This window comes from Oncorhynchus mykiss, chromosome 5 (genome assembly GCF_057628025.1).
Source record: "Oncorhynchus mykiss isolate SJ-2025 chromosome 5, ASM5762802v1, whole genome shotgun sequence".
Taxonomy (NCBI): Eukaryota; Metazoa; Chordata; class Actinopteri; order Salmoniformes; family Salmonidae; genus Oncorhynchus; species Oncorhynchus mykiss.
The window spans coordinates 3,823,983-3,896,071 of NC_143026.1; positions in this window are offsets into that span (position 1 = coordinate 3,823,983).

Genomic DNA, 72,089 nt, shown 5'->3' on the forward strand with positions numbered 1-72,089 from the left:
TAATCACCTGACAATGTAGTTGGTGACTGACTAGTTAGTTAATCACCTGACCATGTAGTTGGTGACTAGTTAATCACCTGACCATGGTGTTGGTGACTAGTTAATCACCTGACCATGGTGTTGGTGACTAGTTAATCAACTGACCATGTAGTTGGTGACTAGTTAATCACCTGACCATGTAGTTGGTGACTAGTTAATCACCTGACCATGTAGTTGGTGACAAGTCAATCACCTGACCATGGTGTTGGTGACTAGTTAATCACCTGACCATGTATTGACTAGTCAATCACCTGACCATGTAGTTGGTGACTTATTAATCACCTGACCATGTAGTTGGTGACTAGTTAATCACCTGACCATGGTGTTGGTGACTAGTTAATCACCTGACCATGGTGTTGGTGACTAGTTAATCACCTGACCATGGTGTTGGTGACTAGTTAATCACCTGACCATGGTGTTGGTGACTAGTTAATCACCTGACCATGGTTATGGTGACTAGTCAATCACCTGACCATGTAGTTGGTGACTAGTTAATCACCTGACCATGTAGTTTGTGACTAGTTAGTCAATCACCTGACCATGGTGTTGGTGACTAGTTAATCACCTGACCATGGTGTTGGTGACTAGTTAATTACCTGACCATGTAGTTGGTGACTAGTTAATCACCTGACCATGGTGTTGGTGACTAGTTAATCACCTGACCATGGTGTTGGTGACTAGTTAATCAACTGACCATGTAGTTGGTGACTAGTTAATCACCTGACCATGTAGTTGGTGACTAGTTAATCACCTGACCATGTAGTTGGTGACTGACTAGTTAGTTAATCACCTGACCATGGTGTTGGTGACTGGTTAATCACCTGACCATGGTGTTGGTGACTAGTTAATCACCTGACCATGGTGTTGGTGACTAGTTAATCACCTGACCATGGTGTTGGTGACTAGTTAATCACCTGACCATGGTGTTGGTGACTGGTTAATCACCTGACCATGGTGTTGGTGACTAGTTAATCACCTGACCATGGTGTTGGTTACTAGTTAATCACCTGACCATGGTGTTGGTGACTAGTTAATCACCTGACCATGTAGTTGGTGACTAGTTAATCACCTGACCATGGTGTTGGTGACTAGTTAGTCAATCACCTGACCATGGTGTTGGTGACAAGTTAATCACCTGACCATGCAGTTGGTGACTAGTTAATCACCTGACCATGTAGTTGGTGACAAGTCAATCACCTGACCATGGTGTTGGTGACTAGTTAATCACCTGACCATGTAGTGACTAGTCAATCACCTGACCATGTAGTTGGTGACTTATTAATCACCTGACCATGTAGTTGGTGACTAGTTAATCACCTGACCATGGTGTTGGTGACTAGTTAATCACCTGACCATGGTGTTGGTGACTAGTTAATCACCTGACCATGGTGTTGGTGGCTAGTTAATCACCTGACCATGGTGTTGGTGACTAGTTAATCACCTGACCATGGTGTTGGTGACTAGTTAATCACCTGACCATGTAGTTGGTGACTAGTTAATCACCTGACCATGTAGTTTGTGACTAGTTAGTCAATCACCTGACCATGGTGTTGGTGACTAGTTAATCACCTGACCATGGTGTTGGTGACTAGTTAATCACCTGACCATGGTGTTGGTGACTAGTTAATCAACTGACCATGAAGTTGGTGACTAGTTAATCACCTGACCATGTAGTTGGTGACTAGTTAATCACCTGACCATGTAGTTGGTGACTGACTAGTTAGTTAATCACCTGACCATGGTGTTGGTGACTGGTTAATCACCTGACCATGGTGTTGGTGACTAGTTAATCACCTGACCATGGTGTTGGTGACTAGTTAATCACCTGACCATGGTGTTGGTGACTAGTTAATCACCTGACCATGGTGTTGGTGACTAGTTAATCACCTGACCATGGTGTTGGTGACTAGTTAATCACCTGACCATGGTGTTGGTGACTAGTTAATCACCTGACCATGTAGTTGGTGACTAGTTAATCACCTGACCATGGTGTTGGTGACTAGTTAATCACCTGACCATGGTGTTGGTGACTAGTTAGTCAATCACCTGACCATGGTGTTGGTGACAAGTTAATCACCTGACCATGCAGTTGGTGACTAGTTAATCACCTGACCATGGTGTTGGTGACTAGTTAATCACCTGACCATGGTGTTGGTGAATAGTTAATCACCTGACCATGGTGTTGGTGACTAGTTAATCAACTGACCATGTAGTTGGTGACTAGTTAATCACCTGACCATGTAGTTGGTGACTAGTTAATCACCTGACCATGTAGTTGGTGACTGACTAGTTAGTTAATCACCTGACCATGGTGTTGGTGACTAGTTAGTCAATCACCTGACCATGGTGTTGGTGACAAGTTAATCATCTGACCATGCAGTTGGTGACTAGTTAATCACCTGACCATGGTGTTGGTGACTAGTTAATCACCTGACCATGTAGTTGGTGACTAGTTAATCACCTGACCATGGTTTTTGTGACTAGTTAATCACCTGACCATGTAGTTGGTGACTAGTTAATCACCTTGCCATGGTGTTGGTGACTAGTTAATCACCTGACCATGTAGTTGGTGACTAGTTAATCACCTGACCATGGTGTTGGTGACTAGTTAATCACCTGACCATGGTGTTGGTGACTAGTTAATCAACTGACCATGTAGTTGGTGACTAGTTAATCACCTGACCATGTAGTTGGTGACTAGTTAATCACCTGACCATGTAATTGGTGACTGACTAGTTAGTTAATCACCTGACCATGGTGTTGGTGACTGGTTAATCACCTGACCATGGTGTTGGTGACTAGTTAATCACCTGACCATGGTGTTGGTGACTAGTTAATCACCTGACCATGGTGTTGGTGACTAGTTAATCACCTGACCATGGTGTTGGTGACTAGTTAATCACCTGACCATGGTGTTGGTGACTAGTTTATCACCTGACCATGGTGTTGGTGACTAGTTAATCACCTGACCATGGTGTTGGTGACTAGTTAATCACCTGACCATGTAGTTGGTGACTAGTTAATCACCTGACCATGGTGTTGGTGACTAGTTAATCACCTGACCATGGTGTTGGTGACTAGTTAGTCAATCACCTGACCATGGTGTTGGTGACAAGTTAATCACCTGACCATGCAGTTGGTGACTAGTTAATCACCTGACCATGGTGTTGGTGACTAGTTAATCACCTGACCATGTAGTTGGTGACTAGTTAATCACCTGACCATGGTTTTTGTGACTAGTTAATCACCTGACCATGTAGTTGGTGACTAGTTAATCACCTGACCATGGTGTTGGTGACTAGTTAATCACCTGACCATGGTGTTGGTGACTAGTTAATCACCTGACCATGTAGTTGGTGACTAGTTAGTCAATCACCTGACCATGGTGTTGGTGACTAGTTAATCACCTGACCATGTAGTTGGTGACTAGTTTGTTAATCACCTGACCATGTAGTTGGTGACTAGTTAATCACCTGACCATGTAGTTGGTGACAAGTCAATCACCTGACCATGGTGTTGGTGACTAGTTAATCACCTGACCATGTAGTGACTAGTCAATCACCTGACCATGTAGTTGGTGACTTATTAATCACCTGACCATGTAGTTGGTGACTAGTTAATCACCTGACCATGGTGTTGGTGACTAGTTAATCACCTGACCATGGTGTTGGTGACTAGTTAATCACCTGACCATGGTGTTGGTGACTAGTTAATCACCTGACCATGGTGTTGGTGACTAGTTAATCACCTGACCATGGTGTTGGTGACTAGTTAATCACCTGCCCATGTAGTTGGTGACTAGTTAATCACCTGACCATGTAGTTTGTGACTAGTTAGTCAATCACCTGACCATGGTGTTGGTGACTAGTTAATCACCTGACCATGGTGTTGGTGACTAGTTAATCACCTGACCATGTAGTTTGTGACTAGTTAATCACCTGACCATGGTGTTGGTGAATAGTTAATCACCTGACCATGGTGTTGGTGACTGACTAGTTAGTTAATCACCTGACCATGGTGTTGGTGACTGGTTAATCACCTGACCATGGTGTTGGTGACTAGTTAATCACCTGACCATGGTGTTGGTGACTAGTTAATCACCTGACCATGGTGTTGGTGACTAGTTAATCACCTGACCATGGTGTTGGTGACTAGTTAATCACCTGACCATGTAGTTGGTGACTAGTTAATCACCTGACCATGGTGTTGGTGACTAGTTAATCACCTGACCATGGTGTTGGTGACTAGTTAATCACCTGACCATGGTGTTGGTGACTAGTTAATCACCTGACCATGGTGTTGGTGACTAGTTAATCACCTGGCCATGTAGTTGGTGAGTAGTTAATCACCTGACCATGGTGTTGGTGACTAGTTAATCACCTGACCATGGTGTTGGTGACTAGTTAATCAATCACCTGACCATGGTGTTGGTGACAAGTTAATCACCTGACCATGCAGTTGGTGAATAGTTAAACACCTGACCATGTAGTTGGTGACTAGTTAATCACCTGACCATGTAGTTGGTGACTAGTTAGTCGATCACCTGACCATGGTGTTGGTGACAAGTTAATCACCTGACCATGGTGTTGGTGACTAGTTAATCACCTGACCATGTAGTTGGTGACTAGTTAATCACCATGTAGTTGGTGACTAGTTAATCACCTGACCATGCAGTTGGTGACTAGTTAATCACCTGACCATGGTGTTGGTGACTAGTTAGTCCATCACCTGACAATGTAGTTGGTGACTAGTTAATCACCTGACCATGTAGTTGGTGACTAGTTAATCACCTGACCATGCAGTTGGTGACTAGTTAATCACCTGACCATGGTGTTGGTGACTAGTTAGTCAATCACCTGACCATGTAGTTGGTGACTAGTTAATCACCTGACCATGTAGTTGGTGACTAGTTAATCACCTGACCATGTAGTTGGTGACAAGTCAATCACCTGACCATGGTGTTGGTGACTAGTTAATCACCTGGCCATGTAGTTGGTGACTAGTTAATCACCTGACCATGTAATTGGTGACTAGTTAATCATGGTGTTGGTGACTAGTTAATCACCTGACCATGTAGTTGGTGACTAGTTAATCACCTGACCTTGGTGTTGGTGACTAGTTAATCACCTGACCGTGGTGTTGGTGCCTAGTTAATCACCTGACCATGGTGTTGGTGACTAGTTAATCACCTGGCCATGGTGTTGGTGACTAGTTAATCACCTGACCATGTAGTTGGTGACTAGTTAATCACCTGACCATGGTGTTGGTGACTAGTTAATCACCTGACCATGTAGTTGGTGACTAGTTAATCACCTGACCATGGTGTTTGTGACTAGTTAATCACCTGACCATGTAGTTGGTGACTAGTTAATCACCTGACCATGTAGTTGGTGACTGACTAGTTAGTTAATCACCTGACCATGGTGTTGGTGACTGGTTAATCACCTGACCATGGTGTTGGTGACTAGTTAATCACCTGACCATGGTGTTGGTGACTAGTTAATCACCTGACCATGGTGTTGGTGACTAGTTAATCACCTGACCATGGTGTTGGTGACTAGTTCATCAGCTGACCATAGTGTTGGTGACTAGTTAATCACCTGACCATGGTGTTGGTGACTAGTTAATCACCTGACCATGGTGTTGGTGACTAGTTAATCACCTGGCCATGTAGTTGGTGACTAGTTAATCACCTGACCATGTAATTGGTGACTAGTTAATCATGGTGTTGGTGACTAGTTAATCACCTGACCATGTAGTTGGTGACTAGTTAATCACCTGACCTTGGTGCTGGTGACTAGTTAATCACCTGACTGTGGTGTTGGTGACTAGTTAATCACCTGACCATGGTGTTGGTGACTAGTTAATAACCTGGCCATGGTGTTGGTGACTAGTTAATCACCTGACCATGTAGTTGGTGACTAGTTAATCACCTGACCATGGTGTTGGTGACTAGTTAATCACCTGACCATGTAGTTGGTGACTAGTTAATCCCCTGACCATGGTGTTTGTGACTAGTTAATCACCTGACCATGTAGTTGGTGACTAGTTAATCACCTGACCATGTAGTTGGTGACTGACTAGTTAGTTAATCACCTGACCATGGTGTTGGTGACTGGTTAATCACCTGACCATGGTGTTGGTGACTAGTTAATCACCTGACCATGGTGTTGGTGACTAGTTAATCACCTGACCATGGTGTTGGTGACTAGTTAATCACCTGACCATGGTGTTGGTGACTAGTTAATCAGCTGACCATGGTGTTGGTGACTAGTTAATCACCTGACCATGGTGTTGGTGACTAGTTAATCACCTGACCATGGTGTTGGTGACTAGTTAATCACCTGACCATGTAGTTGGTGAGTAGTTAATCACCTGACCATGGTGTTGGTGACTAGTTAATCACCTGACCATGGTGTTGGTGACTAGTTAGTCACCTGACCATGTAGTTGGTGACTAGTTAATCACCTGACCATGGTTTTTGTGACTAGTTAATCACCTGACCATGTAGTTGGTGACTAGTTAATCACCTGACCATGGTGTTGGTGACTAGTTAATCACCTGACCATGGTGTTGGTGACTAGTTAATCACCTGACCATGTAGTTGGTGACTAGTTAATCACCTGACCATGTAGTTTGTGACTAGTTAATCACCTGACCATGTAGTTGGTGACTAGTTAATCACCTGACCATGGTTTTTGTGACTAGTTAATCACCTGACCATGTAGTTGGTGACTAGTTAATCACCTGACCATGGTGTTGGTGACTAGTTAATCACCTGACCATGGTGTTGGTGACTAGTTAATCACCTGACCATGTAGTTGGTGACTAGTTAATCACCTGACCATGTAGTTTGTGACTAGTTAGTCAATCACCTGACCATGGTGTTGGTGACTAGTTAATCACCTGACCATGGTGTTGGTGACTAGTTAATCACCTGACCATGTAGTTGGTGACTAGTTAATCACCTGACCATGGTGTTGGTGACTAGTTAATCACCTGACCATGGTTTTGGTGACTAGTTAATCAACTGACCATGTAGTTGGTGACTAGTTAATCAACTGACCATGTAGTTGGTGACTAGTTAATCACCTGACCATGTAGTTGTTGACTGACTAGTTAGTTAATCACCTGACCATGGTGTTGGTGACTGGTTAATCACCTGACCATGGTGTTGGTGACTAGTTAATCACCTGACCATGGTGTTGGTGACTAGTTAATCACCTGACCATGGTGTTGGTGACTAGTTAGTCAATCACCTGACCATGGTGTTGGTGACAAGTTAATCACCTGACCATGGTGTTGGTGACAAGTTAATCACCTGACCATGGTGTTGGTGACAAGTTAATCACCTGACCATGGTGTTGGTGACTAGTTAATCACCTGACCATGGTGTTGGTGACTAGTTAATCACCTGACCATGTAGTTGGTGAGTAGTTAATCACCTGACCATGGTGTTGGTGACTAGTTAATCACCTGACCATGGTGTTGGTGACTAGTTAGTCAATCACCTGACCATGGTGTTGGTGACAAGTTAATCACCTGACCATGCAGTTGGTGACTAGTTAATCACCTGACCATGGTGTTGGTGACTAGTTAATCACCTGACCATGTAGTTGGTGACTAGTTAATCACCTGACCATGGTTTTTGTGACTAGTTAGTCACCTGACCATGTAGTTGGTGACTAGTTAATCACCTGACCATGGTGTTGGTGACTAGTTAATCACCTGACCATGGTGTTGGTGACTAGTTAATCACCTGACCATGCAGTTGGTGACTAGTTAATCACCTGACCATGGTGTTGGTGACTAGTTAATCACCTGACCATGTAGTTGGCGACTAGTTAATCACCTGACCATGGTTTTTGTGACTAGTTAATCACCTGACCATGTAGTTGGTGACTAGTTAATCACCTGACCATGGTGTTGGTGACTAGTTAATCACCTGACCATGGTGTTGGTGACTAGTTAATCACCTGACCATGTAGTTGGTGACTAGTTAATCACCTGACCATGTAGTTTGTGACTAGTTAGTCAATCACCTGACCATGGTGTTGGTGACTAGTTAATCACCTGACCATGGTGTTGGTGACTAGTTAATCACCTGACCATGTAGTTGGTGACTAGTTAATCACCTGACCATGGTGTTGGTGACTAGTTAATCACCTGACCATGGTGTTGGTGACTAGTTAATCAACTGACCATGTAGTTGGTGACTAGTTAATCAACTGACCATGTAGTTGGTGACTAGTTAATCACCTGACCATGTAGTTGGTGACTGACTAGTTAGTTAATCACCTGACCATGGTGTTGGTGACTGGTTAATCACCTGACCATGGTGTTGGTGACTAGTTAATCACCTGACCATGGTGTTGGTGACTAGTTAATCACCTGACCATGGTGTTGGTGACTAGTTAATCACCTGACCATGGTGTTGGTGACTAGTTAATCACCTGACCATGGTGTTGGTGACTAGTTAATCACCTGACCATGTAGTTGGTGACTAGTTAATCACCTGACCATGGTGTTGGTGACTAGTTAATCACCTGACCATGGTGTTGGTGACTAGTTAATCAACTGACCATGTAGTTGGTGACTAGTTAATCAACTGACCATGTAGTTGGTGACTAGTTAATCACCTGACCATGTAGTTGGTGACTGACTAGTTAGTTAATCACCTGACCATGGTGTTGGTGACTGGTTAATCACCTGACCATGGTGTTGGTGACTAGTTAATCACCTGACCATGGTGTTGGTGACTAGTTAATCACCTGACCATGGTGTTGGTGACTAGTTAATCACCTGACCATGGTGTTGGTGACCAGTTAATCACCTGACCATGGTGTTGGTGACTAGTTAATCACCTGACCATGGTGTTGGTGACTAGTTAGTCAATCACCTGACCATGGTGTTGGTGACAAGTTAATCACCTGACCATGCAGTTGGTGACTAGTTAATCACCTGACCATGGTGTTGGTGACTAGTTAATCACCTGACCATGGTGTTGGTGACTAGTTAATCACCTGACCATGGTGTTGGTGAGTAGTTAATCACCTGACCATGGTGTTGGTGACTAGTTAGTCAATCACCTGACCATGGTGTTGGTGACAAGTTAATCACCTGACCATGCAGTTGGTGACTAGTTAATCACCTGACCATGGTGTTGGTGACTAGTTAATCACCTGACCATGTAGTTGGTGACTAGTTAATCACCTGACCATGGTTTTTGTGACTAGTTAATCACCTGACCATGTAGTTGGTGACTAGTTAATCACCTGACCATGGTGTTGGTGACTAGTTAATCACCTGACCATGGTGTTGGTGACTAGTTAATCACCTGACCATGTAGTTGGTGACTAGTTAATCACCTGACCATGGTGTTTGTGACTAGTTAGTCAATCACCTGACCATGGTGTTGGTGACTAGTTAATCACCTGACCATGGTGTTGGTGACTAGTTAATCACCTGACCATGTAGTTGGTGACTAGTTAATCACCTGACCATGGTGTTGGTGACTAGTTAATCACCTGTCCATGGTGTTGGTGACTAGTTAATCAACTGACCATGTAGTTGGTGACTAGTTAATCAACTGACCATGTAGTTGGTGACTAGTTAATCACCTGACCATGTAGTTGGTGACTGACTAGTTAGTTAATCACCTGACCATGGTGTTGGTGACTGGTTAATCACCTGACCATGGTGTTGGTGACTAGTTAATCACCTGACCATGGTGTTGGTGACTAGTTAATCACCTGACCATGGTGTTGGTGACTAGTTAATCACCTGACCATGGTGTTGGTGACTAGTTAATCACCTGACCATGGTGTTGGTGACTAGTTAATCACCTGACCATGTAGTTGGTGACTAGTTAATCACCTGACCATGGTTTTTGTGACTAGTTAATCACCTGACCATGTAGTTGGTGACTAGTTAATCACCTGACCATGGTGTTGGTGACTAGTTAATCACCTGACCATGGTGTTGGTGACTAGTTAATCACCTGACCATGGTGTTGGTGACTAGTTAATCACCTGACCATGGTGTTGGTGACTAGTTAGTCAATCACCTGACCATGGTGTTGGTGACTAGTTAATCACCCGACCATGGTGTTGGTGACTAGTTAATCACCTGACCATGGTGTTGGTGACTAGTTAATCACCTGACCATGGTGTGGGTGACTAGTTAATCACCTAACCATGTAGTTGGTGACTAGTTAGTCAATCACCTGACCATGGTGTTGGTGAATAGTTAAACACCTGACCATGTAGTTGGTGACTAGTTAATCACCTGACCATGTAGTTGGTGACTAGTTAGTCGATCACCTGACCATGGTGTTGGTGACAAGTTAATCACCTGACCATGGTGTTGGTGACTAGTTAATCACCTGACCATGTAGTTGGTGACTAGTTAATCACCATGTAGTTGGTGACTAGTTAATCACCTGACCATGGTGTTGGTGACTAGTTAAACACCTGACCATGGTGTTGGTGACTAGTTAGTCAATCACCTGACCATGTAGTTGGTGACTAGTTAATCACCTGACCATGTAGTTGGTGACTAGTTAATCACCTGACCATGCAGTTGGTGACTAGTTAATCACCTGACCATGGTGTTGGTGACTAGTTAGTCAATCACCTGACCATGTAGTTGGTGACTAGTTAATCACCTGACCATGTAGTTGGTGACAAGTCAATCATCTGACCATGGTGTTGGTGACTAGTTAATCACCTGGCCATGTAGTTGGTGACTAGTTAATCACCTGACCATGTAATTGGTGACTAGTTAATCATGGTGTTGGTGACTAGTTAATCACCTGACCATGTAGTTGGTGACTAGTTAATCACCTGACCATGGTGTTGGTGACTAGTTAATCACCTGACCATGGTGTTGGTGACTAGTTAATCACCTGACCATGGTGTTGGTGACTAGTTAATCACCTGGCCATGGTGTTGGTGACTAGTTAATCACATGACCATGTAGTTGGTGACTAGTTAATCACCTGACCATGGTGTTGGTGACTAGTTAATCACCTGACCATGTAGTTGGTGACTAGTTAATCACCTGACCATGGTGTTTGTGACTAGTTAATCACCTGACCATGTAGTTGGTGACTAGTTAATCACCTGACCATGTAGTTGGTGACTGACTAGTTAGTTAATCACCTGACCATGGTGTTGGTGACTGGTTAATCACCTGACCATGGTGTTGGTGACTAGTTAATCACCTGACCATGGTGTTGGTGACTAGTTAATCACCTGACCATGGTGTTGGTGACTAGTTAATCACCTGACCATGGTGTTGGTGACTAGTTAATCACCTGACCATGGTGTTGGTGACTAGTTAGTCAATCACCTGACCATGGTGTTGGTGACAAGTTAATCACCTGACCATGCAGTTGGTGACTAGTTAATCACCTGACCATGGTGTTGGTGACTAGTTAATCACCTGACCATGGTGTTGGTGACTAGTTAATCACCTGACCATGTAGTTGGTGAGTAGTTAATCACCTGACCATGGTGTTGGTGACTAGTTAATCACCTGACCATGGTGTTGGTGACTAGTTAGTCAATCACCTGACCATGGTGTTGGTGACAAGTTAATCACCTGACCATGCAGTTGGTGACTAGTTAATCACCTGACCATGGTGTTGGTGACTAGTTAATCACCTGACCATGTAGTTGGTGACTAGTTAATCACCTGACCATGGTTTTTGTGACTAGTTAATCACCTGACCATGTAGTTGGTGACTAGTTAATCACCTGACCATGGTGTTGGTGACTAGTTAATCACCAGACCATGGTGTTGGTGACTAGTTAATCACCTGACCATGTAGTTGGTGACTAGTTAATCACCTGACCATGGTGTTTGTGACTAGTTAGTCAATCACCTGACCATGGTGTTGGTGACTAGTTAATCACCTGACCATGTAGTTGGTGACTAGTTAATCACCTGACCATGGTGTTGGTGACTAGTTAATCACCTGACCATGGTGTTGGTGACTAGTTAATCAACTGACCATGTAGTTGGTGACTAGTTAATCAACTGACCATGTAGTTGGTGACTAGTTAATCACCTGACCATGTAGTTGGTGACTGACTAGTTAGTTAATCACCTGACCATGGTGTTGGTGACTGGTTAATCACCTGACCATGGTGTTGGTGACTAGTTAATCACCTGACCATGGTGTTGGTGACTAGTTAATCACCTGACCATGGTGTTGGTGACTAGTTAATCACCTGACCATGGTGTTGGTGACTAGTTAATCACCTGACCATGGTGTTGGTGACTAGTTAATCACCTGACCATGTAGTTGGTGACTAGTTAATCACCTGACCATGGTTTTTGTGACTAGTTAATCACCTGACCATGTAGTTGGTGACTAGTTAATCACCTGACCATGGTGTTGGTGACTAGTTAATCACCTGACCATGGTGTTGGTGACTAGTTAATCACCTGACCATGGTGTTGGTGACTAGTTAATCACCTGACCATGGTGTTGGTGACTAGTTAGTCAATCACCTGACCATGGTGTTGGTGACTAGTTAATCACCTGACCATGGTGTTGGTGACTAGTTAATCACCTGACCATGGTGTTGGTGACTAGTTAATCACCTGACCATGGTGTTGGTGACTAGTTAATCACCTGACCATGTAGTTGGTGACTAGTTAATCACCTGACCATGGTTTTTGTGACTAGTTAATCACCTGACCATGTAGTTGGTGACTAGTTAATCACCTGACCATGGTGTTGGTGACTAGTTAATCACCTGACCATGGTGTTGGTGACTAGTTAATCACCTGACCATGGTGTTGGTGACTAGTTAATCACCTGACCATGGTGTTGGTGACTAGTTAGTCAATCACCTGACCATGGTGTTGGTGAGTAGTTAATCACCTGACCATGGTGTTGGTGACTAGTTAATCACCTGACCATGGTGTTGGTGACTAGTTAATCACCTGACCATGGTGTGGGTGACTAGTTAATCACCTAACCATGTAGTTGGTGACTAGTTAGTCAATCACCTGACCATGGTGTTGGTGAATAGTTAAACACCTGACCATGTAGTTGGTGACTAGTTAATCACCTGACCATGTAGTTGGTGACTAGTTAGTTGATCACCTGACCATGGTGTTGGTGACAAGTTAATCACCTGACCATGGTGTTGGTGACTAGTTAATCACCTGACCATGTAGTTGGTGACTAGTTAATCACCATGTAGTTGGTGACTAGTTAATCACCTGACCATGCAGTTGGTGACTAGTTAAACACCTGACCATGGTGTTGGTGACTAGTTAATCACCTGACCATGTAGTTGGTGACTAGTTAATCACCTGACCATGTAGTTGGTGACTAGTTAATCACCTGACCATGTAGTTGGTGACTAGTTAATCACCTGACCATGGTGTTGGTGACTAGTTAATCACCTGACCATGGTGTTGGTGACTAGTTAATCACCTGACCATGTAGTTGGTGAGTAGTTAATCACCTGACCATGGTGTTGGTGACTAGTTAATCACCTGACCATGGTGTTGGTGACTAGTTAGTCAATCACCTGACCATGGTGTTGGTGACAAGTTAATCACCTGACCATGCAGTTGGTGACTAGTTAATCACCTGACCATGGTGTTGGTGACTAGTTAATCACCTGACCATGTAGTTGGTGACTAGTTAATCACCTGACCATGGTTTTTGTGACTAGTTAATCACCTGACCATGTAGTTGGTGACTAGTTAATCACCTGACCATGGTGTTGGTGACTAGTTAATCACCAGACCATGGTGTTGGTGACTAGTTAATCACCTGACCATGTAGTTGGTGACTAGTTAATCACCTGACCATGGTGTTTGTGACTAGTTAGTCAATCACCTGACCATGGTGTTGGTGACTAGTTAATCACCTGACCATGTAGTTGGTGACTAGTTAATCACCTGACCATGGTGTTGGTGACTAGTTAATCACCTGACCATGGTGTTGGTGACTAGTTAATCAACTGACCATGTAGTTGGTGACTAGTTAATCAACTGACCATGTAGTTGGTGACTAGTTAATCACCTGACCATGTAGTTGGTGACTGACTAGTTAGTTAATCACCTGACCATGGTGTTGGTGACTGGTTAATCACCTGACCATGGTGTTGGTGACTAGTTAATCACCTGACCATGGTGTTGGTGACTAGTTAATCACCTGACCATGGTGTTGGTGACTAGTTAATCACCTGACCATGGTGTTGGTGACTAGTTAATCACCTGACCATGGTGTTGGTGACTAGTTAATCACCTGACCATGTAGTTGGTGACTAGTTAATCACCTGACCATGGTTTTTGTGACTAGTTAATCACCTGACCATGTAGTTGGTGACTAGTTAATCACCTGACCATGGTGTTGGTGACTAGTTAATCACCTGACCATGGTGTTGGTGACTAGTTAATCACCTGACCATGGTGTTGGTGACTAGTTAATCACCTGACCATGGTGTTGGTGACTAGTTAGTCAATCACCTGACCATGGTGTTGGTGACTAGTTAATCACCTGACCATGGTGTTGGTGACTAGTTAATCACCTGACCATGGTGTTGGTGACTAGTTAATCACCTGACCATGGTGTTGGTGACTAGTTAATCACCTGACCATGTAGTTGGTGACTAGTTAATCACCTGACCATGGTTTTTGTGACTAGTTAATCACCTGACCATGTAGTTGGTGACTAGTTAATCACCTGACCATGGTGTTGGTGACTAGTTAATCACCTGACCATGGTGTTGGTGACTAGTTAATCACCTGACCATGGTGTTGGTGACTAGTTAATCACCTGACCATGGTGTTGGTGACTAGTTAGTCAATCACCTGACCATGGTGTTGGTGAGTAGTTAATCACCTGACCATGGTGTTGGTGACTAGTTAATCACCTGACCATGGTGTTGGTGACTAGTTAATCACCTGACCATGGTGTGGGTGACTAGTTAATCACCTAACCATGTAGTTGGTGACTAGTTAGTCAATCACCTGACCATGGTGTTGGTGAATAGTTAAACACCTGACCATGTAGTTGGTGACTAGTTAATCACCTGACCATGTAGTTGGTGACTAGTTAGTTGATCACCTGACCATGGTGTTGGTGACAAGTTAATCACCTGACCATGGTGTTGGTGACTAGTTAATCACCTGACCATGGTGTTGGTGACTAGTTAATCACCTGACCATGTAGTTGGTGACTAGTTAATCACCTGACCATGGTTTTTGTGACTAGTTAATCACCTGACCATGTAGTTGGTGACTAGTTAATCACCTGACCATGGTGTTGGTGACTAGTTAATCACCTGACCATGGTGTTGGTGACTAGTTAATCACCTGACCATGGTGTTGGTGACTAGTTAATCACCTGACCATGGTGTTGGTGACTAGTTAGTCAATCACCTGACCATGGTGTTGGTGAGTAGTTAATCACCTGACCATGGTGTTGGTGACTAGTTAATCACCTGACCATGGTGTTGGTGACTAGTTAATCACCTGACCATGGTGTGGGTGACTAGTTAATCACCTAACCATGTAGTTGGTGACTAGTTAGTCAATCACCTGACCATGGTGTTGGTGAATAGTTAAACACCTGACCATGTAGTTGGTGACTAGTTAATCACCTGACCATGTAGTTGGTGACTAGTTAGTTGATCACCTGACCATGGTGTTGGTGACAAGTTAATCACCTGACCATGGTGTTGGTGACTAGTTAATCACCTGACCATGTAGTTGGTGACTAGTTAATCACCATGTAGTTGGTGACTAGTTAATCACCTGACCATGCAGTTGGTGACTAGTTAAACACCTGACCATGGTGTTGGTGACTAGTTAGTCAATCACCTGACCATGTAGTTGGTGACTAGTTAATCACCTGACCATGTAGTTGGTGACTAGTTAATCACCTGACCATGGTTTTTGTGACTAGTTAATCACCTGACCATGTAGTTGGTGACTAGTTAATCACCTGACCATGGTGTTGGTGACTAGTTAATCACCAGACCATGGTGTTGGTGACTAGTTAATCACCTGACCATGTAGTTGGTGACTAGTTAATCACCTGACCATGGTGTTTGTGACTAGTTAGTCAATCACCTGACCATGGTGTTGGTGACTAGTTAATCACCTGACCATGGTGTTGGTGACTAGTTAATCACCTGACCATGTAGTTGGTGACTAGTTAATCACCTGACCATGGTGTTGGTGACTAGTTAATCACCTGACCATGGTGTTGGTGACTAGTTAATCAACTGACCATGTAGTTGGTGACTAGTTAATCAACTGACCATGTAGTTGGTGACTAGTTAATCACCTGACCATGTAGTTGGTGACTGACTAGTTAGTTAATCACCTGACCATGGTGTTGGTGACTGGTTAATCACCTGACCATGGTGTTGGTGACTAGTTAATCACCTGACCATGGTGTTGGTGACTAGTTAATCACCTGACCATGGTGTTGGTGACTAGTTAATCACCTGACCATGGTGTTGGTGACTAGTTAATCACCTGACCATGGTGTTGGTGACTAGTTAATCACCTGACCATGTAGTTGGTGACTAGTTAATCACCTGACCATGGTTTTTGTGACTAGTTAATCACCTGACCATGTAGTTGGTGACTAGTTAATCACCTGACCATGGTGTTGGTGACTAGTTAATCACCTGACCATGGTGTTGGTGACTAGTTAATCACCTGACCATGGTGTTGGTGACTAGTTAATCACCTGACCATGGTGTTGGTGACTAGTTAGTCAATCACCTGACCATGGTGTTGGTGACTAGTTAATCACCTGACCATGGTGTTGGTGACTAGTTAATCACCTGACCATGGTGTTGGTGACTAGTTAATCACCTGACCATGGTGTTGGTGACTAGTTAATCACCTGACCATGTAGTTGGTGACTAGTTAATCACCTGACCATGGTTTTTGTGACTAGTTAATCACCTGACCATGTAGTTGGTGACTAGTTAATCACCTGACCATGGTGTTGGTGACTAGTTAATCACCTGACCATGGTGTTGGTGACTAGTTAATCACCTGACCATGGTGTTGGTGACTAGTTAATCACCTGACCATGGTGTTGGTGACTAGTTAGTCAATCACCTGACCATGGTGTTGGTGACTAGTTAATCACCTGACCATGGTGTTGGTGACTAGTTAATCACCTGACCATGGTGTTGGTGACTAGTTAATCACCTGACCATGGTGTGGGTGACTAGTTAATCACCTAACCATGTAGTTGGTGACTAGTTAGTCAATCACCTGACCATGGTGTTGGTGAATAGTTAAACACCTGACCATGTAGTTGGTGACTAGTTAATCACCTGACCATGTAGTTGGTGACTAGTTAGTCGATCACCTGACCATGGTGTTGGTGACAAGTTAATCACCTGACCATGGTGTTGGTGACTAGTTAATCACCTGACCATGTAGTTGGTGACTAGTTAATCACCATGTAGTTGGTGACTAGTTAATCACCTGACCATGCAGTTGGTGACTAGTTAAACACCTGACCATGGTGTTGGTGACTAGTTAGTCAATCACCTGACCATGTAGTTGGTGACTAGTTAATCACCTGGCCATGTAGTTGGTGACTAGTTAATCACCTGACCATGCAGTTGGTGACTAGTTAATCACCTGACCATGGTGTTGGTGACTAGTTAGTCAATCACCTGACCATGTAGTTGGTGACTAGTTAATCACCTGACCATGTAGTTGGTGACAAGTTAATCACCTGACCATGGTTTTTGTGACTAGTTAATCACCTGACCATGTAGTTGGTGACTAGTTAATCACCTGACCATGGTGTTGGTGACTAGTTAATCACCTGACCATGGTGTTGGTGACTAGTTAATCACCTGACCATGGTGTTGGTGACTAGTTAGTCAATCACCTGACCATGGTGTTGGTGACTAGTTAATCACCTGACCATGGTGTTGGTGACTAGTTAATCACCTGACCATGGTGTTGGTGACTAGTTAATCACCTGACCATGGTGTGGGTGACTAGTTAATCACCTAACCATGTAGTTGGTGACTAGTTAGTCAATCACCTGACCATGGTGTTGGTGAATAGTTAAACACCTGACCATGGTGTTGGTGACTAGTTAATCACCTGACCAAGTAGTTGGTGACTAGTTAGTCGATCACCTGACCATGGTGTTGGTGACAAGTTAATCACCTGACCATGGTGTTGGTGACTAGTTAATCACTTGACCATGTAGTTGGTGACTAGTTAATCACCATGTAGTTGGTGACTAGTTAATCACCTGACCATGCAGTTGGTGACTAGTTAAACACCTGACCATGGTGTTGGTGACTAGTTAGTCAATCACCTGACCATGTAGTTGGTGACTAGTTAATCACCTGACCATGTAGTTGGTGACTAGTTAATCACCCGACCATGCAGTTGGTGACTAGTTAATCACCTGACCATGGTGTTGGTGACTAGTTAGTCAATCACCTGACCATGTAGTTGGTGACTAGTTAATCACCTGACCATGTAGTTGGTGACAAGTTAATCACCTGACCATGGTTTTTGTGACTAGTTAATCACCTGACCATGTAGTTGGTGACTAGTTAATCACCTGACCATGGTGTTGGTGACTAGTTAATCACCTGACCATGCAGTTGGTGACTAGTTAATCACCTGACCATGGTGTTGGTGACTAGTTAATCACCTGACCATGTAGTTGGTGACTAGTTAATCACCTGACCATGGTTTTTGTGACTAGTTAATCACCTGACCATGTAGTTGGTGACTAGTTAATCACCTGACCATGGTGTTGGTGACTAGTTAATCACCAGACCATGGTGTTGGTGACTAGTTAATCACCTGACCATGTAGTTGGTGACTAGTTAATCACCTGACAATGGTGTTTGTGACTAGTTAGTCAATCACCTGACCATGGTGTTGGTGACTAGTTAATCACCTGACCATGGTGTTGGTGACTAGTTAATCACCTGACCATGTAGTTGGTGACTAGTTAATCACCTGACCATGGTGTTGGTGACTAGTTAATCACCTGACCATGGTGTTGGTGACTAGTTAATCAACTGACCATGTAGTTGGTGACTAGTTAATCAACTGACCATGTAGTTGGTGACTAGTTAATCACCTGACCATGTAGTTGGTGACTGACTAGTTAGTTAATCACCTGACCATGGTGTTGGTGACTGGTTAATCACCTGACCATGGTGTTGGTGACTAGTTAATCACCTGACCATGGTGTTGGTGACTAGTTAATCACCTGACCATGGTGTTGGTGACTAGTTAATCACCTGACCATAGTGTTGGTGACTAGTTAATCACCTGACCATGTAGTTGGTGACTAGTTAATCACCTGACCATGGTTTTTGTGACTAGTTAATCACCTGACCATGTAGTTGGTGACTAGTTAATCACCTGACCATGGTGTTGGTGACTAGTTAATCACCTGACCATGGTGTTGGTGACTAGTTAATCACCTGACCATGGTGTTGGTGACTAGTTAATCACCTGACCATGGTGTTGGTGACTAGTTAGTCAATCACCTGACCATGGTGTTGGTGACTAGTTAATCACCTGACCATGGTGTTGGTGACTAGTTAATCACCTGACCATGGTGTTGGTGACTAGTTAATCACCTGACCATGTAGTTGGTGACTAGTTAATCACCTGACCATGGTTTTTGTGACTAGTTAATCACCTGACCATGTAGTTGGTGACTAGTTAATCACCTGACCATGGTATTGGTGACTAGTTAATCACCTGACCATGGTGTTGGTGACTAGTTAATCACCTGACCATGGTGTTGGTGACTAGTTAATCACCTGACCATGGTGTTGGTGACTAGTTAGTCAATCACCTGACCATGGTGTTGGTGACTAGTTAATCACCTGACCATGGTGTTGGTGACTAGTTAATCACCTGACCATGGTGTTGGTGACTAGTTAATCACCTGACCATGGTGTGGGTGACTAGTTAATCACCTAACCATGTAGTTGGTGACTAGTTAGTCAATCACCTGACCATGGTGTTGGTGAATAGTTAAACACCTGACCATGTAGTTGGTGACTAGTTAGTCGATCACCTGACCATGTAGTTGGTGACTAGTTAGTCGATCACCTGACCATGGTGTTGGTGACAAGTTAATCACCTGACCATGGTGTTGTTGACTAGTTAATCACCTGACCATGTAGTTGGTGACTAGTTAATCACCATGTAGTTGGTGACTAGTTAATCACCTGACCATGCAGTTGGTGACTAGTTAAACACCTGACCATGGTGTTGGTGACTAGTTAGTCAATCACCTGACCATGTAGTTGGTGACTAGTTAATCACCTGACCATGTAGTTGGTGACTAGTTAATCACCTGACCATGGTTTTTGTGACTAGTTAATCACCTGACCATGTAGTTGGTGACTAGTTAATCACCTGACCATGGTGTTGGTGACTAGTTAATCACCAGACCATGGTGTTGGTGACTAGTCAATCACCTGACCATGTAGTTGGTGACTAGTTAATCACCTGACCATGGTGTTTGTGACTAGTTAATCACCTGACCATGGTGTTGGTGACTAGTTAATCACCTGACCATGGTGTTGGTGACTAGTTAATCACCTGACCATGGTTTTTGTGACTAGTTAATCACCTGACCATGTAGTTGGTGACTAGTTAATCACCTGACCATGGTGTTGGTGACTAGTTAATCACCTGACCATGGTGTTGGTGACTAGTTAATCACCTGACCATGGTGTTGGTGACTAGTTAATCACCTGACCATGGTGTTGGTGACTAGTTAGTCAATCACCTGACCATGGTGTTGGTGACTAGTTAATCACCTGACCATGGTGTTGGTGACTAGTTAATCACCTGACCATGGTGTTGGTGACTAGTTAATCACCTGACCATGGTGTGGGTGACTAGTTAATCACCTAACCATGTAGTTGGTGACTAGTTAGTCAATCACCTGACCATGGTGTTGGTGAATAGTTAAACACCTGACCATGTAGTTGGTGACTAGTTAATCACCTGACCATGTAGTTGGTGACTAGTTAGTCGATCACCTGACCATGGTGTTGGTGACAAGTTAATCACCTGACCATGGTGTTGGTGACTAGTTAATCACCTGACCATGTAGTTGGTGACTAGTTAATCACCATGTAGTTGGTGACTAGTTAATCACCTGACCATGCAGTTGGTGACTAGTTAAACACCTGACCATGGTGTTGGTGACTAGTTAGTCAATCACCTGACCATGTAGTTGGTGACTAGTTAATCACCTGGCCATGTAGTTGGTGACTAGTTAATCACCTGACCATGCAGTTGGTGACTAGTTAATCACCTGACCATGGTGTTGGTGACTAGTTAGTCAATCACCTGACCATGTAGTTGGTGACTAGTTAATCACCTGACCATGTAGTTGGTGACAAGTTAATCACCTGACCATGGTTTTTGTGACTAGTTAATCACCTGACCATGTAGTTGGTGACTAGTTAATCACCTGACCATGGTGTTGGTGACTAGTTAATCACCTGACCATGGTGTTGGTGACTAGTTAATCACCTGACCATGGTGTTGGTGACTAGTTAATCACCTGACCATGGTGTTGGTGACTAGTTAGTCAATCACCTGACCATGGTGTTGGTGACTAGTTAATCACCTGACCATGGTGTTGGTGACTAGTTAATCACCTGACCATGGTGTTGGTGACTAGTTAATCACCTGACCATGGTGTGGGTGACTAGTTAATCACCTAACCATGTAGTTGGTGACTAGTTAGTCAATCACCTGACCATGGTGTTGGTGAATAGTTAAACACCTGACCATGGTGTTGGTGACTAGTTAATCACCTGACCAAGTAGTTGGTGACTAGTTAGTCGATCACCTGACCATGGTGTTGGTGACAAGTTAATCACCTGACCATGGTGTTGGTGACTAGTTAATCACCTGACCATGTAGTTGGTGACTAGTTAATCACCATGTAGTTGGTGACTAGTTAATCACCTGACCATGCAGTTGGTGACTAGTTAAACACCTGACCATGGTGTTGGTGACTAGTTAGTCAATCACCTGACCATGTAGTTGGTGACTAGTTAATCACCTGACCATGTAGTTGGTGACTAGTTAATCACCTGACCATGCAGTTGGTGACTAGTTAATCACCTGACCATGGTGTTGGTGACTAGTTAGTCAATCACCTGACCATGTAGTTGGTGACTAGTTAATCACCTGACCATGTAGTTGGTGACAAGTTAATCACCTGACCATGGTTTTTGTGACTAGTTAATCACCTGACCATGTAGTTGGTGACTAGTTAATCACCTGACCATGGTGTTGGTGACTAGTTAATCACCTGACCATGCAGTTGGTGACTAGTTAATCACCTGACCATGGTGTTGGTGACTAGTTAATCACCTGACCATGTAGTTGGTGACTAGTTAATCACCTGACCATGGTTTTTGTGACTAGTTAATCACCTGACCATGTAGTTGGTGACTAGTTAATCACCTGACCATGGTGTTGGTGACTAGTTAATCACCAGACCATGGTGTTGGTGACTAGTTAATCACCTGACCATGTAGTTGGTGACTAGTTAATCACCTGACCATGGTGTTTGTGACTAGTTAGTCAATCACCTGACCATGGTGTTGGTGACTAGTTAATCACCTGACCATGGTGTTGGTGACTAGTTAATCACCTGACCATGTAGTTGGTGACTAGTTAATCACCTGACCATGGTGTTGGTGACTAGTTAATCACCTGACCATGGTGTTGGTGACTAGTTAATCAACTGACCATGTAGTTGGTGACTAGTTAATCAACTGACCATGTAGTTGGTGACTAGTTAATCACCTGACCATGTAGTTGGTGACTGACTAGTTAGTTAATCACCTGACCATGGTGTTGGTGACTGGTTAATCACCTGACCATGGTGTTGGTGACTAGTTAATCACCTGACCATGGTGTTGGTGACTAGTTAATCACCTGACCATGGTGTTGGTGACTAGTTAATCACCTGACCATAGTGTTGGTGACTAGTTAATCACCTGACCATGTAGTTGGTGACTAGTTAATCACCTGACCATGGTTTTAGTGACTAGTTAATCACCTGACCATGTAGTTGGTGACTAGTTAATCACCTGACCATGGTGTTGGTGACTAGTTAATCACCTGACCATGGTGTTGGTGACTAGTTAATCACCTGACCATGGTGTTGGTGACTAGTTAATCACCTGACCATGGTGTTGGTGACTAGTTAGTCAATCACCTGACCATGGTGTTGGTGACTAGTTAATCACCTGACCATGGTGTTGGTGACTAGTTAATCACCTGACCATGGTGTTGGTGACTAGTTAATCACCTGACCATGGTGTTGGTGACTAGTTAATCACCTGACCATGTAGTTGGTGACTAGTTAATCACCTGACCATGGTGTGGGTGACTAGTTAATCACCTAACCATGTAGTTGGTGACAAGTCAATCATCTGACCATGGTGTTGGTGAATAGTTAAACACCTGACCATGTAGTTGGTGACTAGTTAATCACCTGACCATGTAGTTGGTGACTAGTTAGTCGATCACCTGACCATGGTGTTGGTGACAAGTTAATCACCTGACCATGGTGTTGGTGACTAGTTAATCACCTGACCATGTAGTTGGTGACTAGTTAATCACCATGTAGTTGGTGACTAGTTAATCACCTGACCATGCAGTTGGTGACTAGTTAAACACCTGACCATGGTGTTGGTGACTAGTTAGTCAATCACCTGACCATGTAGTTGGTGACTAGTTAATCACCTGACCATGTAGTTGGTGACTAGTTAATCACCTGACCATGGTTTTTGTGACTAGTTAATCACCTGACCATGTAGTTGGTGACTAGTTAATCACCTGACCATGGTGTTGGTGACTAGTTAATCACCTGACCATGCAGTTGGTGACTAGTTAATCACCTGACCATGGTGTTGGTGACTAGTTAATCACCTGACCATGTAGTTGGTGACTAGTTAATCACCTGACCATGGTTTTTGTGACTAGTTAATCACCTGACCATGTAGTTGGTGACTAGTTAATCACCTGACCATGGTGTTGGTGACTAGTTAATCACCAGACCATGGTGTTGGTGACTAGTTAATCACCTGACCATGTAGTTGGTGACTAGTTAATCACCTGACCATGGTGTTTGTGACTAGTTAGTCAATCACCTGACCATGGTGTTGGTGACTAGTTAATCACCTGACCATGGTGTTGGTGACTAGTTAATCACCTGACCATGTAGTTGGTGACTAGTTAATCACCTGACCATGGTGTTGGTGACTAGTTAATCACCTGACCATGGTGTTGGTGACTAGTTAATCAACTGACCATGTAGTTGGTGACTAGTTAATCAACTGACCATGTAGTTGGTGACTAGTTAATCACCTGACCATGTAGTTGGTGACTGACTAGTTAGTTAATCACCTGACCATGGTGTTGGTGACTGGTTAATCACCTGACCATGGTGTTGGTGACTAGTTAATCACCTGACCATGGTGTTGGTGACTAGTTAATCACCTGACCATGGTGTTGGTGACTAGTTAATCACCTGACCATAGTGTTGGTGACTAGTTAATCACCTGACCATGTAGTTGGTGACTAGTTAATCACCTGACCATGGTTTTAGTGACTAGTTAATCACCTGACCATGTAGTTGGTGACTAGTTAATCACCTGACCATGGTGTTGGTGACTAGTTAATCACCTGACCATGGTGTTGGTGACTAGTTAATCACCTGACCATGGTGTTGGTGACTAGTTAATCACCTGACCATGGTGTTGGTGACTAGTTAGTCAATCACCTGACCATGCTGTTGGTGACTAGTTAATCACCTGACCATGGTGTTGGTGACTAGTTAATCACCTGACCATGGTGTTGGTGACTAGTTAATCACCTGACCATGGTGTTGGTGACTAGTTAATCACCTGACCATGTAGTTGGTGACTAGTTAATCACCTGACCATGGTGTGGGTGACTAGTTAATCACCTAACCATGTAGTTGGTGACAAGTCAATCATCTGACCATGGTGTTGGTGAATAGTTAAACACCTGACCATGTAGTTGGTGACTAGTTAATCACCTGACCATGTAGTTGGTGACTAGTTAGTCGATCACCTGACCATGGTGTTGGTGACAAGTTAATCACCTGACCATGGTGTTGGTGACTAGTTAATCACCTGACCATGTAGTTGGTGACTAGTTAATCACCATGTAGTTGGTGACTAGTTAATCACCTGACCATGCAGTTGGTGACTAGTTAAACACCTGACCATGGTGTTGGTGACTAGTTAGTCAATCACCTGACCATGTAGTTGGTGACTAGTTAATCACCTGACCATGTAGTTGGTGACTAGTTAATCACCTGACCATGCAGTTGGTGACTAGTTAATCACCTGACCATGGTGTTGGTGACTAGTTAGTCAATCACCTGACCATGTAGTTGGTGACTAGTTAATCACCTGACCATGTAGTTGGTGACAAGTCAATCATCTGACCATGGTGTTGGTGACTAGTTAATCACCTGGCCATGTAGTTGGTGACTAGTTAATCACCTGACCATGTAATTGGTGACTAGTTAATCATGGTGTTGGTGACTAGTTAATCACCTGACCATGTAGTTGGTGACTAGTTAATCACCTGACCATGGTGTTGGTGACTAGTTAATCACCTGACCATGGTGTTGGTGACTAGTTAATCACCTGACCATGGTGTTGGTGACTAGTTAATCACCTGGCCATGGTGTTGGTGACTAGTTAATCACATGACCATGTAGTTGGTGACTAGTTAATCACCTGACCATGGTGTTGGTGACTACTTAATCACCTGACCATGTAGTTGGTGACTAGTTAATCACCTGACCATGTAGTTGGTGACTGACTAGTTAGTTAATCACCTGACCATGGTGTTGGTGACTGGTTAATCACCTGACCATGGTGTTGGTGACTAGTTAATCACCTGACCATGGTGTTGGTGACTAGTTAATCACCTGACCATGGTGTTGGTGACTAGTTAATCACCTGGCCATGTAGTTTGTGAGAAGTTAACCACCTGACCATGTAGTTGGTGATTAGTTAGCCAATCACCTGACCATGTAGTTGGTGATTAGTTAGCCAATCACCTGACCATGTAGTTGGTGACTAGTTAATCACCTGACCATGGTGTTGGTGACTAGTTAATCACCTGACCATGGTGTTGGTGACTAGTTAATCACCTAACCATGGTGTTGGTGACTAGTTAATCACCTGACCATGGTGTTTGTGACCAGTTAATCACCTGACCATGTAGTTGGTGACTAGTTAATCACCTGACCATGTAGTTGGTGACTAGTTAATCACCTGACCATGTAGTTGGTGACTAGTTAGTTAATCACCTGACCATGGTGTTCGTGACTGGTTAATCACCTGACCATGGTGTTGGTGACTAGTTAATCACCTGACCATGGTGTTGGTGACTAGTTAATCACCTGACCATGTAGTTGGTGACTAGTTCATCACCTGACCATGGTGTTGGTGACTAGTTAATCACCTGACCATGGTGTTGGTGACTAGTTAATCACCTGACCATGGTGTTTGTGACTAGTTAATCACCTGACCATGTAGTTGGTGACTAGTTAATCACCTGACCATGTAGTTGGTGACTAGTTAATCACCTGACCATGGTGTTGGTGACTAGTTAATCACCTGACAATGTAGTTGGTGACTAGTTAATCACCTGACCATGATGTTGGTGACTAGTTAATCACCTGACCATGGTGTTGGTGACTAGTTAATCACCTGACCATGTAGTTGGTGACTAGTTAATCACCTGACCATGTAGTTTGTGACAAGTTAATCACCTGACCATGTAGTTGGTGATTAGTTAGCCAATCACCTGACCATGTAGTTGGTGACTAGTTAATCACCTGACCATGGTGTTGGTGACTAGTTAATCACCTGACCATGGTGTTGGTGACTAGTTAATCACCTAACCATGGTGTTGGTGACTAGTTAATCACCTGACCATGGTGTTTGTGACCAGTTAATCACCTGACCATGTAGTTGGTGACTAGTTAATCACCTGACCATGTAGTTGGTGACTAGTTAATCAACTGACCATGTAGTTGGTGACTAGTTAGTTAATCACCTGACCATGGTGTTCGTGACTGGTTAATCACCTGACCATGGTGTTGGTGACTAGTTAATCACCTGACCATGGTGTTGGTGACTAGTTAATCACCTGACCATGTAGTTGGTGACTAGTTAATCACCTGACCATGGTGTTGGTGACTAGTTAATCACCTGACCATGGTGTTGGTGACTAGTTAATCACCTGACCATGGTGTTTGTGACTAGTTAATCACCTGACCATGTAGTTGGTGACTAGTTAATCACCTGACCATGTAGTTGGTGACTAGTTAATCACCTGACCATGGTGTTGGTGACTAGTTAATCACCTGACAATGTAGTTGGTGACTAGTTAATCACCTGACCATGATGTTGGTGACTAGTTAATCACCTGACCATGGTGTTGGTGACTAGTTAATCACATGACCATGTAGTTGGTGACTAGTTAATCACCTGACCATGGTGTTGGTGACTAGTTAATCACCTGACCATGTAGTTGGTGACTAGTTAATCACCTGACCATGTAGTTGGTGACTGACTAGTTAGTTAATCACCTGACCATGGTGTTGGTGACTGGTTAATCACCTGACCATGGTGTTGGTGACTAGTTAATCACCTGACCATGGTGTTGGTGACTAGTTAATCACCTGACCATGGTGTTGGTGACTAGTTAATCACCTGGCCATGTAGTTTGTGAGAAGTTAACCACCTGACCATGTAGTTGGTGATTAGTTAGCCAATCACCTGACCATGTAGTTGGTGATTAGTTAGCCAATCACCTGACCATGTAGTTGGTGACTAGTTAATCACCTGACCATGGTGTTGGTGACTAGTTAATCACCTGACCATGGTGTTGGTGACTAGTTAATCACCTAACCATGGTGTTGGTGACTAGTTAATCACCTGACCATGGTGTTTGTGACCAGTGAATCACCTGACCATGTAGTTGGTGACTAGTTAATCACCTGACCATGTAGTTGGTGACTAGTTAATCACCTGACCATGTAGTTGGTGACTAGTTAGTTAATCACCTGACCATGGTGTTCGTGACTGGTTAATCACCTGACCATGGTGTTGGTGACTAGTTAATCACCTGACCATGGTGTTGGTGACTAGTTAATCACCTGACCATGTAGTTGGTGACTAGTTAATCACCTGACCATGGTGTTGGTGACTAGTTAATCACCTGACCATGGTGTTGGTGACTAGTTAATCACCTGACCATGGTGTTTGTGACTAGTTAATCACCTGACCATGTAGTTGGTGACTAGTTAATCACCTGACCATGTAGTTGGTGACTAGTTAATCACCTGACCATGGTGTTGGTGACTAGTTAATCACCTGACAATGTAGTTGGTGACTAGTTAATCACCTGACCATGATGTTGGTGACTAGTTAATCACCTGACCATGGTGTTGGTGACTAGTTAATCACCTGACCATGTAGTTGGTGACTAGTTAATCACCTGACCATGTAGTTTGTGACAAGTTAATCACCTGACCATGTAGTTGGTGACTAGTTAGTTAATCACCTGACCATGGTGTTCGTGACTGGTTAATCACCTGACCATGGTGTTGGTGACTAGTTAATCACCTGACCATGTAGTTGGTGACTAGTTAATCACCTGACCATGGTGTTGGTGAATAGTTAATCACCTAACCATGTAGTTGGTGACTAGTTAATCACCTGACCATGTAGTTGGTGACTAGTTAATCACCTGACCATGTAGTTGGTGACTAGTTAATCACCTGACCATGGTTTTGGTGACTAGTTAGTCAATCACCTGACCATGGTGTTGGTGACTAGTTAATCACCTGACCATGGTGTTGGTGACTTGTTAATCACCTGACCATGTAGTTGGTGACTAGTTAGTCAATCACCTGACCATGTAGTTGGTGACAAGTTAATCACCTGACCATGGTGTTGGTGACTAGTTAATCACCTGACCATGTAGTTGGTGACTAGTTAATCACCTGCCCATGGTGTTGGTGACTAGTTAATCACCTGACCATGGTGTTGGTGACTAGTTAATCACCTGACCATGGTGTTGGTGACTAGTTAATCACCTGACCATGGTGTTGGTGACTAGTTAATCACCTGACCATGGTGTTGGTGACTAGTTAATCACCTGACCATGGTGTTGGTGACTAGTTAATCACCTGACCATGTAGTTGGTGACTAGTTAATCACCTGACCATGTAGTTTGTGACTAGTTAGTCAATCATCTGACCATGGTGTTGGTGACTAGTTAATCACCTGACAATGGTGTTGGTGACTAGTTAATCACCTGACCATGTAGTTGGTGACTAGTTAATCACCTGACCATGGTGTTGGTGACTAGTTAATCACCTGACCATGTAGTTGGTGACTAGTTAATCACCTGACCATGGTGTTTGTGACTAGTTAATCACCTGACCATGTAGTTGGTGACTGACTAGTTAGTTAATCACCTGACCATGATGTTGGTGACTGGTTAATCACCTGAACATGGTGTTGGTGACTAGTTAATCACCTGACCATGGTGTTGGTGACTAGTTAATCACCTGACCATGGTGTTGGTGACTAGTTAATCACCTGGCCATGTAGTTTGTGAGAAGTTAATCACCTGACCATGTAGTTGGTGATTAGTTAGCCAATCACCTGACCATGTAGTTGGTGACTAGTTAATCATCTGACCATGGTGTTGGTGACTAGTTAATCACCTGACCATGGTGTTGGTGACTAGTTAATCAACTGACCATGTAGTTGGTGACTAGTTAATCACCTGACCATGTAGTTTGTGACAAGTTAATCACCTGACCATGTAGTTGGTGACTAGTTAGTTAATCACCTGACCATGGTGTTCGTGACTGGTTAATCACCTGACCATGGTGTTGGTGACTAGTTAATCACCTGACCATGTAGTTGGTGACTAGTTAATCATGGTGTTGGTGACTAGTTAATCACCTAACCATGTAGTTGGTGACTAGTTAATCACCTGACCATGTAGTTGGTGACTAGTTAATCACCTGACCATGTAGTTGGTGACTAGTTAATCACCTGACCGTGTAGTTGGTGACTAGTTAATCACCTGACCATGGTGTTGGTGACTAGTTAGTCAATCACCTGACCATGGTGTTGGTGACAAGTTAATCACCTGACCATGGTGTTGGTGACTAGTTAATCACCTGACCATGTAGTTGGTGACTAGTTAATCACCATGTAGTTGGTGACTAGTTAATCACCTGACCATGCAGTTGGTGACTAGTTAAACACCTGACCATGGTGTTGGTGACTAGTTAGTCAATCACCTGACCATGTAGTTGGTGACTAGTTAATCACCTGACCATGTAGTTGGTGACTAGTTAATCACCTGACCATGCAGTTGGTGACTAGTTAATCACCTGACCATGGTGTTGGTGACTAGTTACTCAATCACCTGACCATGTAGTTGGTGACTAGTTAATCACCTGACCATGTAGTTGGTGACAAGTCAATCATCTGACCATGGTGTTGGTGACTAGTTAATCACCTGGCCATGTAGTTGGTGACTAGTTAATCACCTGACCATGTAATTGGTGACTAGTTAATCATGGTGTTGGTGACTAGTTAATCACCTGACCATGTAGTTGGTGACTAGTTAATCACCTGATCATGGTGTTGGTGACTAGTTAATCACCTGACCATGGTGTTGGTGACTAGTTAATCACCTGACCATGGTGTTGGTGACTAGTTAATCACCTGGCCATGGTGTTGGTGACTAGTTAATCACATGACCATGTAGTTGGTGACTAGTTAATCACCTGACCATGGTGTTGGTGACTAGTTAATCACCTGACCATGTAGTTGGTGACTAGTTAATCACCTGACCATGTAGTTGGTGACTAGTTAATCACCTGGCCATGTAGTTTGTGAGAAGTTAACCACCTGACCATGTAGTTGGTGATTAGTTAGCCAATCACCTGACCATGTAGTTGGTGATTAGTTAGCCAATCACCTGACCATGTAGTTGGTGACTAGTTAATCACCTGACCATGGTGTTGGTGACTAGTTAATCACCTGACCATGGTGTTGGTGACTAGTTAATCACCTGACCATGTAGTTGGTGACTAGTTAATCACCTGACCATGTAGTTGGTGACTAGTTAATCACCTGACCATGTAGTTGGTGACTAGTTAGTTAATCACCTGACCATGGTGTTCGTGACTGGTTAATCACCTGACCATGGTGTTGGTGACTAGTTAATCACCTGACCATGGTGTTGGTGACTAGTTAATCACCTGACCATGTAGTTGGTGACTAGTTAATCACCTGACCATGGTGTTGGTGACTAGTTAATCACCTGACCATGGTGTTGGTGACTAGTTAATCACCTGACCATGGTGTTTGTGACTAGTTAATCACCTGACCATGTAGTTGGTGACTAGTTAATCACCTGACCATGTAGTTGGTGACTAGTTAGTTAATCACCTGACCATGGTGTTCGTGACTGGTTAATCACCTGACCATGGTGTTGGTGACTAGTTAATCACCTGACCATGGTGTTGGTGACTAGTTAATCACCTGACAATGTAGTTGGTGACTAGTTAATCACCTGACCATGATGTTGGTGACTAGTTAATCACCTGACCATGGTGTTGGTGACTAGTTAATCACCTGACCATGTAGTTGGTGACTAGTTAATCACCTGACCATGTAGTTTGTGACAAGTTAATCACCTGACCATGTAGTTGGTGACTAGTTAGTTAATCACCTGACCATGGTGTTCGTGACTGGTTAATCACCTGACCATTGTGTTGGTGACTAGTTAATCACCTGACCATGTAGTTGGTGACTAGTTAATCACCTGACCATGTAGTTGGTGACTAGTTAATCACCTGACCATGGTTTTGGTGACTAGTTAGTCAATCACCTGACCATGGTGTTGGTGACTAGTTAATCACCTGACCATGGTGTTGGTGACTAGTTAATCACCTGACCATGTAGTTGGTGATTAGTTAGTCAATCACCTGACCATGTAGTTGGTGACAAGTTAATCACCTGACCATGGTGTTGGTGACTAGTTAATCACCTGACCATGTAGTTGGTGACTAGTTAATCACCTGCCCATGGTGTTGGTGACTAGTTAATCACCTGACCATGTAGTTGGTGACTAGTTAATCACCTGACCATGTAGTTGGTGACAAGTCAATCACCTGACCATGGTGTTGGTGACTAGTTAATCACCTGACCATGTAGTGACTAGTCAATCACCTGACCATGTAGTTGGTGACTTATTAATCACCTGACCATGTAGTTGGTGACTAGTTAATCACCTGATCATGGTGTTGGTGACTAGTTAATCACCTGACCATGGTGTTGGTGACTAGTTAATCACCTGCCCATGGTGTTGGTGACTAGTTAATCACCTGACCATGGTGTTGGTGACTAGTTAATCACCTGACCATGGTGTTGGTGACTAGTTAATCACCTGACCATGTAGTTGGTGACTAGTTAATCACCTGACCATGTAGTTTGTGACTAGTTAGTCAATCATCTGACCATGGTGTTGGTGACTAGTTAATCACCTGACAATGGTGTTGGTGACTAGTTAATCACCTGACCATGTAGTTGGTGACTAGTTAATCACCTGACCATGGTGTTGGTGACTAGTTAATCACCTGACCATGTAGTTGGTGACTAGTTAATCACCTGACCATGGTGTTTGTGACTAGTTAATCACCTGACCATGTAGTTGGTGACTGACTAGTTAGTTAATCACCTGACCATGATGTTGGTGACTGGTTAATCACCTGAACATGGTGTTGGTGACTAGTTACTCACCTGACCATGGTGTTGGTGACTAGTTAATCACCTGACCATGGTGTTGGTGACTAGTTAATCACCTGACCATGGTGTTGGTGACTAGTTAGTCAATCACCTGACCATGGTGTTGGTGACTAGTTAATCACCTGACCATGGTGTTGGTGACTAGTTAATCACCTGACCATGGTGTTGGTGACTAGTTAATCACCTGATCATGGTGTTGGTGACTAGTTAATCACCTGACCATGGTGTTGGTGACTAGTTAGTCAATCACCTGACCATGGTGTTGGTGACTAGTTACTCACCTGACCATGGTGTTGGTGACTAGTTAATCACCTGACCATGGTGTTGGTGACTAGTTAATCACCTGACCATGGTGTTGGTGACTAGTTAGTCAATCACCTGACCATGGTGTTGGTGACTAGTCAATCACCTGACCATGGTGTTGGTGAATAGTTAAACACCTGACCATGTAGTTGGTGACTAGTTAATCACCTGACCATGTAGTTGGTGACTAGTTAGTCGATCACCTGACCATGGTGTTGGTGACAAGTTAATCACCTGACCATGGTGTTGGTGACTAGTTAATCACCTGACCATGTAGTTGGTGACTAGTTAATCACCATGTAGTTGGTGACTAGTTAATCACCTGACCTTGCAGTTGGTGACTAGTTAAACACCTGACCATGGTGTTGGTGACTAGTTAGTCAATCACCTGACCATGTAGTTGGTGACTAGTTAATCACCTGACTATGTAGTTGGTGACTAGTTAATCACCTGACCATGCAGTTGGTGACTAGTTAATCACCTGACCATGGTGTTGGTGACTAGTTAGTCAATCACCTGACCATGTAGTTGGTGACTAGTTAATCACCTGACCATGTAGTTGGTGACAAGTCAATCATCTGACCATGGTGTTGGTGACTAGTTAATCACCTGACCATGTAATTGGTGACTAGTTAATCATGGTGTTGGTGACTAGTTAATCACCTGACCATGTAGTTGGTGACTAGTTAATCACCTGACCATGGTGTTGGTGACTAGTTAATCACCTGACCATGGTGTTGGTGACTAGTTAATCACCTGACCATGGTGTTGGTGACTAGTTAATCACCTGACCATGGTGTTGGTGACTAGTTAATCACCTGACCATGTAGTTGGTGACTAGTTAATCACCTGACCATGTAGTTGGTGACTGACTAGTTAGTTAATCACCTGACCATGGTGTTGGTGACTGGTTAATCACCTGACCATGGTGTTGGTGACTAGTTAATCACCTGACCATGGTGTTGGTGACTAGTTAATCACCTGACCATGGTGTTGGTGACTAGTTAATCACCTGACCATGTAGTTTGTGAGAAGTTAACCACCTGACCATGTAGTTGGTGATTAGTTAGCCAATCACCTGACCATGTAGTTGGTGATTAGTTAGCCAATCACCTGACCATGTAGTTGGTGACTAGTTAATCACCTGACCATGGTGTTGGTGACTAGTTAATCACCTGACCATGGTGTTGGTGACTAGTTAATCACCTAACCATGGTGTTGGTGACTAGTTAATCACCTGACCATGGTGTTTGTGACCAGTTAATCACTTGACCATGTAGTTGGTGACTAGTTAATCACCTGACCATGTAGTTGGTGACTAGTTAATCACCTGACCATGTAGTTGGTGACTAGTTAGTTAATCACCTGACCATGGTGTTCGTGACTGGTTAATCACCTGACCATGGTGTTGGTGACTAGTTAATCACCTGACCATGGTGTTGGTGACTAGTTAGTCAATCACCTGACCATGTAGTTGGTGACTAGTTAATCACCTGACCATGTAGTTGGTGACTAGTTAATCACCTGACCATGCAGTTGGTGACTAGTTAATCACCTGACCATGGTGTTGGTGACTAGTTAGTCAATCACCTGACCATGTAGTTGGTGACTAGTTAATCACCTGACCATGTAGTTGGTGACAAGTCAATCATCTGACCATGGTGTTGGTGACTAGTTAATCACCTGACCATGTAATTGGTGACTAGTTAATCATGGTGTTGGTGACTAGTTAATCACCTGACCATGTAGTTGGTGACTAGTTAATCACCTGACCATGGTGTTGGTGACTAGTTAATCACCTGACCATGGTGTTGGTGACTAGTTAATCACCTGACCATGGTGTTGGTGACTAGTTAATCACCTGACCATGTAGTTGGTGACTAGTTAATCACCTGACCATGTAGTTGGTGACTGACTAGTTAGTTAATCACCTGACCATGGTGTTGGTGACTGGTTAATCACCTGACCATGGTGTTGGTGACTAGTTAATCACCTGACCATGGTGTTGGTGACTAGTTAATCACCTGACCATGGTGTTGGTGACTAGTTAATCACCTGGCCATGTAGTTTGTGAGAAGTTAACCACCTGACCATGTAGTTGGTGATTAGTTAGCCAATCACCTGACCATGTAGTTGGTGATTAGTTAGCCAATCACCTGACCATGTAGTTGGTGACTAGTTAATCACCTGACCATGGTGTTGGTGACTAGTTAATCACCTGACCATGGTGTTGGTGACTAGTTAATCACCTAACCATGGTGTTGGTGACTAGTTAATCACCTGACCATGGTGTTTGTGACCAGTTAATCACTTGACCATGTAGTTGGTGACTAGTTAATCACCTGACCATGTAGTTGGTGACTAGTTAATCACCTGACCATGTAGTTGGTGACTAGTTAGTTAATCACCTGACCATGGTGTTCGTGACTGGTTAATCACCTGACCATGGTGTTGGTGACTAGTTAATCACCTGACCATGGTGTTGGTGACTAGTTAATCACCTGACCATGTAGTTGGTGACTAGTTAATCACCTGACCATGGTGTTGGTGACTAGTTAATCACCTGACCATGGTGTTGGTGACTAGTTAATCACCTGACCATGGTGTTTGTGACTAGTTAATCACCTGACCATGTAGTTGGTGACTAGTTAATCACCTAACCATGGTGTTGGTGACTAGTTAATCACCTGACCATGGTGTTTGTGACCAGTTAATCACCTGACCATGTAGTTTGTGACAAGTTAATCACCTGACCATGTAGTTGGTGACTAGTTAGTTAATCACCTGACCATGGTGTTGGTGACTAGTTAATCACCTGGCCATGTAGTTTGTGAGAAGTTAACCACCTGACCAAGTAGTTGGTGATTAGTTAGCCAATCACCTGACCATGTAGTTGGTGATTAGTTAGCCAATCACCTGACCATGTAGTTGGTGACTAGTTAATCACCTGACCATGGTGTTGGTGACTAGTTAATCACCTGACAATGGTGTTGGTGACTAGTTAATCACCTGACCATGTAGTTGGTGACTAGTTAATCACCTGACCATGTAGTTGGTGACTAGTTAATCACCTGACCATGTAGTTGGTGACTAGTTAGTTAATCACCTGACCATGGTGTTCGTGACTGGTTAATCACCTGACCATGGTGTTGGTGACTAGTTAATCACCTGACCATGGTGTTGGTGACTAGTTAATCACCTGACCATGTAGTTGGTGACTAGTTAATCACCTGACCATGGTGTTGGTGACTAGTTAATCACCTGACCATGGTGTTGGTGACTAGTTAATCACCTGACCATGGTGTTTGTGACTAGTTAATCACCTGACCATGTAGTTGGTGACTAGTTAATCACCTGACCATGTAGTTGGTGACTAGTTAGTTAATCACCTGACCATGGTGTTCGTGACTGGTTAATCACCTGACCATGGTGTTGGTGACTAGTTAATCACCTGACCATGGTGTTGGTGACTAGTTAATCACCTGACAATGTAGTTGGTGACTAGTTAATCACCTGACCATGATGTTGGTGACTAGTTAATCACCTGACCATGGTGTTGGTGACTAGTTAATCACCTGACCATGTAGTTGGTGACTAGTTAATCACCTGACCATGTAGTTTGTGACAAGTTAATCACCTGACCATGTAGTTGGTGACTAGTTAGTTAATCACCTGACCATGGTGTTCGTGACTAGTTAATCACCTGACCATGGTGTTGGTGACTAGTTAATCACCTGCCCATGGTGTTGGTGACTAGTTAATCACCTGACCATGGTGTTGGTGACTAGTTAATCACCTGACCATGGTGTTGGTGACTAGTTAATCACCTGACCATGGTGTTGGTGACTAGTTAATCACCTGACCATGTAGTTGGTGACTAGTTAATCACCATGTAGTTGGTGACTAGTTAATCACCTGACCATGCAGTTGGTGACTAGTTAAACACCTGACCATGGTGTTGGTGACTAGTTAGTCAATCACCTGACCATGTAGTTGGTGACTAGTTAATCACCTGACCATGTAGTTGGTGACTAGTTAATCACCTGACCATGCAGTTGGTGACTAGTTAATCACCTGACCATGGTGTTGGTGACTAGTTACTCAATCACCTGACCATGTAGTTGGTGACTAGTTAATCACCTGACCATGTAGTTGGTGACAAGTCAATCATCTGACCATGGTGTTGGTGACTAGTTAATCACCTGGCCATGTAGTTGGTGACTAGTTAATCACCTGACCATGTAATTGGTGACTAGTTAATCATGGTGTTGGTGACTAGTTAATCACCTGACCATGTAGTTGGTGACTAGTTAATCACCTGATCATGGTGTTGGTGACTAGTTAATCACCTGACCATGGTGTTGGTGACTAGTTAATCACCTGACCATGGTGTTGGTGACTAGTTAATCACCTGGCCATGGTGTTGGTGACTAGTTAATCACATGACCATGTAGTTGGTGACTAGTTAATCACCTGACCATGGTGTTGGTGACTAGTTAATCACCTGACCATGTAGTTGGTGACTAGTTAATCACCTGACCATGTAGTTGGTGACTAGTTAATCACCTGGCCATGTAGTTTGTGAGAAGTTAACCACCTGACCATGTAGTTGGTGATTAGTTAGCCAATCACCTGACCATGTAGTTGGTGATTAGTTAGCCAATCACCTGACCATGGTGTTGGTGACTAGTTAATCACCTGACCATGTAGTTGGTGACTAGTTAATCACCTGACCATGTAGTTGGTGACTAGTTAATCACCTGACCATGTAGTTGGTGACTAGTTAGTTAATCACCTGACCATGGTGTTCGTGACTGGTTAATCACCTGACCATGGTGTTGGTGACTAGTTAATCACCTGACCATGGTGTTGGTGACTAGTTAATCACCTGACCATGTAGTTGGTGACTAGTTAATCACCTGACCATGGTGTTGGTGACTAGTTAATCACCTGACCATGGTGTTGGTGACTAGTTAATCACCTGACCATGGTGTTTGTGACTAGTTAATCACCTGACCATGTAGTTGGTGACTAGTTAATCACCTGACCATGTAGTTGGTGACTAGTTAGTTAATCACCTGACCATGGTGTTCGTGACTGGTTAATCACCTGACCATGGTGTTGGTGACTAGTTAATCACCTGACCATGGTGTTGGTGACTAGTTAATCACCTGACAATGTAGTTGGTGACTAGTTAATCACCTGACCATGATGTTGGTGACTAGTTAATCACCTGACCATGGTGTTGGTGACTAGTTAATCACCTGACCATGTAGTTGGTGACTAGTTAATCACCTGACCATGTAGTTTGTGACAAGTTAATCACCTGACCATGTAGTTGGTGACTAGTTAGTTAATCACCTGACCATGGTGTTCGTGACTGGTTAATCACCTGACCATGGTGTTGGTGACTAGTTAATCACCTGACCATGTAGTTGGTGACTAGTTAATCACCTGACCATGTAGTTGGTGACTAGTTAATCACCTGACCATGGTTTTGGTGACTAGTTAGTCAATCACCTGACCATGGTGTTGGTGACTAGTTAATCACCTGACCATGGTGTTGGTGACTAGTTAATCACCTGACCATGTAGTTGGTGATTAGTTAGTCAATCACCTGACCATGTAGTTGGTGACAAGTTAATCACCTGACCATGGTGTTGGTGACTAGTTAATCACCTGACCATGTAGTTGGTGACTAGTTAATCACCTGCCCATGGTGTTGGTGACTAGTTAATCACCTGACCATGTAGTTGGTGACTAGTTAATCACCTGACCATGTAGTTGGTGACAAGTCAATCACCTGACCATGGTGTTGGTGACTAGTTAATCACCTGACCATGTAGTGACTAGTCAATCACCTGACCATGTAGTTGGTGACTTATTAATCACCTGACCATGTAGTTGGTGACTAGTTAATCACCTGATCATGGTGTTGGTGACTAGTTAATCACCTGACCATGGTGTTGGTGACTAGTTAATCACCTGCCCATGGTGTTGGTGACTAGTTAATCACCTGACCATGGTGTTGGTGACTAGTTAATCACCTGACCATGGTGTTGGTGACTAGTTAATCACCTGACCATGTAGTTGGTGACTAGTTAATCACCTGACCATGTAGTTTGTGACTAGTTAGTCAATCATCTGACCATGGTGTTGGTGACTAGTTAATCACCTGACAATGGTGTTGGTGACTAGTTAATCACCTGACCATGTAGTTGGTGACTAGTTAATCACCTGACCATGGTGTTGGTGACTAGTTAATCACCTGACCATGTAGTTGGTGACTAGTTAATCACCTGACCATGGTGTTTGTGACTAGTTAATCACCTGACCATGTAGTTGGTGACTGACTAGTTAGTTAATCACCTGACCATGATGTTGGTGACTGGTTAATCACCTGAACATGGTGTTGGTGACTAGTTACTCACCTGACCATGGTGTTGGTGACTAGTTAATCACCTGACCATGGTGTTGGTGACTAGTTAATCACCTGACCATGGTGTTGGTGACTAGTTAGTCAATCACCTGACCATGGTGTTGGTGACTAGTTAATCACCTGACCATGGTGTTGGTGACTAGTTAATCACCTGACCATGGTGTTGGTGACTAGTTAATCACCTGACCATGGTGTTGGTGACTAGTTAATCACCTGACCATGGTGTTGGTGACTAGTTAGTCAATCACCTGACCATGGTGTTGGTGACTAGTTACTCACCTGACCATGGTGTTGGTGACTAGTTAATCACCTGACCATGGTGTTGGTGACTAGTTAATCACCTGACCATGGTGTTGGTGACTAGTTAGTCAATCACCTGACCATGGTGTTGGTGACTAGTCAATCACCTGACCATGGTGTTGGTGAATAGTTAAACACCTGACCATGTAGTTGGTGACTAGTTAATCACCTGACCATGTAGTTGGTGACTAGTTAGTCGATCACCTGACCATGGTGTTGGTGACAAGTTAATCACCTGACCATGGTGTTGGTGACTAGTTAATCACCTGACCATGTAGTTGGTGACTAGTTAATCACCATGTAGTTGGTGACTAGTTAATCACCTGACCTTGCAGTTGGTGACTAGTTAAACACCTGACCATGGTGTTGGTGACTAGTTAGTCAATCACCTGACCATGTAGTTGGTGACTAGTTAATCACCTGACCATGTAGTTGGTGACTAGTTAATCACCTGACCATGCAGTTGGTGACTAGTTAATCACCTGACCATGGTGTTGGTGACTAGTTAGTCAATCACCTGACCATGTAGTTGGTGACTAGTTAATCACCTGACCATGTAGTTGGTGACAAGTCAATCATCTGACCATGGTGTTGGTGACTAGTTAATCACCTGACCATGTAATTGGTGACTAGTTAATCATGGTGTTGGTGACTAGTTAATCACCTGACCATGTAGTTGGTGACTAGTTAATCACCTGACCATGGTGTTGGTGACTAGTTAATCACCTGACCATGGTGTTGGTGACTAGTTAATCACCTGACCATGGTGTTGGTGACTAGTTAATCACCTGACCATGGTGTTGGTGACTAGTTAATCACCTGACCATGTAGTTGGTGACTAGTTAATCACCTGACCATGTAGTTGGTGACTGACTAGTTAGTTAATCACCTGACCATGGTGTTGGTGACTGGTTAATCACCTGACCATGGTGTTGGTGACTAGTTAATCACCTGACCATGGTGTTGGTGACTAGTTAATCACCTGACCATGGTGTTGGTGACTAGTTAATCACCTGACCATGTAGTTTGTGAGAAGTTAACCACCTGACCATGTAGTTGGTGATTAGTTAGCCAATCACCTGACCATGTAGTTGGTGATTAGTTAGCCAATCACCTGACCATGTAGTTGGTGACTAGTTAATCACCTGACCATGGTGTTGGTGACTAGTTAATCACCTGACCATGGTGTTGGTGACTAGTTAATCACCTAACCATGGTGTTGGTGACTAGTTAATCACCTGACCATGGTGTTTGTGACCAGTTAATCACTTGACCATGTAGTTGGTGACTAGTTAATCACCTGACCATGTAGTTGGTGACTAGTTAATCACCTGACCATGTAGTTGGTGACTAGTTAGTTAATCACCTGACCATGGTGTTCGTGACTGGTTAATCACCTGACCATGGTGTTGGTGACTAGTTAATCACCTGACCATGGTGTTGGTGACTAGTTAGTCAATCACCTGACCATGTAGTTGGTGACTAGTTAATCACCTGACCATGTAGTTGGTGACTAGTTAATCACCTGACCATGCAGTTGGTGACTAGTTAATCACCTGACCATGGTGTTGGTGACTAGTTAGTCAATCACCTGACCATGTAGTTGGTGACTAGTTAATCACCTGACCATGTAGTTGGTGACAAGTCAATCATCTGACCATGGTGTTGGTGACTAGTTAATCACCTGACCATGTAATTGGTGACTAGTTAATCATGGTGTTGGTGACTAGTTAATCACCTGACCATGTAGTTGGTGACTAGTTAATCACCTGACCATGGTGTTGGTGACTAGTTAATCACCTGACCATGGTGTTGGTGACTAGTTAATCACCTGACCATGGTGTTGGTGACTAGTTAATCACCTGACCATGTAGTTGGTGACTAGTTAATCACCTGACCATGTAGTTGGTGACTGACTAGTTAGTTAATCACCTGACCATGGTGTTGGTGACTGGTTAATCACCTGACCATGGTGTTGGTGACTAGTTAATCACCTGACCATGGTGTTGGTGACTAGTTAATCACCTGACCATGGTGTTGGTGACTAGTTAATCACCTGACAATGTAGTTGGTGACTAGTTAATCACCTGACCATGATGTTGGTGACTAGTTAATCACCTGACCATGGTGTTGGTGACTAGTTAATCACCTGACCATGTAGTTGGTGACTAGTTAATCACCTGACCATGTAGTTTGTGACAAGTTAATCACCTGACCATGTAGTTGGTGACTAGTTAGTTAATCACCTGACCATGGTGTTCGTGACTGGTTAATCACCTGACCATGGTGTTGGTGACTAGTTAATCACCTGACCATGTAGTTGGTGACTAGTTAATCACCTGACCATGTAGTTGGTGACTAGTTAATCACCTGACCATGGTTTTGGTGACTAGTTAGTCAATCACCTGACCATGGTGTTGGTGACTAGTTAATCACCTGACCATGGTGTTGGTGACTAGTTAATCACCTGACCATGTAGTTGGTGATTAGTTAGTCAATCACCTGACCATGTAGTTGGTGACAAGTTAATCACCTGACCATGGTGTTGGTGACTAGTTAATCACCTGACCATGTAGTTGGTGACTAGTTAATCACCTGCCCATGGTGTTGGTGACTAGTTAATCACCTGACCATGTAGTTGGTGACTAGTTAATCACCTGACCATGTAGTTGGTGACAAGTCAATCACCTGACCATGGTGTTGGTGACTAGTTAATCACCTGACCATGTAGTGACTAGTCAATCACCTGACCATGTAGTTGGTGACTTATTAATCACCTGACCATGTAGTTGGTGACTAGTTAATCACCTGATCATGGTGTTGGTGACTAGTTAATCACCTGACCATGGTGTTGGTGACTAGTTAATCACCTGCCCATGGTGTTGGTGACTAGTTAATCACCTGACCATGGTGTTGGTGACTAGTTAATCACCTGACCATGGTGTTGGTGACTAGTTAATCACCTGACCATGTAGTTGGTGACTAGTTAATCACCTGACCATGTAGTTTGTGACTAGTTAGTCAATCATCTGACCATGGTGTTGGTGACTAGTTAATCACCTGACAATGGTGTTGGTGACTAGTTAATCACCTGACCATGTAGTTGGTGACTAGTTAATCACCTGACCATGGTGTTGGTGACTAGTTAATCACCTGACCATGTAGTTGGTGACTAGTTAATCACCTGACCATGGTGTTTGTGACTAGTTAATCACCTGACCATGTAGTTGGTGACTGACTCGTTAGTTAATCACCTGACCATGATGTTGGTGACTGGTTAATCACCTGAACATGGTGTTGGTGACTAGTTACTCACCTGACCATGGTGTTGGTGACTAGTTAATCACCTGACCATGGTGTTGGTGACTAGTTAATCACCTGACCATGGTGTTGGTGACTAGTTAGTCAATCACCTGACCATGGTGTTGGTGACTAGTTAATCACCTGACCATGGTGTTGGTGACTAGTTAATCACCTGACCATGGTGTTGGTGACTAGTTAATCACCTGACCATGGTGTTGGTGACTAGTTAATCACCTGACCATGGTGTTGGTGACTAGTTAGTCAATCACCTGACCATGGTGTTGGTGACTAGTTACTCACCTGACCATGGTGTTGGTGACTAGTTAATCACCTGACCATGGTGTTGGTGACTAGTTAATCACCTGACCATGGTGTTGGTGACTAGTTAGTCAATCACCTGACCATGGTGTTGGTGACTAGTCAATCACCTGACCATGGTGTTGGTGAATAGTTAAACACCTGACCATGTAGTTGGTGACTAGTTAATCACCTGACCATGTAGTTGGTGACTAGTTAGTCGATCACCTGACCATGGTGTTGGTGACAAGTTAATCACCTGACCATGGTGTTGGTGACTAGTTAATCACCTGACCATGTAGTTGGTGACTAGTTAATCACCATGTAGTTGGTGACTAGTTAATCACCTGACCTTGCAGTTGGTGACTAGTTAAACACCTGACCATGGTGTTGGTGACTAGTTAGTCAATCACCTGACCATGTAGTTGGTGACTAGTTAATCACCTGACCATGTAGTTGGTGACTAGTTAATCACCTGACCATGCAGTTGGTGACTAGTTAATCACCTGACCATGGTGTTGGTGACTAGTTAGTCAATCACCTGACCATGTAGTTGGTGACTAGTTAATCACCTGACCATGTAGTTGGTGACAAGTCAATCATCTGACCATGGTGTTGGTGACTAGTTAATCACCTGACCATGTAATTGGTGACTAGTTAATCATGGTGTTGGTGACTAGTTAATCACCTGACCATGTAGTTGGTGACTAGTTAATCACCTGACCATGGTGTTGGTGACTAGTTAATCACCTGACCATGGTGTTGGTGACTAGTTAATCACCTGACCATGGTGTTGGTGACTAGTTAATCACCTGACCATGGTGTTGGTGACTAGTTAATCACCTGACCATGTAGTTGGTGACTAGTTAATCACCTGACCATGTAGTTGGTGACTGACTAGTTAGTTAATCACCTGACCATGGTGTTGGTGACTGGTTAATCACCTGACCATGGTGTTGGTGACTAGTTAATCACCTGACCATGGTGTTGGTGACTAGTTAATCACCTGACCATGGTGTTGGTGACTAGTTAATCACCTGACCATGTAGTTTGTGAGAAGTTAACCACCTGACCATGTAGTTGGTGATTAGTTAGCCAATCACCTGACCATGTAGTTGGTGATTAGTTAGCCAATCACCTGACCATGTAGTTGGTGACTAGTTAATCACCTGACCATGGTGTTGGTGACTAGTTAATCACCTGACCATGGTGTTGGTGACTAGTTAATCACCTAACCATGGTGTTGGTGACTAGTTAATCACCTGACCATGGTGTTTGTGACCAGTTAATCACTTGACCATGTAGTTGGTGACTAGTTAATCACCTGACCATGTAGTTGGTGACTAGTTAATCACCTGACCATGTAGTTGGTGACTAGTTAGTTAATCACCTGACCATGGTGTTCGTGACTGGTTAATCACCTGACCATGGTGTTGGTGACTAGTTAATCACCTGACCATGGTGTTGGTGACTAGTTAGTCAATCACCTGACCATGTAGTTGGTGACTAGTTAATCACCTGACCATGTAGTTGGTGACTAGTTAATCACCTGACCATGCAGTTGGTGACTAGTTAATCACCTGACCATGGTGTTGGTGACTAGTTAGTCAATCACCTGACCATGTAGTTGGTGACTAGTTAATCACCTGACCATGTAGTTGGTGACAAGTCAATCATCTGACCATGGTGTTGGTGACTAGTTAATCACCTGACCATGTAATTGGTGACTAGTTAATCATGGTGTTGGTGACTAGTTAATCACCTGACCATGTAGTTGGTGACTAGTTAATCACCTGACCATGGTGTTGGTGACTAGTTAATCACCTGACCATGGTGTTGGTGACTAGTTAATCACCTGACCATGGTGTTGGTGACTAGTTAATCACCTGACCATGTAGTTGGTGACTAGTTAATCACCTGACCATGTAGTTGGTGACTGACTAGTTAGTTAATCACCTGACCATGGTGTTGGTGACTGGTTAATCACCTGACCATGGTGTTGGTGACTAGTTAATCACCTGACCATGGTGTTGGTGACTAGTTAATCACCTGACCATGGTGTTGGTGACTAGTTAATCACCTGGCCATGTAGTTTGTGAGAAGTTAACCACCTGACCATGTAGTTGGTGATTAGTTAGCCAATCACCTGACCATGTAGTTGGTGATTAGTTAGCCAATCACCTGACCATGTAGTTGGTGACTAGTTAATCACCTGACCATGGTGTTGGTGACTAGTTAATCACCTGACCATGGTGTTGGTGACTAGTTAATCACCTAACCATGGTGTTGGTGACTAGTTAATCACCTGACCATGGTGTTTGTGACCAGTTAATCACTTGACCATGTAGTTGGTGACTAGTTAATCACCTGACCATGTAGTTGGTGACTAGTTAATCACCTGACCATGTAGTTGGTGACTAGTTAGTTAATCACCTGACCATGGTGTTCGTGACTGGTTAATCACCTGACCATGGTGTTGGTGACTAGTTAATCACCTGACCATGGTGTTGGTGACTAGTTAATCACCTGACCATGTAGTTGGTGACTAGTTAATCACCTGACCATGGTGTTGGTGACTAGTTAATCACCTGACCATGGTGTTGGTGACTAGTTAATCACCTGACCATGGTGTTTGTGACTAGTTAATCACCTGACCATGTAGTTGGTGACTAGTTAATCACCTAACCATGGTGTTGGTGACTAGTTAATCACCTGACCATGGTGTTTGTGACCAGTTAATCACCTGACCATGTAGTTTGTGACAAGTTAATCACCTGACCATGTAGTTGGTGACTAGTTAGTTAATCACCTGACCATGGTGTTGGTGACTAGTTAATCACCTGGCCATGTAGTTTGTGAGAAGTTAACCACCTGACCAAGTAGTTGGTGATTAGTTAGCCAATCACCTGACCATGTAGTTGGTGATTAGTTAGCCAATCACCTGACCATGTAGTTGGTGACTAGTTAATCACCTGACCATGGTGTTGGTGACTAGTTAATCACCTGACAATGGTGTTGGTGACTAGTTAATCACCTGACCATGTAGTTGGTGACTAGTTAATCACCTGACCATGTAGTTGGTGACTAGTTAATCACCTGACCATGTAGTTGGTGACTAGTTAGTTAATCACCTGACCATGGTGTTCGTGACTGGTTAATCACCTGACCATGGTGTTGGTGACTAGTTAATCACCTGACCATGGTGTTGGTGACTAGTTAATCACCTGACCATGTAGTTGGTGACTAGTTAATCACCTGACCATGGTGTTGGTGACTAGTTAATCACCTGACCATGGTGTTGGTGACTAGTTAATCACCTGACCATGGTGTTTGTGACTAGTTAATCACCTGACCATGTAGTTGGTGACTAGTTAATCACCTGACCATGTAGTTGGTGACTAGTTAGTTAATCACCTGACCATGGTGTTCGTGACTGGTTAATCACCTGACCATGGTGTTGGTGACTAGTTAATCACCTGACCATGGTGTTGGTGACTAGTTAATCACCTGACAATGTAGTTGGTGACTAGTTAATCACCTGACCATGATGTTGGTGACTAGTTAATCACCTGACCATGGTGTTGGTGACTAGTTAATCACCTGACCATGTAGTTGGTGACTAGTTAATCACCTGACCATGTAGTTTGTGACAAGTTAATCACCTGACCATGTAGTTGGTGACTAGTTAGTTAATCACCTGACCATGGTGTTCGTGACTGGTTAATCACCTGACCATGGTGTTGGTGACTAGTTAATCACCTGACCATGTAGTTGGTGACTAGTTAATCACCTGACCATGGTGTTGGTGAATAGTTAATCACCTAACCATGTAGTTGGTGACTAGTTAATCACCTGACCATGTAGTTGGTGACTAGTTAATCACCTGACCATGTAGTTGGTGACTAGTTAATCACCTGACCATGGTTTTGGTGACTAGTTAGTCAATCACCTGACCATGGTGTTGGTGACTAGTTAATCACCTGACCATGGTGTTGGTGACTAGTTAATCACCTGACCATGTAGTTGGTGACTAGTTAGTCAATCACCTGACCATGTAGTTGGTGACAAGTTAATCACCTGACCATGGTGTTGGTGACTAGTTAATCACCTGACCATGTAGTTGGTGACTAGTTAATCACCTGCCCATGGTGTTGGTGACTAGTTAATCACCTGACCATGTAGTTGGTGACTAGTTAATCACCTGACCATGTAGTTGGTGACAAGTCAATCACCTGACCATGGTGTTGGTGACTAGTTAATCACCTGACCATGTAGTGACTAGTCAATCACCTGACCATGTAGTTGGTGACTTATTAATCACCTGACCATGTAGTTGGTGACTAGTTAATCACCTGATCATGGTGTTGGTGACTAGTTAATCACCTGACCATGGTGTTGGTGACTAGTTAATCACCTGCCCATGGTGTTGGTGACTAGTTAATCACCTGACCATGGTGTTGGTGACTAGTTAATCACCTGACCATGGTGTTGGTGACTAGTTAATCACCTGACCATGTAGTTGGTGACTAGTTAATCACCTGACCATGTAGTTTGTGACTAGTTAGTCAATCATCTGACCATGGTGTTGGTGACTAGTTAATCACCTGACAATGGTGTTGGTGACTAGTTAATCACCTGACCATGTAGTTGGTGACTAGTTAATCACCTGACCATGGTGTTGGTGACTAGTTAATCACCTGACCATGTAGTTGGTGACTAGTTAATCACCTGACCATGGTGTTTGTGACTAGTTAATCACCTGACCATGTAGTTGGTGACTGACTAGTTAGTTAATCACCTGACCATGATGTTGGTGACTGGTTAATCACCTGAACATGGTGTTGGTGACTAGTTACTCACCTGACCATGGTGTTGGTGACTAGTTAATCACCTGACCATGGTGTTGGTGACTAGTTAATCACCTGACCATGGTGTTGGTGACTAGTTAGTCAATCACCTGACCATGGTGTTGGTGACTAGTTAATCACCTGACCATGGTGTTGGTGACTAGTTAATCACCTGACCATGGTGTTGGTGACTAGTTAATCACCTGACCATGGTGTGGGTGACTAGTTAATCACCTAACCATGTAGTTGGTGACTAGTTAGTCAATCACCTGACCATGGTGTTGGTGAATAGTTAAACACCTGACCATGTAGTTGGTGACTAGTTAATCACCTGACCATGTAGTTGGTGACTAGTTAGTCGATCACCTGACCATGGTGTTGGTGACAAGTTAATCACCTGACCATGGTGTTGGTGACTAGTTAATCACCTGACCATGTAGTTGGTGACTAGTTAATCACCTGACCATGCAGTTGGTGACTAGTTAATCACCTGACCATGGTGTTGGTGACTAGTTAGTCAATCACCTGACCATGTAGTTGGTGACTAGTTAATCACCTGACCATGTAGTTGGTGACAAGTCAATCATCTGACCATGGTGTTGGTGACTAGTTAATCACCTGACCATGTAATTGGTGACTAGTTAATCATGGTGTTGGTGACTAGTTAATCACCTGACCATGTAGTTGGTGACTAGTTAATCACCTGACCATGGTGTTGGTGACTAGTTAATCACCTGACCATGGTGTTGGTGACTAGTTAATCACCTGACCATGGTGTTGGTGACTAGTTAATCACCTGACCATGGTGTTGGTGACTAGTTAATCACCTGACCATGTAGTTGGTGACTAGTTAATCACCTGACCATGTAGTTGGTGACTGACTAGTTAGTTAATCACCTGACCATGGTGTTGGTGACTGGTTAATCACCTGACCATGGTGTTGGTGACTAGTTAATCACCTGACCATGGTGTTGGTGACTAGTTAATCACCTGACCATGGTGTTGGTGACTAGTTAATCACCTGGCCATGTAGTTTGTGAGAAGTTAACCACCTGACCATGTAGTTGGTGATTAGTTAGCCAATCACCTGACCATGTAGTTGGTGATTAGTTAGCCAATCACCTGACCATGTAGTTGGTGACTAGTTAATCACCTGACCATGGTGTTGGTGACTAGTTAATCACCTGACCATGGTGTTGGTGACTAGTTAATCACCTAACCATGGTGTTGGTGACTAGTTAATCACCTGACCATGGTGTTTGTGACCAGTTAATCACCTGACCATGTAGTTGGTGACTAGTTAATCACCTGACCATGTAGTTGGTGACTAGTTAATCACCTGACCATGTAGTTGGTGACTAGTTAGTTAATCACCTGACCATGGTGTTCGTGACTGGTTAATCACCTGACCATGGTGTTGGTGACTAGTTAATCACCTGACCATGGTGTTGGTGACTAGTTAATCACCTGACCATGTAGTTGGTGACTAGTTAATCACCTGACCATGGTGTTGGTGACTAGTTAATCTCCTGACCATGGTGTTGGTGACTAGTTAATCACCTGACCATGGTGTTTGTGACTAGTTAATCACCTGACCATGTAGTTGGTGACTAGTTAATAACCTGACCATGTAGTTGGTGACTAGTTAGTTAATCACCTGACCATGGTGTTCGTGACTGGTTAATCACCTGACCATGGTGTTGGTGACTAGTTAATCACCTGACCATGGTGTTGGTGACTAGTTAATCACCTGACAATGTAGTTGGTGACTAGTTAATCACCTGACCATGATGTTGGTGACTAGTTAATCACCTGACCATGGTGTTGGTGACTAGTTAATCACCTGACCATGTAGTTGGTGACTAGTTAATCACCTGACCATGTAGTTTGTGACAAGTTAATCACCTGACCATGTAGTTGGTGACTAGTTAGTTAATCACCTGACCATGGTGTTCGTGACTGGTTAATCACCTGACCATGGTGTTGGTGACTAGTTAATCACCTGACCATGTAGTTGGTGACTAGTTAATCACCTGACCATGGTGTTGGTGAATAGTTAATCACCTAACCATGTAGTTGGTGACTAGTTAATCACCTGACCATGTAGTTGGTGACTAGTTAATCACCTGACCATGTAGTTGGTGACTAGTTAATCACCTGACCATGGTTTTGGTGACTAGTTAGTCAATCACCTGACCATGGTGTTGGTGACTAGTTAATCACCTGACCATGGTGTTGGTGACTAGTTAATCACCTGACCATGTAGTTGGTGACTAGTTAGTCAATCACCTGACCATGTAGTTGGTGACAAGTTAATCACCTGACCATGGTGTTGGTGACTAGTTAATCACCTGACCATGTAGTTGGTGACTAGTTAATCACCTGCCCATGGTGTTGGTGACTAGTTAATCACCTGACCATGTAGTTGGTGACTAGTTAATCACCTGACCATGTAGTTGGTGACAAGTCAATCACCTGACCATGGTGTTGGTGACTAGTTAATCACCTGACCATGGTGTTGGTGACTAGTTAATCACCTGACCATGGTGTTGGTGACTAGTTAATCACCTGACCATGTAGTTGGTGACTAGTTAATCACCTGACCATGTAGTTGGTGACTGACTAGTTAGTTAATCACCTGACCATGGTGTTGGTGACTGGTTAATCACCTGACCATGGTGTTGGTGACTAGTTAATCACCTGACCATGGTGTTGGTGACTAGTTAATCACCTGACCATGGTGTTGGTGACTAGTTAATCACCTGGCCATGTAGTTTGTGAGAAGTTAACCACCTGACCATGTAGTTGGTGATTAGTTAGCCAATCACCTGACCATGTAGTTGGTGATTAGTTAGCCAATCACCTGACCATGTAGTTGGTGACTAGTTAATCACCTGACCATGGTGTTGGTGACTAGTTAATCACCTGACCATGGTGTTGGTGACTAGTTAATCACCTAACCATGGTGTTGGTGACTAGTTAATCACCTGACCATGGTGTTTGTGACCAGTTAATCACCTGACCATGTAGTTGGTGACTAGTTAATCACCTGACCATGTAGTTGGTGACTAGTTAATCACCTGACCATGTAGTTGGTGACTAGTTAGTTAATCACCTGACCATGGTGTTCGTGACTGGTTAATCACCTGACCATGGTGTTGGTGACTAGTTAATCACCTGACCATGGTGTTGGTGACTAGTTAATCACCTGACCATGTAGTTGGTGACTAGTTAATCACCTGACCATGGTGTTGGTGACTAGTTAATCTCCTGACCATGGTGTTGGTGACTAGTTAATCACCTGACCATGGTGTTTGTGACTAGTTAATCACCTGACCATGTAGTTGGTGACTAGTTAATAACCTGACCATGTAGTTGGTGACTAGTTAGTTAATCACCTGACCATGGTGTTCGTGACTGGTTAATCACCTGACCATGGTGTTGGTGACTAGTTAATCACCTGACCATGGTGTTGGTGACTAGTTAATCACCTGACAATGTAGTTGGTGACTAGTTAATCACCTGACCATGATGTTGGTGACTAGTTAATCACCTGACCATGGTGTTGGTGACTAGTTAATCACCTGACCATGTAGTTGGTGACTAGTTAATCACCTGACCATGTAGTTTGTGACAAGTTAATCACCTGACCATGTAGTTGGTGACTAGTTAGTTAATCACCTGACCATGGTGTTCGTGACTGGTTAATCACCTGACCATGGTGTTGGTGACTAGTTAATCACCTGACCATGTAGTTGGTGACTAGTTAATCACCTGACCATGGTGTTGGTGAATAGTTAATCACCTAACCATGTAGTTGGTGACTAGTTAATCACCTGACCATGTAGTTGGTGACTAGTTAATCACCTGACCATGTAGTTGGTGACTAGTTAATCACCTGACCATGGTTTTGGTGACTAGTTAGTCAATCACCTGACCATGGTGTTGGTGACTAGTTAATCACCTGACCATGGTGTTGGTGACTAGTTAATCACCTGACCATGTAGTTGGTGACTAGTTAGTCAATCACCTGACCATGTAGTTGGTGACAAGTTAATCACCTGACCATGGTGTTGGTGACTAGTTAATCACCTGACCATGTAGTTGGTGACTAGTTAATCACCTGCCCATGGTGTTGGTGACTAGTTAATCACCTGACCATGTAGTTGGTGACTAGTTAATCACCTGACCATGTAGTTGGTGACAAGTCAATCACCTGACCATGGTGTTGGTGACTAGTTAATCACCTGACCATGTAGTGACTAGTCAATCACCTGACCATGTAGTTGGTGACTTATTAATCACCTGACCATGTAGTTGGTGACTAGTTAATCACCTGATCATGGTGTTGGTGACTAGTTAATCACCTGACCATGGTGTTGGTGACTAGTTAATCACCTGACCATGGTGTTGGTGACTAGTTAATCACCTAACCATGGTGTTGGTGACTAGTTTATCACCTGACCATGGTGTTGGTGACTAGTTAATCACCTGACCATGTAGTTGGTGACTAGTTAATCACCTGACCATGTAGTTTGTGACTAGTTAGTCAATCATCTGACCATGGTGTTGGTGACTAGTTAATCACCTGACAATGGTGTTGGTGACTAGTTAATCACCTGACCATGTAGTTGGTGACTAGTTAATCACCTGACCATGGTGTTGGTGACTAGTTAATCACCTGACCATGTAGTTGGTGACTAGTTAATCACCTGACCATGGTGTTTGTGACTGGTGTCAGGTGACTGACTAGTTAGTTAATCACCTGACCATGATGTTGGTGACTGGTTAATCACCTGAACATGGTGTTGGTGACTAGTTAATCACCTGACCATGGTGTTGGTGACTAGTTAATCACCTGACCATGGTGTTGGTGACTAGTTAATCACCTGGCCATGTAGTTTGTGAGAAGTTAATCACCTGACCATGTAGTTGGTGATTAGTTAGCCAATCACCTGACCATGTAGTTGGTGACTAGTTAATCACCTGACCATGGTGTTGGTGACTAGTTAATCACCTGACCATGGTGTTGGTGACTAGTTAATCAACTGACCATGTAGTTGGTGACTAGTTAATCACCTGACCATGTAGTTTGTGACAAGTTAATCACCTGACCATGTAGTTGGTGACTAGTTAGTTAATCACCTGACCATGGTGTTCGTGACTGGTTAATCACCTGACCATGGTGTTGGTGACTAGTTAATCACCTGACCATGTAGTTGGTGACTAGTTAATCATGGTGTTGGTGACTAGTTAATCACCTAACCATGTAGTTGGTGACTAGTTAATCACCTGACCATGTAGTTGGTGACTAGTTAATCACCTGACCATGTAGTTGGTGACTAGTTAATCACCTGACCGTGTAGTTGGTGACTAGTTAATCACCTGACCATGGTGTTGGTGACTAGTTAGTCAATCACCTGACCATGGTGTTGGTGACAAGTTAATCACCTGACCATGGTGTTGGTGACTAGTTAATCACCTGACCATGTAGTTGGTGACTAGTTAATCACCATGTAGTTGGTGACTAGTTAATCACCTGACCATGCAGTTGGTGACTAGTTAAACACCTGACCATGGTGTTGGTGACTAGTTAGTCAATCACCTGACCATGTAGTTGGTGACTAGTTAATCACCTGACCATGTAGTTGGTGACTAGTTAATCACCTGACCATGCAGTTGGTGACTAGTTAATCACCTGACCATGGTGTTGGTGACTAGTTAGTCAATCACCTGACCATGTAGTTGGTGACTAGTTAATCACCTGACCATGTAGTTGGTGACAAGTCAATCATCTGACCATGGTGTTGGTGACTAGTTAATCACCTGACCATGGTTTTGGTGACTAGTTAGTCAATCACCTGACCATGTAATTGGTGACTAGTTAATCATGGTGTTGGTGACTAGTTAATCACCTGACCATGTAGTTGGTGACTAGTTAATCACCTGATCATGGTGTTGGTGACTAGTTAATCACCTGACCATGGTGTTGGTGACTAGTTAATCACCTGACCATGGTGTTGGTGACTAGTTAATCACCTGACCATGGTGTTGGTGACTAGTTAATCACCTGACCATGTAGTTGGTGACTAGTTAATCACCTGACCATGTAGTTGGTGACTGACTAGTTAGTTAATCACCTGACCATGGTGTTGGTGACTGGTTAATCACCTGACCATGGTGTTGGTGACTAGTTAATCACCTGACCATGGTGTTGGTGACTAGTTAATCACCTGACCATGGTGTTGGTGACTAGTTAATCACCTGGCCATGTAGTTTGTGAGAAGTTAACCACCTGACCATGTAGTTGGTGATTAGTTAGCCAATCACCTGACCATGTAGTTGGTGATTAGTTAGCCAATCACCTGACCATGTAGTTGGTGACTAGTTAATCACCTGACCATGGTGTTGGTGACTAGTTAATCACCTGACCATGGTGTTGGTGACTAGTTAATCACCTAACCATGGTGTTGGTGACTAGTTAATCACCTGACCATGGTGTTTGTGACCAGTTAATCACCTGACCATGTAGTTGGTGACTAGTTAATCACCTGACCATGTAGTTGGTGACTAGTTAATCACCTGACCATGTAGTTGGTGACTAGTTAGTTAATCACCTGACCATGGTGTTCGTGACTGGTTAATCACCTGACCATGGTGTTGGTGACTAGTTAATCACCTGACCATGGTGTTGGTGACTAGTTAATCACCTGACCATGTAGTTGGTGACTAGTTAATCACCTGACCATGGTGTTGGTGACTAGTTAATCACCTGACCATGGTGTTGGTGACTAGTTAATCACCTGACCATGTAGTTGGTGACTAGTTAATCACCTGACCATGTAGTTGGTGACTAGTTAGTTAATCACCTGACCATGGTGTTCGTGACTGGTTAATCACCTGACCATGGTGTTGGTGACTAGTTAATCACCTGACAATGTAGTTGGTGACTAGTTAATCACCTGACCATGATGTTGGTGACTAGTTAATCACCTGACCATGGTGTTGGTGACTAGTTAATCACCTGACCATGGTGTTGGTGACTAGTTAATCACCTGACCATGTAGTTGGTGACTAGTTAATCACCTGACCATGTAGTTTGTGACAAGTTAATCACCTGACCATGTAGTTGGTGACTAGTTAGTTAATCACCTGACCATGGTGTTCGTGACTGGTTAATCACCTGACCATGGTGTTGGTGACTAGTTAATCACCTGACCATGTAGTTGGTGACTAGTTAATCACCTGACCATGGTGTTGGTGAATAGTTAATCACCTAACCATGTAGTTGGTGACTAGTTAATCACCTGAACATGTAGTTGGTGACTAGTTAATCACCTGACCATGTAGTTGGTGACTAGTTAATCACCTGACCATGGTTTTGGTGACTAGTTAGTCAATCACCTGACCATGGTGTTGGTGACTAGTTAATCACCTGACCATGGTGTTGGTGACTAGTTAATCACCTGACCATGTAGTTGGTGACTAGTTAGTCAATCACCTGACCATGTAGTTGGTGACAAGTTAATCACCTGACCATGGTGTTGGTGACTAGTTAATCACCTGACCATGTAGTTGGTGACTAGTTAATCACCTGCCCATGGTGTTGGTGACTAGTTAATCACCTGACCATGTAGTTGGTGACTAGTTAATCACCTGACCATGTAGTTGGTGACAAGTCAATCACCTGACCATGGTGTTGGTGACTAGTTAATCACCTGACCATGTAGTGACTAGTCAATCACCTGACCATGTAGTTGGTGACTTATTAATCACCTGACCATGTAGTTGGTGACTAGTTAATCACCTGATCATGGTGTTGGTGACTAGTTAATCACCTGACCATGGTGTTGGTGACTAGTTAATCACCTGACCATGGTGTTGGTGACTAGTTAATCACCTGACCATGGTGTTGGTGACTAGTTAATCACCTGACCATGGTGTTGGTGACTAGTTAATCACCTGACCATGGTGTTGGTGACTAGTTAATCACCTGATCATGTAGTTTGTGACTAGTTAGTCAATCATCTGACCATGGTGTTGGTGACTAGTTAATCACCTGACAATGGTGTTGGTGACTAGTTAATCACCTGACCATGTAGTTGGTGACTAGTTAATCACCTGACCATGGTGATGGTGACTAGTTAATCACCTGACCATGTAGTTGGTGACTAGTTAATCACCTGACCATGGTGTTTGTGACTAGTTAATCACCTGACCATGTAGTTGGTGACTGACTAGTTAGTTAATCACCTGACCATGATGTTGGTGACTGGTTAATCACCTGAACATGGTGTTGGTGACTAGTTAATCACCTGACCATGGTGTTGGTGACTAGTTAATCACCTGACCATGGTGTTGGTGACTAGTTAATCACCTGGCCATGTAGTTTGTGAGAAGTTAATCACCTGACCATGTAGTTGGTGATTAGTTAGCCAATCACCTGACCATGTAGTTGGTGACTAGTTAATCACCTGACCATGGTGTTGGTGACTAGTTAATCACCTGACCATGGTGTTGGTGACTAGTTAATCAACTGACCATGTAGTTGGTGACTAGTTAATCACCTGACCATGTAGTTTGTGACAAGTTAATCACCTGACCATGTAGTTGGTGACTAGTTAGTTAATCACCTGACCATGGTGTTTGTGACTGGTTAATCACCTGACCATGGTGTTGGTGACTAGTTAATCACCTGACCATGTAGTTGGTGACTAGTTAATCATGGTGTTGGTGACTAGTTAATCACCTAACCATGTAGTTGGTGACTAGTTAATCACCTGACCATGTAGTTGGTGACTAGTTAATCACCTGACCATGTAGTTGGTGACTAGTTAATCACCTGACCGTGTAGTTGGTGACTAGTTAATCACCTGACCATGGTGTTGGTGACTAGTTAGTCAATCACCTGACCATGGTGTTGGTGACAAGTTAATCACCTGACCATGATGTTGGTGACTAGTTAATCACCTGACCATGGTGTTAGTGACTAGTTAATCACCTGACCATGTAGTTGGTGACTAGTTAATCACCTGACCATGGTGTTTGTGACTAGTTAATCACCTGACCATGTAGTTGGTGACTAGTTAATCACCTGACCATGTAGTTGGTGACTGACTAGTTAGTTAATCACCTGACCATGGTGTTGGTGACTGGTTAATCACCTGACCATGGTGTTGGTGACAAGTTAATCACCTGACCATGGTGTTGGTGACTAGTTAATCACCTGACCATTTTGTTGGTGACTAGTTAATCACCTGGCCATGTAGTTTGTGAGAAGTTAATCACCTGACCATGTAGTTGGTGATTAGTTAGCCAATCACCTGACCATGTAGTTGGTGATTAGTTAGCCAATCACCTGACCATGTAGTTGGTGACTAGTTAATCACCTGACCATGGTGTTGGTGACTAGTTAATCACCTGACCATGTAGTTGGTGACTAGTTAATCACCTGACCATGGTGTTTGTGACTAGTTAATCACCTGACCATGTAGTTGGTGACTAGTTAATCACCTGACCATGTAGTTGGTGACTAGTTATAAACCATGTAGTTGGTGACTAGTTAATCACCTGACCATGCAGTTGGTGACTAGTTAAACACCTGACCATGGTGTTGGTGACTAGTTAGTCAATCACCTGACCATGTAGTTGGTGACTAGTTAATCACCTGACCATGTAGTTGGTGACTAGTTAATCACCTGACCATGCAGTTGGTGACTAGTTAAACACCTGACCATGGTGTTGGTGACTAGTTAGTCAATCACCTGACCATGTAGTTGGTGACTAGTTAATCACCTGACCGTGTAGTTGGTGACTAGTTAATCACCTGACCATGCAGTTGGTGACTAGTTAATCACCTGACCATGGTGTTGGTGACTAGTTAGTCAATCACCTGACCATGTAGTTGGTGACTAGTTAATCACCTGACCATGTAGTTGGTGACTAGTTAATCACCTGACCATGTAGTTGGTGACAAGTCAATCATCTGACCATGGTGTTGGTGACTAGTTAATCACCTGGCCATGTAGTTGGTGACTAGTTAATCACCTGACCATGTAATTGGTGACTAGTTAATCATGGTGTTGGTGACTAGTTAATCACCTGACCATGTAGTTGGTGACTAGTTAATCACCTGACCATGGTGTTGGTGACTAGTTAATCACCTGACCATGGTGTTGGTGACTAGTTAATCACCTGACCATGGTGTTGGTGACTAGTTAATCACCTAACCATGGTGTTGGTGACTAGTTAATCACCTGACCATGGTGTTTGTGACCAGTTAATCACCTGACCATGTAGTTGGTGACTAGTTAATCACCTGACCATGTAGTTGGTGACTAGTTAATCACCTGTCCATGTAGTTGGTGACTAGTTAGTTAATCACCTGACCATGGTGTTCGTGACTGGTTAATCACCTGACCATGGTGTTGGTGACTAGTTAATCACCTGACCATGGTGTTGGTGACTAGTTAATCACCTGACCATGTAGTTGGTGACTAGTTAATCACCTGACCATGGTGTTGGTGACTAGTTAATCACCTGACCATGGTGTTGGTGACTAGTTAATCACCTGACCATGGTGTTTGTGACTAGTTAATCACCTGACCATGTAGTTGGTGACTAGTTAATCACCTGACCATGTAGTTGGTGACTAGTTAGTTAATCACCTGACCATGGTGTTCGTGACTGGTTAATCACCTGACCATGGTGTTGGTGACTAGTTAATCACCTGACCATGGTGTTGGTGACTAGTTAATCACCTGACAATGTAGTTGGTGACTAGTTAATCACCTGACCATGATGTTGGTGACTAGTTAATCACCTGACCATGGTGTTGGTGACTAGTTAATCACCTGGCCATGGTGTTGGTGACTAGTTAATCACATGACCATGTAGTTGGTGACTAGTTAATCACCTGACCGTGTAGTTAGTGACTAGTTAATCACCTGACCATGGTGTTGGTGACTAGTTAGTCAATCACCTGACCATGGTGTTGGTGACAAGTTAATCACTTGACCATGGTGTTGGTGACTAGTTAATCACCTGACCATGGTGTTGGTGACTAGTTAATCACCTGACCATGTAGTTGGTGACTAGTTAATCACCTGACCATGGTGTTTGTGACTAGTTAATCACCTGACCATGTAGTTGGTGACTAGTTAATCACCTGACCATGTAGTTGGTGACTGACTAGTTAGTTAATCACCTGACCATGGTGTTGGTGACTGGTTAATCACCTGACCATGGTGTTGGTGACAAGTTAATCACCTGACCATGGTGTTGGTGACTAGTTAATCACCTGACCATTTTGTTGGTGACTAGTTAATCACCTGGCCATGTAGTTTGTGAGAAGTTAATCACCTGACCATGTAGTTGGTGATTAGTTAGCCAATCACCTGACCATGTAGTTGGTGATTAGTTAGCCAATCACCTGACCATGTAGTTGGTGACTAGTTAATCACCTGACCATGGTGTTGGTGACTAGTTAATCACCTGACCATGTAGTTGGTGACTAGTTAATCACCTGACCATGGTGTTGGTGACTAGTTAATCACCTGACCATGGTGTTGCTGACTAGTTAATCACCTGACCATGGTGTTGGTGACTAGTTAATCACCTGACCATGGTGTTGGTGACTAGTTAATCACCTGACCATGGTGTTGGTGACTAGTTAATCACCTGACCATGTAGTTGGTGACCAGTTAATCACCTGACCATGTAGTTTGTGACTAGTTAGTCAATCACCTGACCATGGTGTTGGTGACTAGCTAATCACCTGACCATGTAGTTGGTGACTAGTTAATCACCTGACCATGGTGTTGGTGACTAGTTAATCACCTGACCATGGTGTTGGTGACTAGTTAATCACCTGACCATGTAGTTGGTGACTAGTTAATCACCTGACCATGGTGTTTGTGACTAGTTAATCACCTGGCCATGTAGTTGGTGACTAGTTAATCACCTGACCATGTAGTTGGTAACTGACTAGTTAGTTAATCACCTGACCATGTAGTTGGTGACTAGTTAGTTAATCACCTGACCATGGTGTTGGTGACTAGTTAATCATCTGACCATGTAGTTGGTGACTAGTTAGTTAATCACCTGACCATGTAGTTGGTGACTAGTTAATCACCTGACCATGTAGTTGGTGACAAGTCAATCACATGACCATGGTGTTGGTGATTAGTTAGTCAATCACCTGACCATGTAGTTGGTGACTAGTTAATCACCTGACCATGTAGTTGGTGACTAGTTAATCACCTGACCATGTAGTTGGTGACTAGTTAATCACCTGACCATGGTGTTGGTGACTAGTTAATCACCTGACCATGTAGTTGGTGACTAGTTAATCACCATGTAGTTGGTGACTAGTTAATCACCTGACCATGCAGTTGGTGACTAGTTAAACACCTGACCATGGTGTTGGTGACTAGTTAGTCAATCACCTGACCATGTAGTTGGTGACTAGTTAATCACCTGACCATGTAGTTGGTGACTAGTTAATCACCTGACCATGCAGTTGGTGACTAGTTAATCACCTGACCATGGTGTTGGTGACTAGTTAGTCAATCACCTGACCATGTAGTTGGTGACTAGTTAATCACCTGACCATGTAGTTGGTGACAAGTCAATCATCTGACCATGGTGTTGGTGACTAGTTAATCACCTGACCATGGTTTTGGTGACTAGTTAGTCAATCACCTGACCATGTAATTGGTGACTAGTTAATCATGGTGTTGGTGACTAGTTAATCACCTGACCATGTAGTTGGTGACTAGTTAATCACCTGATCATGGTGTTGGTGACTAGTTAATCACCTGACCATGGTGTTGGTGACTAGTTAATCACCTGACCATGGTGTTGGTGACTAGTTAATCACCTGACCATGGTGTTGGTGACTAGTTAATCACCTGACCATGTAGTTGGTGACTAGTTAATCACCTGACCATGTAGTTGGTGACTGACTAGTTAGTTAATCACCTGACCATGGTGTTGGTGACTGGTTAATCACCTGACCATGGTGTTGGTGACTAGTTAATCACCTGACCATGGTGTTGGTGACTAGTTAATCACCTGACCATGGTGTTGGTGACTAGTTAATCACCTGGCCATGTAGTTTGTGAGAAGTTAACCACCTGACCATGTAGTTGGTGATTAGTTAGCCAATCACCTGACCATGTAGTTGGTGATTAGTTAGCCAATCACCTGACCATGTAGTTGGTGACTAGTTAATCACCTGACCATGGTGTTGGTGACTAGTTAATCACCTGACCATGGTGTTGGTGACTAGTTAATCACCTAACCATGGTGTTGGTGACTAGTTAATCACCTGACCATGGTGTTTGTGACCAGTTAATCACCTGACCATGTAGTTGGTGACTAGTTAATCACCTGACCATGTAGTTGGTGACTAGTTAATCACCTGACCATGTAGTTGGTGACTAGTTAGTTAATCACCTGACCATGGTGTTCGTGACTGGTTAATCACCTGACCATGGTGTTGGTGACTAGTTAATCACCTGACCATGGTGTTGGTGACTAGTTAATCACCTGACCATGTAGTTGGTGACTAGTTAATCACCTGACCATGGTGTTGGTGACTAGTTAATCACCTGACCATGGTGTTGGTGACTAGTTAATCACCTGACCATGTAGTTGGTGACTAGTTAATCACCTGACCATGTAGTTGGTGACTAGTTAGTTAATCACCTGACCATGGTGTTCGTGACTGGTTAATCACCTGACCATGGTGTTGGTGACTAGTTAATCACCTGACAATGTAGTTGGTGACTAGTTAATCACCTGACCATGATGTTGGTGACTAGTTAATCACCTGACCATGGTGTTGGTGACTAGTTAATCACCTGACCATGGTGTTGGTGACTAGTTAATCACCTGACCATGTAGTTGGTGACTAGTTAATCACCTGACCATGTAGTTTGTGACAAGTTAATCACCTGACCATGTAGTTGGTGACTAGTTAGTTAATCACCTGACCATGGTGTTCGTGACTGGTTAATCACCTGACCATGGTGTTGGTGACTAGTTAATCACCTGACCATGTAGTTGGTGACTAGTTAATCACCTGACCATGGTGTTGGTGAATAGTTAATCACCTAACCATGTAGTTGGTGACTAGTTAATCACCTGACCATGTAGTTGGTGACTAGTTAATCACCTGACCATGTAGTTGGTGACTAGTTAATCACCTGACCATGGTTTTGGTGACTAGTTAGTCAATCACCTGACCATGGTGTTGGTGACTAGTTAATCACCTGACCATGGTGTTGGTGACTAGTTAATCACCTGACCATGTAGTTGGTGACTAGTTAGTCAATCACCTGACCATGTAGTTGGTGACAAGTTAATCACCTGACCATGGTGTTGGTGACTAGTTAATCACCTGACCATGTAGTTGGTGACTAGTTAATCACCTGCCCATGGTGTTGGTGACTAGTTAATCACCTGACCATGTAGTTGGTGACTAGTTAATCACCTGACCATGTAGTTGGTGACAAGTCAATCACCTGACCATGGTGTTGGTGACTAGTTAATCACCTGACCATGTAGTGACTAGTCAATCACCTGACCATGTAGTTGGTGACTTATTAATCACCTGACCATGTAGTTGGTGACTAGTTAATCACCTGATCATGGTGTTGGTGACTAGTTAATCACCTGACCATGGTGTTGGTGACTAGTTAATCACCTGACCATGGTGTTGGTGACTAGTTAATCACCTGACCATGGTGTTGGTGACTAGTTAATCACCTGACCATGGTGTTGGTGACTAGTTAATCACCTGACCATGGTGTTGGTGACTAGTTAATCACCTGATCATGTAGTTTGTGACTAGTTAGTCAATCATCTGACCATGGTGTTGGTGACTAGTTAATCACCTGACAATGGTGTTGGTGACTAGTTAATCACCTGACCATGTAGTTGGTGACTAGTTAATCACCTGACCATGGTGATGGTGACTAGTTAATCACCTGACCATGTAGTTGGTGACTAGTTAATCACCTGACCATGGTGTTTGTGACTAGTTAATCACCTGACCATGTAGTTGGTGACTGACTAGTTAGTTAATCACCTGACCATGATGTTGGTGACTGGTTAATCACCTGAACATGGTGTTGGTGACTAGTTAATCACCTGACCATGGTGTTGGTGACTAGTTAATCACCTGACCATGGTGTTGGTGACTAGTTAATCACCTGGCCATGTAGTTTGTGAGAAGTTAATCACCTGACCATGTAGTTGGTGATTAGTTAGCCAATCACCTGACCATGTAGTTGGTGACTAGTTAATCACCTGACCATGGTGTTGGTGACTAGTTAATCACCTGACCATGGTGTTGGTGACTAGTTAATCAACTGACCATGTAGTTGGTGACTAGTTAATCACCTGACCATGTAGTTTGTGACAAGTTAATCACCTGACCATGTAGTTGGTGACTAGTTAGTTAATCACCTGACCATGGTGTTTGTGACTGGTTAATCACCTGACCATGGTGTTGGTGACTAGTTAATCACCTGACCATGTAGTTGGTGACTAGTTAATCATGGTGTTGGTGACTAGTTAATCACCTAACCATGTAGTTGGTGACTAGTTAATCACCTGACCATGTAGTTGGTGACTAGTTAATCACCTGACCATGTAGTTGGTGACTAGTTAATCACCTGACCGTGTAGTTGGTGACTAGTTAATCACCTGACCATGGTGTTGGTGACTAGTTAGTCAATCACCTGACCATGGTGTTGGTGACAAGTTAATCACCTGACCATGATGTTGGTGACTAGTTAATCACCTGACCATGGTGTTAGTGACTAGTTAATCACCTGACCATGTAGTTGGTGACTAGTTAATCACCTGACCATGGTGTTTGTGACTAGTTAATCACCTGACCATGTAGTTGGTGACTAGTTAATCACCTGACCATGTAGTTGGTGACTGACTAGTTAGTTAATCACCTGACCATGGTGTTGGTGACTGGTTAATCACCTGACCATGGTGTTGGTGACAAGTTAATCACCTGACCATGGTGTTGGTGACTAGTTAATCACCTGACCATTTTGTTGGTGACTAGTTAATCACCTGGCCATGTAGTTTGTGAGAAGTTAATCACCTGACCATGTAGTTGGTGATTAGTTAGCCAATCACCTGACCATGTAGTTGGTGATTAGTTAGCCAATCACCTGACCATGTAGTTGGTGACTAGTTAATCACCTGACCATGGTGTTGGTGACTAGTTAATCACCTGACCATGTAGTTGGTGACTAGTTAATCACCTGACCATGGTGTTTGTGACTAGTTAATCACCTGACCATGTAGTTGGTGACTAGTTAATCACCTGACCATGTAGTTGGTGACTAGTTATAAACCATGTAGTTGGTGACTAGTTAATCACCTGACCATGCAGTTGGTGACTAGTTAAACACCTGACCATGGTGTTGGTGACTAGTTAGTCAATCACCTGACCATGTAGTTGGTGACTAGTTAATCACCTGACCATGTAGTTGGTGACTAGTTAATCACCTGACCATGCAGTTGGTGACTAGTTAAACACCTGACCATGGTGTTGGTGACTAGTTAGTCAATCACCTGACCATGTAGTTGGTGACTAGTTAATCACCTGACCGTGTAGTTGGTGACTAGTTAATCACCTGACCATGCAGTTGGTGACTAGTTAATCACCTGACCATGGTGTTGGTGACTAGTTAGTCAATCACCTGACCATGTAGTTGGTGACTAGTTAATCACCTGACCATGTAGTTGGTGACTAGTTAATCACCTGACCATGTAGTTGGTGACAAGTCAATCATCTGACCATGGTGTTGGTGACTAGTTAATCACCTGGCCATGTAGTTGGTGACTAGTTAATCACCTGACCATGTAATTGGTGACTAGTTAATCATGGTGTTGGTGACTAGTTAATCACCTGACCATGTAGTTGGTGACTAGTTAATCACCTGACCATGGTGTTGGTGACTAGTTAATCACCTGACCATGGTGTTGGTGACTAGTTAATCACCTGACCATGGTGTTGGTGACTAGTTAATCACCTAACCATGGTGTTGGTGACTAGTTAATCACCTGACCATGGTGTTTGTGACCAGTTAATCACCTGACCATGTAGTTGGTGACTAGTTAATCACCTGACCATGTAGTTGGTGACTAGTTAATCACCTGTCCATGTAGTTGGTGACTAGTTAGTTAATCACCTGACCATGGTGTTCGTGACTGGTTAATCACCTGACCATGGTGTTGGTGACTAGTTAATCACCTGACCATGGTGTTGGTGACTAGTTAATCACCTGACCATGTAGTTGGTGACTAGTTAATCACCTGACCATGGTGTTGGTGACTAGTTAATCACCTGACCATGGTGTTGGTGACTAGTTAATCACCTGACCATGGTGTTTGTGACTAGTTAATCACCTGACCATGTAGTTGGTGACTAGTTAATCACCTGACCATGTAGTTGGTGACTAGTTAGTTAATCACCTGACCATGGTGTTCGTGACTGGTTAATCACCTGACCATGGTGTTGGTGACTAGTTAATCACCTGACCATGGTGTTGGTGACTAGTTAATCACCTGACAATGTAGTTGGTGACTAGTTAATCACCTGACCATGATGTTGGTGACTAGTTAATCACCTGACCATGGTGTTGGTGACTAGTTAATCACCTGGCCATGGTGTTGGTGACTAGTTAATCACATGACCATGTAGTTGGTGACTAGTTAATCACCTGACCGTGTAGTTAGTGACTAGTTAATCACCTGACCATGGTGTTGGTGACTAGTTAGTCAATCACCTGACCATGGTGTTGGTGACAAGTTAATCACTTGACCATGGTGTTGGTGACTAGTTAATCACCTGACCATGGTGTTGGTGACTAGTTAATCACCTGACCATGTAGTTGGTGACTAGTTAATCACCTGACCATGGTGTTTGTGACTAGTTAATCACCTGACCATGTAGTTGGTGACTAGTTAATCACCTGACCATGTAGTTGGTGACTGACTAGTTAGTTAATCACCTGACCATGGTGTTGGTGACTGGTTAATCACCTGACCATGGTGTTGGTGACAAGTTAATCACCTGACCATGGTGTTGGTGACTAGTTAATCACCTGACCATTTTGTTGGTGACTAGTTAATCACCTGGCCATGTAGTTTGTGAGAAGTTAATCACCTGACCATGTAGTTGGTGATTAGTTAGCCAATCACCTGACCATGTAGTTGGTGATTAGTTAGCCAATCACCTGACCATGTAGTTGGTGACTAGTTAATCACCTGACCATGGTGTTGGTGACTAGTTAATCACCTGACCATGTAGTTGGTGACTAGTTAATCACCTGACCATGGTGTTGGTGACTAGTTAATCACCTGACCATGGTGTTGCTGACTAGTTAATCACCTGACCATGGTGTTGGTGACTAGTTAATCACCTGACCATGGTGTTGGTGACTAGTTAATCACCTGACCATGGTGTTGGTGACTAGTTAATCACCTGACCATGTAGTTGGTGACCAGTTAATCACCTGACCATGTAGTTTGTGACTAGTTAGTCAATCACCTGACCATGGTGTTGGTGACTAGCTAATCACCTGACCATGTAGTTGGTGACTAGTTAATCACCTGACCATGGTGTTGGTGACTAGTTAATCACCTGACCATGGTGTTGGTGACTAGTTAATCACCTGACCATGTAGTTGGTGACTAGTTAATCACCTGACCATGGTGTTTGTGACTAGTTAATCACCTGGCCATGTAGTTGGTGACTAGTTAATCACCTGACCATGTAGTTGGTAACTGACTAGTTAGTTAATCACCTGACCATGTAGTTGGTGACTAGTTAGTTAATCACCTGACCATGGTGTTGGTGACTAGTTAATCATCTGACCATGTAGTTGGTGACTAGTTAGTTAATCACCTGACCATGTAGTTGGTGACTAGTTAATCACCTGACCATGTAGTTGGTGACAAGTCAATCACATGACCATGGTGTTGGTGATTAGTTAGTCAATCACCTGACCATGTAGTTGGTGACTAGTTAATCACCTGACCATGTAGTTGGTGACTAGTTAATCACCTGACCATGTAGTTGGTGACTAGTTAATCACCTGACCATGTAGTTGGTGACTAGTTAATCACCTGACCATGTAGTTGGTGACTAGTTAATCACCTGACCATGTAGTTGGTGACTAGTTAATCACCTGACCATGTAGTTGGTGACTAGTTAATCACCTGACCATGGTGTTGGTGACTAGTTAATCACCTGACCATGGTGTTGGTGACTAGTTAATCACCTGACCATGGTGTTGGTGACTAGTTAATCACCTGACCATGGTGTTGGTGACTAGTTAATCACCTGACCATGTAGTTGGTGACTAGTTAATCACCTGACCATGGGGTTGGTGACTAGTTAATCACCTGACCATGGTGTTGGTGACTAGTTAATCAACTGACCATGTAGTTGGTGACTAGTTAATTACCTGACCATGTAGTTTGTGACAAGTTAATCACCTGACCATGTAGTTGGTGACTAGTTAGTTAATCACCTGACCATGGTGTTGGTGACTAGTTAATCACCTGACCATGTAGTTGGTGACTAGTTAGTTAATCACCTGACCATGTAGTTGGTGACTAGTTAATCACCTGACCATGTAGATGGTGACTAGTTAATCACCTGACCATGTAGTTGGTGACAAGTCAATCACATGACCATGGTGTTGGTGACTAGTTAATCACCTGACCATGTAGTGACTAGTCAATCACCTGACCATGGTGTTGGTGACTAGTTAATCACCTGACCATGGTGTTGGTGACTAGTTAATCACCTGACCATGGTGTTGGTGACTAGTTAATCACCTGACCATGGTGTTGGTGACTAGTTAATCACCTGACCATGTAGTTGGTGACTAGTTAATCACCTGACCATGGTGTTTGTGACTAGTTAATCACCTGGCCATGTAGTTGGTGACTAGTTAATCACCTGACCATGTAGTTGGTAACTGACTAGTTAGTTAATCACCTGACCATGTAGTTGGTGACTAGTTAGTTAATCACCTGACCATGGTGTTGGTGACTAGTTAATCACCTGACCATGTAGTTGGTGACTAGTTAGTTAATCACCTGACCATGTAGTTGGTGACTAGTTAATCACCTGACCATGTAGATGGTGACTAGTTAATCACCTGACCATGTAGTTGGTGACAAGTCAATCACATGACCATGGTGTTGGTGATTAGTTAGTCAATCACCTGACCATGTAGTTGGTGACTAGTTAATCACCTGACCATGTAGTTGGTGACTAGTTAATCACCTGACCATGTAGTTGGTGACTAGTTAATCACCTGACCATGGTGTTCGTGACTGGTTAATCACCTGACCATGGTGTTGGTGACTAGTTAATCACCTGACCATGGTGTTGGTGACTAGTTAATCACCTGACCATGGTGTTGGTGACTAGTTAATCAACTGACCATGTAGTTGGTGACTAGTTAATCACCTGACCATGTAGTTTGTGACAAGTTAATCACCTGACCATGTAGTTGGTGACTAGTTAGTTAATCACCTGACCATGGTGTTGGTGACTAGTTAATCACCTGACCATGTAGTTGGTGACTAGTTAGTTAATCACCTGACCATGTAGTTGGTGACTAGTTAATCACCTGACCATGTAGATGGTGACTAGTTAATCACCTGACCATGTAGTTGGTGACAAGTCAATCACATGACCATGGTGTTGGTGACTAGTTAATCACCTGACCATGTAGTGACTAGTCAATCACCTGACCATGGTGTTGGTGACTAGTTAATCACCTGACCATGGTGTTGGTGACTAGTTAATCACCTGACCATGGTGTTGGTGACTAGTTAATCAACTGACCATGTAGTTGGTGACTAGTTAATCACATGACCATGTAGTTGGTGACTAGTTAATAACCTGACCATGTAGTTGGTGACTGACTAGTTAGTTAATCACCTGACCATGGTGTTGGTGACTGGTTAATCACCTGACCATGGTGTTGGTGACTAGATAATCACCTGACCATGGTGTTGGTGACTAGTTAATCACCTGGCCATGGTGTTGGTGACTAGTTAATCACCTGACCATGTAGTTGGTGACTAGTTAATCACCTGACCATGGTGTTGGTGACTAGTTAATCACCTGACCATGTAGTTGGTGACTAGTTAATCACCTGACCATGGTGTTTGTGACTAGTTAATCACCTGGCCATGTAGTTGGTGACTAGTTAATCACCTGACCATGTAGTTGGTAACTGACTAGTTAGTTAATCACCTGACCATGGTGTTGGTGACTGGTTAATCACCTGACCATGGTGTTGGTGACTAGATAATCACCTGACCATGGTGTTGGTGACTAGTTAATCACCTGACCATGGTGTTGGTGACTAGTTAATCACCAGACCATGTAGTTGGTGATTAGTTAGCCAATCACCTGATCATATAGTTGGTGATTAGTTAGCCAATCACCTGACCATGTAGTTGGTGACTAGTTAATCACCTGACCATGTAGTTGGTGACTAGTTAATCACCTGACCATGTAGTTGGTGACTAGTTAATCACCTGACCATGGTGTTCGTGACTGGTTAATCACCTGACCATGGTGTTGGTGACTAGTTAATCACCTGACCATGGTGTTGGTGACTAGTTAATCACCTGACCATGGTGTTGGTGACTAGTTAATCACCTGACCATGTAGTTGGTGACTAGTTTATCACCTGACCATGTAGTTGGTGACTAGTTAGTTAATCACCTGACCATGGTGTTGGTGACTAGTTAATCACCTGACCATGTAGTTGGTGACTAGTTAGTTAATCACCTGACCATGTAGTTGGTGACTAGTTAATCACCTGACCATGTAGATGGTGACTAGTTAATCACCTGACCATGTAGTTGGTGACAAGTCAATCACATGACCATGGTGTTGGTGATTAGTTAGTCAATCACCTGACCATGTAGTTGGTGACTAGTTAATCACCTGACCATGTAGTTGGAGACTAGTTAATCACCTGACCATGTAGTTGGTGACTAGTTAATAACCTGACCATGTAGTTGGTGACTGACTAGTTAGTTAATCACCTGACCATGGTGTTGGTGACTGGTTAATCACCTGACCATGGTGTTGGTGACTAGATAATCACCTGACCATGGTGTTGGTGACTAGTTAATCACCTGGCCATGGTGTTGGTGACTAGTTAATCACCTGACCATGTAGTTGGTGACTAGTTAATCACCTGACCATGGTGTTGGTGACTAGTTAATCACCTGACCATGTAGTTGGTGACTAGTTAATCACCTGACCATGGTGTTTGTGACTAGTTAATCACCTGGCCATGTAGTTGGTGACTAGTTAATCACCTGACCATGTAGTTGGTAACTGACTAGTTAGTTAATCACCTGACCATGGTGTTGGTGACTGGTTAATCACCTGACCATGGTGTTGGTGACTAGATAATCACCTGACCATGGTGTTGGTGACTAGTTAATCACCTGACCATGGTGTTGGTGACTAGTTAATCACCAGACCATGTAGTTGGTGATTAGTTAGCCAATCACCTGATCATATAGTTGGTGATTAGTTAGCCAATCACCTGACCATGTAGTTGGTGACTAGTTAATCACCTGACCATGTAGTTGGTGACTAGTTAATCACCTGACCATGTAGTTGGTGACTAGTTAATCACCTGACCATGGTGTTCGTGACTGGTTAATCACCTGACCATGGTGTTGGTGACTAGTTAATCACCTGACCATGGTGTTGGTGACTAGTTAATCACCTGACCATGGTGTTGGTGACTAGTTAATCACCTGACCATGTAGTTGGTGACTAGTTTATCACCTGACCATGTAGTTGGTGACTAGTTAGTTAATCACCTGACCATGGTGTTGGTGACTAGTTAATCACCTGACCATGTAGTTGGTGACTAGTTAGTTAATCACCTGACCATGTAGTTGGTGACTAGTTAATCACCTGACCATGTAGATGGTGACTAGTTAATCACCTGACCATGTAGTTGGTGACAAGTCAATCACATGACCATGGTGTTGGTGATTAGTTAGTCAATCACCTGACCATGTAGTTGGTGACTAGTTAATCACCTGACCATGTAGTTGGAGACTAGTTAATCACCTGACCATGTAGTTGGTGACTAGTTAATCACCTGACCATGGTGTTCGTGACTGGTTAATCACCTGACCATGGTGTTGGTGACTAGTTAATCACCTGACCATGGTGTTGGTGACTAGTTAATCACCTGACCATGGTGTTGGTGACTAGTTAATCAACTGACCATGTAGTTGGTGACTAGTTAATTACCTGACCATGTAGTTTGTGACAAGTTAATCACCTGACCATGTAGTTGGTGACTAGTTAGTTAATCACCTGACCATGGTGTTGGTGACTAGTTAATCACCTGACCATGTAGTTGGTGACTAGTTAGTTAATCACCTGACCATGTAGTTGGTGACTAGTTAATCACCTGACCATGTAGATGGTGACTAGTTAATCACCTGACCATGTAGTTGGTGACAAGTCAATCACATGACCATGGTGTTGGTGACTAGTTAATCACCTGACCA